Consider the following 60,948-nt stretch of genomic DNA (forward strand, 5'->3'; position numbering starts at 1 on the left):
TTGAACTGTTTTGTTTACATTCCTACATGGAAAGATGATGCGTATGATTCATGAGACCTCAGTATTAGGGTAGTTGAAGGGAATATGCATATATATATATATATATATATATATATATATATGTTTATGTATATATATAAGTGAATGTGTATGTATGTATATATCTATGTGTATATGTATGTATGTGTATGTATGTGTATATATATGTGTGTTTTTATATATGTATATGTGTATATATATATATATGTAAGAGAGAGAGCAGACACAGGGTGAGTTGAAGATGAAGGGAAGATATCTAAAAGAAATAAAATGAAATTAAGGGATGAGAGAGCAACATACTGAGAGAGGGAGATAGGGAGAGATAGAATGGGGTGGATTATCTCGCATAAAGGTGGCAAGAGGAAGCAGTTCTGTGGGAGGAGGGGAGAGGGCAGGTGAGGGGGGAATGAGTGAACCTTGCTCTCATCAGATATGGCCTGAGGGGGAATACCATACATACTCAGTTGGATATCTTACCCCACAGGAAAGAAGAGGGAGGAAGATAAAAAAAAATAAAAGGGGAGGGATGATGGAGGGGAGGGCAGATGGGGGTGGAGGTAATCAAAACAAACACTTTGGAAAGGGGACAGGGTCAAGGGAGAAAATTCAATAAAGCGGGATGGGGTGGGAAGGAGCAAAATGTAGTTAGCCTTCCACAACATGAGTATTGTGGAAGGGTTATACATAATGATACATGTGTGGCCTAGGTTGAATTGCTCGACTTCTTAGGGAGGGTGGGTGGGAAGAGAAGAGGGGAGAGAATTTGGAACTCAAAGTTTTAAAATCAGATGTTCAAAAACAAAAAAAGTTTTTGCATGCAACTAAAAAATAAGATACACAGGCAATCGGGCGTAGAAATTTATCTTGCCCTACAAGAAAGGAAGGGAAAAGGGGATGAGAGGGAAGGGGGGTGATAGAGGGGAGGGCTGACTGGGGCACAGAGCAACCAGAATATAAGCCATCTTGGAGTGGGGGGGAGGGTAGAAATGGGGAGAAAATTTGTAATTCAAACTGCTGTGAAAATCAATGCTGAAAACCAAATATGTTAAATAAATAAATTTAAATTTAAAAAAAAAAGAAATAAAAACCTTATGCAATGAATGTTGCAAACTTCCCACTTTGGCTCAGCAGCTTCTAGATGACTATTGTTAAGTCTAGTTTAATATCTTTTCATAGATCTTGAAGTTTCAATATGCCAATCTCTGATTATTGTTTGATAGATTTATAAAAACATTTTCTTTAAAAAGCTCACTTTGTCCTTTACATTTTTATAACACAGATATGTCTCACAACAGAATTATAATTCTTCCTTCTTTATGTTTAGATGTGGAAAGCAAGAAAAAAAATTCATCCTCCAGAGGTAAACACAGAAGTAACCATAAAACAGGAGGCAATTTCTCACTCTCCATGTTATTGCATACATTTCTTTTACTTTGACAATGTAATTGATTTCCTCCTCATGTATTTTCATTTCTTTACACTCTACAGTTAAGCCCATTCATAGCCTAGATAGTACAACAGTGTATCATTATGCCTAAAAGTGCTGTTATTACTTCATTTAATAAGTGGGAGATTGCTCTTCCACAGACTACTACCCAGTCCTCCCCAATCTTTCTGTACAGGCACCCCTCCTTGACATCCATTTTGGTTTCTGAATGCTACTATCTTCTCTTAATTCTCCAACCTTCTTGCTCCTTGAGAATTTCTTCTCTATTCCCCCTACTTAAAGCATTTTCCATGGCTATCAATTCTTAGCTCTATATAGTCCCTCTCAGTTTTTCTGGCTTAAGTGACTATACAGATGATAACTACACCTAACTTATGTTATAATTTCTTGATCCAAAATGATTTCTTCTTGTCTTTCTAGCATTTCTAGTCAAAAGGCACTAATAAAAATTTCCTATTGGTCTACCAGGACTAGGTAATAAAGAAGGAACAAAATAAAGAGAAAACATACTTGCCTTTATGTAGTTCACCATCTTAAACAAGATAAGATATATAAACAATAAACAATTAGAGAACTTTTAAGTTAATGTATACTTGATTGTACAGTATAGAATATAAAAGCTATAGTAATTCCTTGCAAGAGAAATCACTGGGAACAGTGCACCAGAAAAAAGGCTTCCTGGAAGACATCTTCCATGCTTGAAAGAAGCAAAGAATATGGTTTAGCAGAGAAAAGAGGGTTCATCACCCAATTTCTTGGATCCCTCAAAATGTTAATACCCAACACTCTCTAATTATCTTGCATTCTAGCATCTTTGTCAAGATCTCTAGATATTGTATGTATCTCTAAGAACGATTCAGGCTATCCACCAATTAGTTCTACTCTTGCTGTGTGGCTGTTTCACCTCCTTTTTTGGTCATAGAAGCCACTGATAATAACTTGCATGTCACTTCTGTGTGATTCTTCATTTGGCATATATTGTAACCTGCACGTGACCATCATGTGCCCCTCTGTTGCCTTCTGTGTAATGGCCAACTTTAATTCTTTAGAATGCATAGTATATCTCCTGCCCTGAAATTTATCATAGCTAACCTTAAGAAGAAGAGACTAATGAATATACAAGTCAGACCCAATTCTTTGGGCAGTTGAGAATTGCTTCCTGTACAAAGTATATAGAATGTTGGTATATCAAAGTGGACCCGGGATTGCCTTTGTGTCTTTGCAATCCCGAGCAAGTCATTCCTAGGTCTCAGTTCCCTCATGTGTAAAATAAAGGACTGAAGTAGATGACCTCTAAAGTTCCTTATTTCTCGAAATCTAAAAAGTCTCTAAGAAAAAGAGAGGAAGATAGTGCACACATTAAGTAACCTCTTCAGGTAGGATGTGAAGCTGCATCTACCCGACTCTAATCTTAACCTACTACCCGTTATACCACATTGCCTCCCTTTAAGTTAAACTAATTTAGGTCACTTTCTACATTTTATTTTTAAATGATTGTGACTATCAAATATACAGAACATGGGTTCATAATCTTACCCCAAACACCATCCTAGTCTTTGATATATCAAAGCTAAATTGACAACAATGTTTTAAATATTTAAAGTACTTTTCAATGTTTAAAAAATCATATTGCATTTTCTCAAATGTTTTTGTTCTGTGTTCCCTTTGAGGCCTGCCCAAAGTTCAGCTGCTTTCAGGCCTGTCTTCCTTCCTTCCTTCCCTCCTCCTTCTCTCTCTTCCTTCTTTCTTTCTTTTTTTTTTTTAAATGTAGTTGTAGTCCTGGTTATATTGATTTCATTCTCCATCACTTTGTACAGGTCTTTCTAGATTTCATTGTATGCTTCACATTTTACATTTTATGGCAGTGCAATATTCCTTTACATTTATATACTATAATGTATTCATTCTCTAGTTATTGGATATAGATTGTTTCTTTTAAAATATATTTAAGTACAGAAGCTGTATGTTCTTTGGGATAGATTCCTTTATGGAATAACTGAATCAAAAGGTGTGAGGTTTTGTCACTCTAATGGTATAGTGTTCTCCAAAATATATGTACCAATATGCAGTACTTCCAACAACATATTAGGGCAACAGTAACTACATTCTAACACATTTATTTGACTTCCTATGTAATTCTATATGTTTTAATTCTATCTAATTTCCTTTGTAATTCTGTGCATTTTAATTTATGTACTTAAAAACATTATCCTGAAAAAGGATCCATGGGTTTCATCAGACTACCAAAGGGGTTCATGACACAAAAAGTTATGAACCCCTATAATAGTGAGATTATTGATTTCCCCTGAGTCACACCACCACTGGATTTTTTACTGTTTTTATATTTTTGCCATATTAGCAGGTATAGAGGGTTTTAAAAGTTTCATTTGATTACATTTCTATTAGGTATTTTCAGCATCTTTTCGTGCAGTGTTTCTCCTTGCAAATTGTCTATTCATATCCTTTAATCAGTGCTCAACTCGAAGTGTATCATTAGTCTTGTCTTAAGATTTCATCAGTTAGCTTTTATTAAGTGGTTACAATATGTCTTGCACTGTGCTAAGCACTGGGGATACAAAAAGAGGCAAAAGAAAGTCCCTGAACTCAAGGTGCTCACAATCTAACATTGGAGAAAACATGAAAGGCAGTATGTCCAAACAATCCATATGAAGGATAATTAAGAAATAATTGACAGAAGGAAGGCATCAGAATTAAGAGGAATTGGGAAAGTCTTCCAATAGAAGGTAGGATTTTATTTGGGGCTTGAAAAAAGCCAAGAGGCAGAGATGAGAGAATGCATTTCAGGTATGGAGGACAGCCAGAGAAAATGTCTGGAACTGAGAGATGAAATGTCTTGTTCATTGAACAGCAAGTAGACCAATATTACTGGATAGAAGAATACATTGATGGGGAGGGGAGAAGGGGAAACTAGAAAGGTTGGGGGAGGGGGATAGGTTATGAAAAGCTTTGAATGCCCATCAGGTGATTTTGTATTTGATCCTAGAAGTTACTTGGGCCAAAGGAGTTTAGTGAGTATGAGGGTAACGTGGTCAGATGATGCTTTAAGAAAAATCACTTCGCCAGTGCTGTGCCGAAAAAAAGCGAGACCCGGATATAAATTTAGAATGTATAACATACATCCAAAAACCAGTGTCTTATGAACAGCCGATAAAAGGGCAAGCAAGGAAACCTGATAGGTATGGGGTTCCTGAGTAATAGGTGTTGGGGCAGGGATGGCTAGGTTCCCTAATGGGGCAGGGATGGCCAGGTCCCCTATCGGGCCAATGGGATGGGGACCTGGTAAAGGTTTCTTGGTCACAGTCAAGGTCACCATCTCTCCCACGTGTGGCAACCCCATGGTCACCCAAGGGATAATAATGAGTCCCATTACCTGAGAGACTAGGCCTCTCCAGGCTGGGTCCAAAGGGTTTAGGACAATAAGATCGAGTTTGGGGTGGCAGGGGTCAGACTTGATTATACGGATATGGAGTAACGGGTCCGAGGGTTGGTTCTAGCCCCCTAATGCTGCCCAATGGGACACACAGGGAGTCACTAAGGTCAGTTGAGGGGAGGGTGTAGGCCGTGATACAAGGGCAGTCACATGTGGTTGGGCATCCTGAAGTAGAACAGAGCAGGTAGCCTGCATCTGCTGGTGGGCCTCAAATGGACTCAGCTGGGGAAAAAGGGTATTGAGGGGGAGATATATGTCTTTGGAAAGTCCAGGACTGTTTGTTCCCTGTAGTAATTACCTAAGTAGAGCTTAGCTTGGGAGCATGGGAATTGCCAGGGACCACGGAAGGGGTTAATAGGAAGATTAAGAAGGAGATCAGAACAGTCTTAGCTTTAGGGGGTCATCGAGGGGCTCTGCCTTCCACTGTATGATGTACCTGCTTTCACACGGCTGTGGTGGAGCCAGACAGGAATGGAGTTAACCTTGAATGTAGATGGGGTGGTCAGGATGACAGTGTAAGAGTCCTTCCACTTAGGCTCGAGACCAAAGGCTGTATGTTTTCGGACTAGGACAGAGTCCCCAGGCTGGAAGTGGTGGAGGTGGTCAGAAGCTGGAGTAGGCAGGGCTTCCCGGACAGGTTTATGAAGCTGAGACTGGGTATGCTGCAGACCCTTAGGAACTTAACGAGGGAAGCGTTAATAGGAGGGGGGGCGCCGCCCAAAAAGAATTTCAGAGGGGGTTCAAACCTAGTTTATTAGGAGTGTGTCGGCTGCAGAGCAGGGCCAGAGGACCAGGGTGACCCAGTTCTCCAGAAACTCCTTAAGGGTGCGGTTTGCTCATTCAACCTGACCAGAGCTCTGGGGCCGTGGGCACACCTTAAGATACTTTGGCAACAAAGCTGGGGCCATTATCTGAGCCAACGCTAGGGGAAAGGCCGAAATGGGGGATCAATTCATTCAAGAGTTTCTTTACAACCATCAGGGCTGTCTCTTTCTTCAGCAAAGACCAAGAAACATTTAAAACCTGCTGCTGGTGATTTGACTTCAGCAAAATCCATTTCCCAATGTTTCCCTGGTTACTCCCAGCAGCCCCACCCCCAGTGGAGCTGTCTGTTTTGCATTCACTTGGGCACAGGACCACATCTGGTGACGGTGCTGGTAAGGATGTTGTCTAAGTGGGGGATGTAATATCTGTCCCTGAGTAGCTTCCCCCCCAGGGGTGTGATCTGATGGAGTCTTTCCACCCAATCCCTCCCCAAGATCTTCAGGAACAAAAGTTTGACTGTCTCCCAAAACTCACCACCCGGACTCCTTCTTCCCCTCCTTTTTTTCTTTTGGCCGCGAATGAATCATCCGAGGGTGAATAGCAGGGAGGAGGGGTGGCAGAGGGGAGGGGGTCTGAAACAAGAAGAAGGGGGACAGCTTCCAAGATGGGTGCTGCCCGGGCAGCGGCATCGGCTGGGCAGCTGCCAATTGCTTCAGGGGAGTCGCCGAGTTGATGGCCCAGGCAGTGGACAAGAGAAACTTGAGAGGGGAGCCAAATAGAGTCCAGGAGGGCGAGGATCTCCCCCTGCCTCCGACTGTCCTACTGGAAGATGTGAGGGGGCCCCGTTCTTTGTAAATAGAAAAATCGTCGGAGTCAGGAAGGAGTGTGGCAGGGTTAAGGGCTGATTTGCCACAAAAAGATGAATGGGCTTACTGATGTCAGGGAGAGCAAATGCGGGGGCAGAGGCGAGGGACCTTTTTTTAGGGGGTCAAGGGAGTTTTGTTCTGCCGGGGTCCAGACTAGAGGGCCAGATCCAGCAGTAGAAGAGTAAAGGGGTTTAGTAAGGTCAGCAAACCCAAGGATCCAGCAGTTCATAGACCTGCTTCTTGGTAGTAGGAACAGGAATGTTTAGGATGGCCTGGATATGAGCTTGAGAGAGAGAGAGAGAGAGAGAGAGAGAGAGAGAGAGAGAGAGATTTCCAGCCTCAAGGCAGTGCCCAAGGTAGGAAACAGAGGTGGAACAGATCTGCTTGGTAGCCCAGGGAGTTTAAAAGAGACAGGAGAGTGAGTAGCTTGAAAGCAACCATCCTCAGTGGATGTAGCTAATGAGATCATTAACATACTGAATGAGGGGGCAAGAAGGGTTAGATTCCCAGAAAGGCAAGAGATTCAGGTGGAGGGCTTCATAAAAGAGGATGGGGGAATTTTTGAAACCCTGAGGCAACCTTGTTCAGGTCAGCTGGCCAGAGAAGCCTGAAGAAGGGTTGACTCAGGTACAAGCAAAAAGGGGCTGGCTTGCAGGAGCCAAAGGAAAGAAGAAGAAAGCGTCCTTAAGGTCCAAGACAGTGTACACAGTGTGGGTGGGTAGCAAGAGGCTGAGGAGGATATAAGGATCTTGTACTGGCTGAAAGTCAGAAGTGCCAGGCTTTTTAACAGGAAGCAGAGGGGTGTTCCAGGGGGACTGGCATGGGACAAGGATGCCAGACTCCTTGAGGCGGGAAATATGAAGAGCTACTGAGGAAAGAGAACGAGTCTGTCTGGAGGCTAGAAAAGCAGTTTTGGGTCCTGGGGGAGGGCCACTGGAAGAGAGAAAAGCAGAGAGCTATGCCCCTGTGGGCTTCAGAAGACATGGAATACTGATGAATAGAAACCGGAGAGGCTGTGGCTAGGAGCCAGGAGGGTTAGATTTGGCCCAAACCCCAGGGACCAGGGAAAAACAAGCAGTCCAGGTCAGGGCTGGCAGAAGCTGACTCGGTGGGCTCATGAAGAGCCCACTCAGCACAAGAAGGGCAGGTTGGGAGGGGGGGCAACAGGAGGGGAGGTCGAGGCTAGGTCCAGGGAGGATGACTCACCATGGTCTTCAGGTATCACAATTTGACAATAATAGCAGTTTCTGACAATACCTTTTCTTTTTAAAGCTTTTACCTGCACCTGACAATCAAATTTTAATTTTTAAAAGAATATCCTAAAAGCCAATTATTACAAATTAGTCCTACTAACTTTAAAAGCCAGACTCAGAGGTTAGCTAGTTTCTGACTCCACTGTTCTCTTTTCTTTCACTAAAAACTTCCACTTCCAGGCTTTTCCCAACTTATTGTATAAATAGGGATCCCAGTACTGCTGTTACAAAACCTGGAGGTTTATAACTTCTTAAATTAAACTTCTTTAAAAGACATGGTCATATGAAATGACTTAACAGTTTCCTAATCCATTCATTATTTTAACAGTACAATTATCAATCTAACAACACTTAGAGAAATTGTTTCTCTAACAACACAGATGAACCAAACAGTTGTTACCTAGCAACATGAACTTAATTTGTTACCAAAAAATGTAACAAAATTTTAGAAATACAATATCATAAACAGATGTAAACCTTTAGAATCATAATTAATTAATTACCAATCTGGCTGGATGTATTTTCACCTTCATCTTATCACCATTGACATAAACTTCACTTCTGAGAAAATTCACATATGAAGCAATTCTATTTAACTTGAATGTCTGCTTTTGCCAATCAATATACTAAATAATTTTACAATTAAGAATACTATTACAATTTGGAATCACCTGTTATAACCAGGTCAGTTTAAAGTGACATACTGGACCAATATTCATGTTAAATTTAATAGAACCTACTCATAGATCTAGTCCAAAGGCTGGGTGGACAATAATCTCTTCCACCTCTCTATAACTTCATGTATTGGATTTTTTAACTCAGATTATTAAGCCTTTTACTCTAAGCTGCTTGCTCAAGATTTTAATTTACTAATCCTCCACTTTTATCACAGTCTCTCTTTTCCTCTTCCCATAAACTTTAGTGACAAGCAGTAAAATGAACTCTAATTTATCTTAAGCATTAAATTGGGAATGACACATCTTCACTTTTCACTTCTTTTCTGGTTGGGTCCCATTACACAAAAACTTTTTCTCCTTTATGTAGGCAGGAAAAGGGTTAAAATACCTCTCTAGCTGTTTCCCTTTTGATCTCTAGGGAGGAGTTAACTCTTCCTTATCTTGAAACTTTTTTTAGTGCAGAGAAGGTCAAAGGAACTTTTCCCATGTACCTTTAAGTTTTTCTCTTGAGCGGTTACCTTTAAGTCTTTCTGCTCAGGTAACTCTGCCTTTTTCTGAGCGGAGATTATGCCAGAGCCCTGAGAACTCAGTCTTAACACTTCTCAGGCTTTCTTTTCTCACATACTCTGTTTTCTCCCGTCTTCAACACAAATCAATCTCCCCCCACAACTTGACTTTAACTTATGGGCATTTTTCCTTACAGTGTTAAACTTTAATCAGACTACGGACACATAGCCTGCTCTTCTCCCTCCTCAGGAATGCCAGTGTGATAGGGAGGGGCAAGGGGGGAGTTTGCTGCCCACTGCTGCTGCAGCAGCTGACAGGCTACTGTCACTCATTCATGGACACACACACACACACACACACACACACACACACACACACACGCACACGCACAGACAGACAAAAAAACACAAAACACAAAACACAGAGACACCCCGGGACAGATACCAGAAACCAGAACAGGCAGAGGCTGGACCGTCTCCAGCATTGCCTGGGAGGTTGGTACTTTTTTCAGAAGGTGGGCCTCTCAGACTAATTAGGTCTGTCTCCCAGCCTTACTGACAGCTAAAGCCACATCCAGCCCCAAATCTCCACCAGAACCAGAAGGGAATTCCCACCAGAAACCAGAAAACAGAAACCTGACTCAACTTACCCTCTGGGGCTCTGGAACATCTCAGAGATTGTTTTCCCCTAGAGGTTTTTTTCTGGATCCACAAAAGTCCGAATAGAGGGCAAGTTGGCATCGGGGATGGGTTGGTTCTCCTCCCTCTCGAGCTCCAGGGGCTCTGAAACGTTTGGAATGTCTCAGGGGCCGGCCCCCCTAGAAATCGGGAGGAGAAGATGCCCACTACGAGACCCTACCTGGCCCAGGTCTCGGGGGGTGCCACAGACTACCCCCAAATCTCGCTGGGGCCTCCAGAAATGTTGTGCTGAGCGAGACCCAGATAGAAATTTAGATGTGGATTTACTGAAGCGTGCGACTGTTCAGAGTAATTACTCAAATCGAACAGCCCTGAGCAAAGGGAGAGAAAGAATATTTAAAGGGAAAGAACACAATTAGATTTCCGTGGAGATGGGGACACAAACAGTAAGACAAGCTGAGGCAGGATCATTTCTGTGGAGATGGGAGTACAAACAGTGGGGTGAGCTGGGGCAAGATGGAGAAACTGGAGGGGGGGCAGGGCATAACACCAGCTGAATGGAGGATGGATTGGAAGGTGGGAAGGCAGACCCACTGGCAGGATAATGAAGCAGTCTGAGAGTGAGGTGAGGAGGTTTTGCATCATGGGGGTGGCAGTGTCAGAGGAAAGGAGGATTGGAGAGATGTTGCAAAGGCAAAATCAACAGGTCTTGGCAACAGATTGGAAATGGGGGTGGGGTTAGAGAGTGAGAAGCCAAGGAAGACCCCTAAGTTGTGAGCCTATGGGACTGGGAGGATGGTGGTGTCCTTGACAATATTAGGGAAGTTGGGGGGAGGGGGGATGATTTAGGAGAAGAGATCAGAGGTCAACAGAGAAGTTAAGGCTGAATAAATGGATTCTATCATCAGCATAGAGACTCAATCTTGGGCTGATGAGATCACTAAGTGAAATAGCCTAGATGGAAACGAGAAGTGGGTGCAGGACAGAATCCTGTGGAACACTCAGGATTAGTGGGTTTGCCCTAGATGAAGATTCTGGGTGTCAAAACTTTATATGCTTAGAATACTTTTCCCAATGTTTCTTTAAAAAAAACCTATAGCTTTTGTTGTATAAAATTATTTAACTTAATCAAATAAAACTCTCCGATTTTTGTCTCCAATGATTTCTTCTGTTCCTCCCCTCAAAAGCTGAGATTATTTCTCTTACACTTTTTAAATGATTTAAAAATATATATATTTTCAAATTCTCTCCCTCCTTCCACCACTCCCCTACTCATTAACAAGGAAATGATACCTATTATACATATGAAATAATGCAAAACATATTTCCACATTCCCACCCCCCACCCCAAAAAAAAGGCAAGAAAAATAAAGAGAAAAAATATGCTCCAATCTGCACTCTGAGTCCATCAGTTCTCTCCCTCTGGAGGTAGATAACATTTTACATCATGAGTCCTTTGGAATTACAGTGGATTGTTGTATTGATTAAAGTAAATACATCCTTCACAGTTGGTTACCTTTAGAATATTGGTATTATCATGTAGATTGTTCTCCTGGTTCTGCTCATTTCACTTTTCAGTTCATAAAAGTCTTCACAGGTTTCTCAAAATCATCCCTTTCATCTTTTCTTATAGTACAATAATATTCCATCACATTCATATACTGTCACTTGTTCACCTATTTCTCAAAGGCACCTCCTTCATTTCTAATTCTTAGCCACCACCAAAAAAATAGCTGCTGAATATTTTTGCACGTATAGATCCTTTTACTTCTTCTTTGGTCTCTTTGGGGGATAGACCTAGTTGCAGTATTGCTGGGTCAAAGGGTATGCATAGTTTTATAGCCAGGGCTATAAATTGTTCTAAATTGTTCTCCAGAATGACTGGACTAGTTTTCAGTCCACCAACAGTGCATTAGTATCCCTATTTTCCCACATTCCCCTCATTTAATGTCATTTAATTATTTTTTTTAAGAAATTAGATTGTTGATCTAGTTAAAGGCTATTATGGTATATGGTATAATGCATGGATCTAAACCATCACCCCTCCCCCCTTTAGCTATATAGCCATCCAGTGTTCCCAGCAATCGCTCTGAAAAAGACAGTGAATCAGTAATCTAATGTGACCACTGACCCTTACTCTTTGGCAACTTCCACTCAGTATCATACATACTGGGTAGCTGAGGGCCATCTCCAGTCATCCTGATCTATATCTTGCCACTGGACCCAGATGGCTCTGGAGGAAAAGTGAGACTGGTGACTTTGCACAGCCCTCCCTCACTTAAATCCAATTCTCTTGCACATCATGACATCACCTCCCAAAAACAAACTAACAACTGGGTAGCTACATGTAGACAGGGCGCGGAGGCCTCTATGGGTCTTGTTGTCTGAGACATAAAGGACTTACCCTAGGGGGCAAATGAGGATCAGAGTTTTGTCAGAGTGCCTCTTGAGTGCTGGAAATGCTTTCCTGACCTGGTGTGGCCAGTTGTCATGGTCCAAGAAAGTAACTTTTTATATCCTTTTAAAGTATGACTTGTTTTCTTTTAATGCATTGTGATTAATAAAGTTGTTTTTTAATTTGTTCGTGTTTTTTGCATTTTATGATTTCTAGGTGCCTCACTGCATTTTCAATTCAATTCAACAAATATTTATTAAGCACCTGCTATGTATCAGGCACTATGGATACAAAGGAGAAAAAGACAGTCCTTGCTCTCAAGGAGCTTATAATCTAATGAGGGGAAACAGTACACAAAAGGAAGCTGGAGGTGGGAGGGACACCAGGGGCAGGTACCTTTGGCATTGAGGAAATCTTGTTCCATGGCTGGAAAGTGGACTGAGCTGAGAGTCCCATTCCTGCCCCCAGTCCTCCAATCAGAGAGTAGAGGAGGCATTGGAACGTGTTGAGTATCCACAAGGATGAGTCAAAAGCATGATGATGAGGTTAAAAATGATCAGTTTATCCTGAGAGGACATCTTTTTTCCTGAAGTTGAAACCAAGTATACTGAACTGGCCCTTTGTTCAGTCTGGCCCAGAAAAGAAGTCAAAAACAAACAAACAAATAAAAAACTAATTTGATACTAGCTGTCTTGTAGACAGGGTTTCCAGAAATGAGATGATAATTCCACAGTATCCTGCTTTGTTCAGACTACCTCTGAAGTACTGTAGTCAGTTCTTGGCCTCCAGTTTAAGAAAGATGTTGATAAGCTGGAGAGTGCCCATAAGACAAACTGGTAGGTGAATGGCCTCAAGCCCTTTTCATGTGTTGAGTGTTTGAAGGAACTGTGTATGTTGAGTCTGGAGATGAAGATTCATAGAGAACACAACAGCTGTCTTGAAATATTTGAAGGCTATCATGTGGAAGAAGGATTAGACTTTCTGTGTCCATAATAGGTGAAATGAATAGAGGTACAGAGAAGCAAATTTAGGCTTGACATCAGGGAAAACTTCCTAATGTGAGCTGTACCAAAGAAGAACAGGTGCTTGTGCATGGAGATTCCCTTAGTGAAGATCTTCACGCAGAAGCAAGCTCTTGTTGGGTATATTACAGTGTCACAGTGTAACAACAATTTTGCTAGCAGCTACTGTGGCTGTGTGAGACCAACAATAATCAGCACACTGAGGGCTGCCAACACAGGCTGTTTGATCTGCTTTTCTAAGGAAAGCAACTTTAAGGGGTTAATAATCTCAGTTTAATTAAATATACATATATCATTCACTTAGTTCAGGGGGAAAAGATCAGCACCCTGAACTTCAAGGCAAATACAAACAGAAATTACAAACATCAACAGACCGACCTTGTCTGATTCAAATCACAATTCATAGTTACCAGAGAAGAACCAATGGGCCTGGTTAGCAAAGCTGGGAGGCAATTACAACAGCTTGCCCAGAGTCTCAACACTCCTTCCATGAGTGAGTCCCAAAAGTCCAACACCACTCTAGCATCTTATATACAGGTCTCAGGGCCCTGGGGCACTTGATTACCTCAGTGCTGAGAAGCACTCAAACAAAGAACAGTGAAAACTCCCATTTAGGACATGGGAAAGTTAGTTAATCCCTAGTACCGCCATATACAAGGTTTCCAATCCATGACTCCAAATTATCTTAGTGATGAGAAACACTCCAACACAAGATCCCACTTAACCAGCCTGGTTAGAGGCACTTAAAAGAAGTACAGCAAAAAGTCCTGCCCTGATTATCACTACACATGGTTGGACTAGAGGTTTCCATAGTCCTTTCCAAGTTTAAAATTCTGTGATTCTGTTTTAAATTTGTGTATTCCTTGGTGGTTTTTTAGTGTAGGTTTATTAAACTAAAGTTTTATATTCACTGGATTCTTTTTCTGAGTCCTTTATTCCAGTGATGTCAAATTCATATAGAATTGGGAACCACCAAACTGTATATAAGGCTCCTTGAGGCCTGCATATTAAATTAGAAAACTGCTATTACTATTATCTACATTTTTAAATTTTATTTTTTTAAATATTTCCCAATCACATTTTAATCTGGTTCTTCCCCCAGGAACGTTGCAGCTGCATGTCTGACGCTTCTGCTTTATTCTATTCCATTATCTATTTCTGTCTTCTTTTTTTTCCCAGTACCAGGAGTTTTTAAAATGATTGTTCTGGCACACATTCTGTTATCTGATAGTGCTAGCTCCTCTTCACTGGTTTTCTTTTTCATACTTCTTTTGATATTTTAGCCTACCTGTTTTTCCCTGTGAATTATGTCATGATTTTATCTATTTTATGAAATAACCTATAGGCATTGCACTTAGTATGAGAAATACTGCAATTTTTACTGTACTTTTTTAACCTAATAATGAACAGAAAATATCCCACCATTTATTTATTAAGTTCTTTCCTGGTCTCGGTCAAAATCATTTTGAAGTTGTTTTTGTATAGGTTTCTTATATAAATCTTCCAACTTAAAGTCTCTCCCTTTTCTACTCTGTGTTCCACACAGCTGGTAAAGTAATATTCCTAACATGTACATCTAAGCATGTCATTCCCCTGCTCAAAAAATTCCAGGGCTTCCCTATTGCCTCTATAATAAAACATAAACTCTACTGTTTGGCACTTATGGCCCTTCACAATCTGGCTCTACCCTGCCTTTACTGGCTTATTAAACATTACTTTCCTTCACGCACTATAGAGTCTAGTTCATGAAATTACAAATTAGAATTTGGCTGGGGGAATTAGCGACACCCTTTCCCATCCAAGGGACCTTCCAGTTCTGAACTCACGCTCAAACTAGAGTCAGTGATGGGGAAACCTAGTTTCCAAAGAGAGGAGTCAGTTTCCTTTTCTTATATTCCCTTATCCTGCAGACCCCTAAAACTTAGGTAGAAATCAAATCTAAGGTCTCCCCAAAGGGGTGTAGTAAGGTATCGAATGTATAAAATACATCCAAAAACCAGGCAGCTATTATTTCAGCCATTCTATGCCCTCTTCCCACCCCCCAAAACACAAAAGACTCAAAAGTATGAATTGTAAAGGCTTAAAATGACCTAGAGACTAACTCTTATAATCTCCCAGGAAGTTGATTATTTTAAAACCTTCCATTTAGATTGCAAGTTCCTCAAGGGCAATGACTGTCTTTTGTATCTTTCTATGTCCCCAGCACTTAGCACAGTGCCTGGAAGATAGGAAGATGCCTAATAAATGTTTGTTGATTGGTTTACTGATCAGAGCATGAGGCCATTTCAATTTCAAATGATGCTGAAATATCTGAACAGCTTCATCAAGGTTTCTATCTTCTGGAAATCCAGGTTAGGTCTTCCATCATCCTCCTGGAGGTATAGAACTTAGACGTAGCACCTCCTACTATGCAGAGGTCATAGACTGAGGGTCAATTTAGAAACTTCATTTCCTCTGGAATTTTCAAGGTTGCCTCCCAGGCTGAAGTGTCCAGGATTAATGTCTGCTCACCTATGCTGAGGAAGAGGAAGCCAAAGGCCCAAAGTCCAGGCCTAGGCTCACCTAAACAAACACATGCTCTAAGCTCCCTCCTCGCCTCAGAATGAGCAGTAAAGAAGAGGGAGCCCTAGAAGACAGTTATTCTTTCTAAGATCTAAGTAGGGTCAGTGGACAATGCTTCTAGATACAGCATGCCGGACTAGGGAGCCTGGAAGGGAAAGTAACATGGGAACAAATAAGGGGATAGCTTTATCACCCCAATGTCCTTCAGTACTAAGTGCAGATGAGCTCCACACAAGTTCTAATGCGATTTCGAACTACTACACTCATACATAACATTCCATCTCTCTGCCTTGTAACAAAATGTCACAATGCTCTCCCTCCCAGCACAACCTGCTTCCAAACCTCAGCACAAATGCTCCCTCCTACAGGAAGCCTTTCCTGATTCCCTCCAGCTACTAATGCCTCCTTGCCATGACATGAAATTACCTTGTATTTACTTTAAATATAATTTTTATATGTACATATTGTTTATATATTTATGTTGTATATCTGTATAAATTGTTTATAATTTATATATTTGTATATACATATGTGCATATTGTTTCCTCCGATAGGCTATAAGCTCCTTGGAGGAAGGGACTGATTTGTTTTTGTCTTTGTTCCTAGCACCTAGCAGGTAGTCAGTAAATGAGTTTTGATTGTTAACATCTTGTTAATCTCTAAACATTTCATACATTGTCATTTCTCTTAATTATAGGTAAAAACATATAGAAATGTAGGTGATTTATGTTAAAATTACAACTAATTGCAAATTGCACACGGACTTTATGGACACCCTATGACTACCTGACTTAAGTCATTTCTAACCTCCATATTTGATTGTCTTGCATTTTCTGGCCATAATATTAGGTAGAATTATACAAAATACATAGGCTATATTATGTGTATGCATATATTTTAACCTCTTTATTGCTAATGCTCCTTTTAATTTCTTTTTTATGCTTTATCACTGTTGCTAAGAAGTAGGATAGTGAAGTGGACTGTAAGCCATGACCTGAGTCCAGCTTTTAGCATGTCCTGGCTGTAAGACCTCACTGGGCAAACTAACTTCTTCATCACCCAGGAAGCTATCTGGAAAAGCCTCCTTAACTAAGAGCTCCCTAAACAAATGGTCATAGATTTCTTCCAAATAGATTTTTTAAAAGCACACAACTTGCTAAGATTTTTAGATATTATTCTACTCTAGATATCCCTTCATGAGACTTGTTTTTAATGGGAATGCTTCTGGTGTTTCTCTATTATATTGTAATATCTACTCGTCATTCAAAATACCTCAAATTATGAAAAGACATTTCTATTCCTACATTGTTTTTTGTTATAAGAATAAACAAGTATTGTATTTTATCAAAGGATTTCTCAGCATATGACATGATAATATACTTAGTTTTACTCTTATTAAGATTTATTTTTATTATTTTCCTGATATTAAACTACACTTGAATTCCATTTATAAATCCTTCATCATGATGGATATATTTTTAATGGATTCTATTTGCAAGTATCTTATTATTTTTGAGTCAATAGTCATTAATGATATTGCTCTTTTCTTTCTCTACTTTCATCTTTATTCCATTAGGAGTCAACCCCATACTTGCCTTGGGGAAGGGACTGGTCTGTTTACCAGCTTTCTATTTTCTGTCTCATTTTTTTACACTTTTAACCTGTGAGATGTCATTTGTGTATGCATTCCCTCTACCAACAAAGACTGAGACTTCTCTATGAAAGTTGATTTTGTGACAACATATACCATCTACTAACCTTGACACTTTTCCCTGGTGCATCTTGAATTCTGCTAAGAACAGACTATGGGAACCTTGGGCCATCCCCACGGCCTCATATATACAGTTTATTTAAATATTCTCAATAAAAATCTTGAAATCCTGATTGTTAATATACATTAGTAATTTTAATCCACCCTGTTCTATGAAAATGCAGTCTTACCAAAGTGTGGGGACAAAGCAGTAAGTACATTTTTATTAAAAAATGAATCAAAGAGTAAATGAATATATTCCATGGCAATCTTTGAAGGTTATTTAGTGGGGTAGGTATTTATTTAGTGGGCTATTTAGTGGGGTTCTATCTTTGGCTCTGTGGCAGTTTTAGGTGAGATGATTCCGAAAGGTGAAATCATAAAGCTTACAGCTCCACATAGAGGAAAAAAAATTTTGAACAATTACAGGCATCCCAAAGTATGTGGAACAGACATTGATAGTTTAACCAGAATTCTGCAAGTCCAGACCATGTTTTTGCTCCCCTTTTCTTGTTTAAAGCAGATCTTAATTATTGTTCCATAATTTCCACCTAAATTGTGCTTCTTTAGCTAGAAAGGTGAGCCCTTCTTTCAAACCCATTTGGAGCTCACCCTAACTGAGGTAATAAGGAAAGGAAGATTCCAGGCAATACAAAATGGCTGGAAAAACACAGGTGTTTCTTTTTGGGTTCCCCTGGAGGGGCAGCTCTAAATTTGCAAGTATTAATGACTCTACACATTCAAGACAGGGAATACTTTGATGGGGGGGTTAGTCACTACAGCAGAAAAGAAAATTTTAAAAAATTCTAGTTCTAGAGTTTCATACTCATGCAACAAAGGTATTTTAATGTTTCTTTTACTAAACAACCAATAAAATCCAGAAAACCTTAAAAGGGGGAGAGAAGAGAGGGGGGAGGCATTGATTAGCTGAAGAACATCCAGAGGGCAATAACCTACAAAAACCAAAAGTCTGATCCATGTAAGTAGGGATGTTTAGAACATGTTCAGAACATTTTGGAGGGGGTGGCATACTAGCTCTCCAGTGGAGGAGAGAGTTCAACCCAAAAGGCAGAAGTGGAAACAATGGAGGGAAGGAAAGGGGGGAGGGAGGAAGGTGCCAAGAGGCCAAAGAGGCTGGATATCAGGAAGTCAAATCAACGATCATTCATAAAGTACCTACTATGTTACAGACCCTCAGCAGGCCAGGAGTCAGGAAGACTAAGTTCAAATCCAGCCTCAGACACTTCCTAGCTGTGTGACCTTGGGTAAGTCACTTAACCTTGGATTGCTGGACAAAATGAATCCACTGGATCCACTGAGAAGGAAATGGTAAATCATTCCAGTATATTTACCAAGAAAGCCTCAAATGGGGTCATGAAGGGTCAGACACCACTGAACAAGAAATGCTCCAGATGTTGAAAGTGAATTTGGGGGAGAACATAACTGACTTTGTCCTATACTTGGTGTAATTATATTTCTTTTACCTTTCTGCCAGATGTCTTGGACACTACTGAACATACTGAATATCTCCTTTACAATTATAAAAGAAAACTTACATGACTCATCCCTATCCCTTTTCTTTTCTAATAAAGCTTGTGGTAGGGGCTTAACAGATACTGTTTCCTTGGGTCCAGCGTAAATGGCTATGTTAAAAGACACATTCTTTCCTTTGTAATAATTTAAGTATCTTTTTCTGTTTTATAGGACCTCATCCCCTCTATGTGAGAGAAATATACGTATATATACAAACTGTGTTACATGTATTTATATAATTATTTAATATATTAAAATACATGATCATGTATGTTTATAATTATATATTAAACTTACCGTATTGTATATTACATAGTAATTTATAGTTGCATATATTTATATAAAATATAATTATAGAATCATAACTGTTATGAATACATACATTTTTCTATATATGTCATGGGGGTAACTGAAAGGTGCACCTGCCTATCACCTGCCCACTGCCTGTGCCCCTCTCTGGAGCAGATAAACCGAAGTTCACCTGTCTGACTTGTTTGCACAGAGTCCTTTCGGGACTTGTGGACCTTGAATTTTTTAAATCTGGACAAGTATTCCAATGTCACTGCTTTCTTTGGTCATTCTGCGTCTCTTAGGCAGTCTACGAGCTTTTATTAAGCAGGCACTTCCCGAGGAGGGCAGGGGCATTCCGAGGCGGCGGGGCGCCCGCCCTCAGAGAGCTCACGTTCTGAGGGGAGACGAACCCTCGTATATAGGGAGGGGGCCGCCTGCTTGGAGGTCTTTGGGGCCCAATGCTTCACTGGACCGAACAGAACAGGGGAACTCCTTGTTTTCCTGGGGGAGAACCTGAAGGCCCTTCGCTCCGCCCCCGCGGCCCCGGGGCTTACCCCGCTCTGTGGCTCCTCCTCCTCCTCCTTCGCGCCGCCACCGCCCTCCCTCACTGACTGACTGGAGTGAGTGACGAGAGCCGGCCTCCTGGGCGTCGCTTTGGCCACGCCTCCCTGGACGCCGCTCATCCCGCCCCCGCCGCTGAGTCTCTCGGGACTCGTAGTCTGAGGTCGAACGCCCCGCCCTCTCACGGGTCTCGCGCTCCCAGGCACAGCCGGCACTTCCGGCTCCGTCGCGTGGCCGCGCGGACCTAGCGGACGCCCCGTGCTTGGACTCCTGGGCGCGCTCGTGAGCGCGCGTGCTCGGCTCGGGGGCGCGCACCACGGGGCCGTGCCGGCGGCGGTCCTCCCCCTCTCCCTCAGCGTCCGCCCTCTCAGACCCCGCGGGCTGGGGCCCGGCCGCCTGAGGCCAGGGAAGGGGCCCAGGCATGCCGGGCGCCGGGAGCCCGAGGCCCGGCCCGAGCCGGCGCGGCCCCGCGGAGGCCGGAAGCCCGCCGTGACCCCGCTGACCCGGGGTGTTCTCGGTTCGTTCCGCACGTCGGGGAAACCGAAAGTGCAGACGAGGCGGTGAGCGGGGGCCGGGCCGGGGGAGGGGCGGGCAGGGAGCGGCCGGGGACCCCCTGCCCTCGGGCCCGCAGACTGGCTAGGGCCGAGGGCTGTCCTGAGGCAGAGGCTGCGAAGCCTTGAACGCAGAGCCAGCCGGAGAGCTCCCCCTCCCCCCTCCCGGCCGGGAATGCAGGCAGTGCCCTCCATTCCGGCTAGTGGAAATCCTGCCCCCAAAGCCGGGGAGGAGCGGGGGGGGGGGTCTCCCCCTCTCCCTGCCCACCCCCCACCCCTAGTCCGGGTCTGGGCTTCTCCAGCTGCTGATTGACAGCCGCCTTTCCGACGGGACTTCCTTTATGCCTTTACAAACAGCTGTCAGTAACCGCCCGTATTTATGCGGCGCTTTAGGTTTGCACCCAGAGCTGGTCCTCACCTCCACCCTGGGCGTGGGGCGGAGGTCGCGGGCATCAGGTTCCGTGGGGTCCCTCAGCCTTGGCTACGGAGTGAGGGGCATCGCTTCTGTTGTTAAGATGTCAGCGGCACAGTAGAGCTTCATGGAGGGGTAGAGGCAGACTGGGGAAACTGAGGCACGAGGCTGCTAAGCGACTTACCCAGAGTCAGCTGCCGAGCTGACAAAGGGGTCCACGAACCACCACCCGCCCCCCAGTTGAAGGGCCCCTGCTTCGGGGCTCCTGCCCAGAGTCTCCATTGAGGAAATAACCTGCCAGTGAAGGAATTAAAGTCTCTTTGGGGAGTGGCCTGTTACTGCCTCCATGTGAAAGCTGAGTCTTGGGAGCATTTTCATAAACTGGAAGCCTCGCTGTGCGATTCTGAAACCAAATATGGGAAAGAAACTGCTGTTTTTCTTTCTTTTGGCATACCTAGATTTGGAACAGGAAGCATCCTTGGAGGCCATTGAAGCCAGTCTCTTCATTTGACAGGGGAGGAAACCGAGGCACAGACCGTTCAGTCATCGGGCCCTCATTTAGGGCTGACCATGTGCGCTCCCTGAGCCCAGCCCTGGGGATGCAAAGAAAGGCAGGAGTAGTGTCTCTGTGGTCAAGCAGCTCATGCTCTACGGGAGACAATAGGCAAACATCAGTGTCCAAACAAGAGGTTTACACTAGTGTCTATGAGAAGTCCTGACTTTTCAGAGGGCCTGGGGCAGGTTTGGGACTGCCGTCTTCTTGGAAGTTCATCTAGGGGGTGGAAGGGTTCAATTCAGCACCCTCGTTGGGAACAGGTCTGTCAAATAGTCCGTGGTAGGGTATGCCTTGAAGAGCTAGCAGGGACTTGGAAACAGCAAACTCCATCCCTCCCCTTTGTGTAGCTGAGCTCTGGGAAAGGTTAGTGAAGTATCTAAGGTTGCACAGGTGCCAGGTGCAGGATTTGACCTCATGCTTTCCTGTCACCAACCCTCTACCTTCCCTTAATGCTGTACAAAACTTGAGGCTTCTAGGAAACTCCTTGTCATCGCCCTAGAAAACTTGAGGGAAGCAAATTTAAGTTGAAGAACCCATAGGAAGAAGATACTTTCATTAATTTCATACATAATTATAACTTGTTTAAACAGATTTGAGATTAAAAATCACTCATTTCTTGCATTTGGTGAGCACAGTCCCCAGAGATAAAGAGGTTGTAGAGGCCTGGACGGGACCTCAGAGAGCCTCAGAGAAATGAGGGAAGGCCTGAGTTGAGTTTTGCTTTTGGAGGAGGCTACAGATTCAACAGCACAGGAATTGAGACCGACAGTCCATTCCAGATATAACTAGGGCTTGGAGGTAGGATATTAGGTGTAGGGGACCCGAAGAAAACCAGGTTGATTGAAATATATTGGAGGGTAAGCAATTTGTAGTAACCCTAGAAAGGTTAGTCAATAATTTTAAATGCCAAGCCACAGTTAGTATTTCATTTTAGAAGCTATAGGGAGCCGTTAAAGCTTTTTGCATTGGGGAGCAATATGGTCCACCCTGTAGTTTAAGAATAATACATAATTTGGCAGCTGCACAGAGCGGACTGGAGAAGGGAGAATCTGGAGATGGGGACCAGTAGTCCAGACAAGACTGGGATCCTGTCTGGGGAAGGGGACAGCAGATGGTACCTGAAAAGACAAGAGTGGTCAGATAAGCCTTGTTCACACTCCTGATGGGATCTCCTCACAGTGTTGTGCCAAGGTCTGCTCTCCACAATTTAGGAAGAATGTTGATAAGCTAGAAAGGATCACAAAGAAGGCAACCTGAATAAATGCTGTATAAAGGGATTGAGAATTTTTTAGCCTAGAGGAGATTAGTGGGGGACTCACCTGTTGTGTTAGGGGTTTCAAGGTGTATGTTTCAACCCAGTAGGCAGGAATAGGAACAAAGGGTAGGAATTGCACAGAGACTTGCAAGGGGATGGCTGGTCTCCAAAAGCAAGAGTCGGGGCTCACCTTGAGAGCCAGTGAATGGGCTTTTCCCACTCTAGAGCCCACTGACCGTCAACACTTCTAGGGAATATTGTAGAGATGACTTTCCAGAAGTGGATTGTGCCGTGTAGCCGCCTTGGTCCCTTCAGCCACTGTGTAATGATTTGTTTCCTGTTTCAGGAAGGCCCTAAATGATGTGGCAACTGGTACTGTTTGTTCAGACAATGTTTAGACTCCACTGAGTTTTTTTTTCTCTTAACAATTATTATTTAATATTTTAGTTTTCAACATTGACTTCCACAAGGTTTTGAGTTACAAATTTTCTCTCCTTTTCTACCCTCCCCCCACTCCAAGATGGCATATATTCTGATTGTCCCATTCCCCAGTCAGCCCTTCCTTCTGTCACCCCACTCCCCTCCCAATCCCCTTTCCCCTTTCTTGTAGTGCAAGATAGATTTCTATGCCCCATTCCCTATATATCTTATTTCCCAGTTGCATGCAAAAACTTTTTTTTTTTGAGCATCTGCTTTTGAGTTCCAGATTCTCTCCCCTCTTCCCTTCCCACCCACCCTCCCTAAGAAGGCAAGCAATTCAACTTAGGCCACACATGTATCATTATGTAAAACACTTCCACAATACTCATGTTGTGAAAGACTATTTCCCTCCATCCTATGCTGTCCCCCTTTATTCAATTTTCTCCCTTGACCTTGTCCCTTTTGAAAAATGTTTGTTTTTGATTACTTCTTCCCCCTATATGCCCTCCCTTCTATCATCCCCCCTTTTTTATTCCCTTCCCCCTACTTTCCTGTGGGGTAAGATACCCACTTTAGTGTGTATGTTATTCCATCCTCAAGTCAAATCCAATGACAGCAAGATTCACTCATTCCCCCTCACCTGCCCCCTCTTCCCTTCCAACAGAACTGCTTTTTCTTGCCACTTTTATGTGAGACAGTTTACCCCATTCTATCTCTCTCTTTCTCCCTCTCTCAATGTATTCCTCTCTCATGCCTTAATTTTATTTTGTTTTTTTAGATATCATCCCTTCATATTCAACTCACCCTGTGCCCTCTGCCTATATATACATGTGTGTGTGTGTGTATACACATATATACATGTATGTATATTCCCTTCAACTACCCTAATACTGAGAAAGGTCTCATGAATTACACACATTATCTTTCCATGTAGGAATGTAAACAAAACAGTTCCACTTTAATAAGTCCCTTGTGATTTCTTTTTCTTGGTTACCTTTTCATGCTTCTCTTGATTCTTGTGTTTGAAAGTCACATTTTCTATTCAGCTCTTGTCTTTTCACTGAGAAAGCTTGAAAGTCCTCTATTTTATTGAAAGTCTATATTTTGCCTTGGAACATTATACTCAGTTTTGCTGGGTAGGCGATTCTTGGTTTTAATCCTAGCTCCATTGACCTCCACAGTATCATATACCAAGCCCTTCGATCCCTTAATGTAGAAGCTACTAGATCTTGTGTTATCCTAATTGTGTTTCCACAACACTCAAAGTGTTTCTTTCTGGCTGCTTGCAGTATTTTCTCCTTGACCTGGGAACTCTAGAATTTGGTGACAGTATTCTTAGGAGTTTTCTTTTTGGGATCTTTTTCAAGAGGCGATCGGTGGATTCTTTCAATTTCTATTTTACCCTCTGGCTCTAGAATATCAGGGCAGTTTTCCCTGATAATTTCTTGAAAGATGATGTCTAGGCTCTTTTTTTGATCCTAGCTTTCAGGTAGTCCAATAATTTTTAAATTATCTCTCCTGGATCTATTCTCCAGGTCAGTGGTTTTTCCAATGAGATAATTCACATTGTCTTCCATTTTTTTCATTCCTTTGGTTCTGTTTTATAATATCTTGATTTCTCATAAAGTCACTTGCTCCAATCTAATTTTTAAGGTGGTATTTTCTTCAGTGGTCTTTTGGACCTCCTTTTCCATTTGGCTAATTCTGTCTTTCAAGGCATTCTTCTCCTCATTGGCTTTTTGGAGCCCTTTTGCCATTTGGGTTAGTCTATTTTTTAAGGTGTTGTTTTCTTCAGTATTTTTGAGGGTCTCCTTTAGCAAGTCATTGACTTGTTTTTCATAGTTTTCTTGCATCACTCTCATTTCTCTTCCCAATTTTTCCTCTACTTCTCTTAATTGATTTTCCAAATCCTTTTTGAGCTCTTCCATGACCTGCGACTAACTCATATTTTTCTTGGAGGTTTTTGACGTAAGCTGTTTGACCCTGCCGACTTCCTCTGGCTGTATGCCTTGATCTTCCCTGTCACTAGAAAAAAAGATTCTAGAGTCATGAGTCTGAGTCTGTGTCCTTTTTTGCTGCCTGGCCATGTTCCCAGCCAACATACTTGACCTTTGAGTTTTCCGTCAGGGTATGACTGCTTGTAGAGTAGAGAGTACTTTGTCCCAAGCTTTAGGGGCTGTGCTGCTGTTTTCAGAGCTACTTCTACTCCACTCTCACAGCAGTCTCTGCCACAGCAGCAGTCCTCTACCCCCAAGAACCACCAGGATTACAACCCAGATTCAAGCAGGGCAAAGCAAGCCCTGCACTCCTACTCTGGTCTGCCGCTTGATTCCTTCCACTATGTAAGCCAGGGACTCCGGAAGCAACTGACACTGGAGCTCCACCACCGCACCACCTCCGCCACCCCCAGGGCTGGGGCCAGACCACTCTCTAACCCTATGTATTAGTTTACCCACAAACCTACTCAGTGGTCTTTGGCATTTGTGGGTTGAGAAGTCTGGTCACTGCCACAGCTCAATGATTCATGGCCCCAAGGCCTGCTCCAGTCAACGCCCCGTCTGGTCTGTCCTGGTGTAGCCCACGCTGGGCTGCACTCCGCTCCCAGCACCGTGAGATAGACCCTTCCCAGTGACCATCCAGGCCGTCCTGAGCTGGAGACCTGTGTTCCTCTGCTATTTCGGGGGTTCTACAGCTCTAGAATTTGTTCAGAGACATTTATTACAGGTGTTTGGAGGGATTTGGGGGAGAGCTTAAGCAAGTCTTCTAGCTGCCATCTTCTCCACAGAGTTTTATAGCAGCACTATGTGTATGCTGTGAGGAGATGCATTTTGAAGGTGTCAGAAAGAGGTTTTCCTGGGTTCTGGCAAGCCCACCTAAGCCCTAGAAGTATGCTGTCCTGGAAAAAAGACTCCTGATAGTTCTGTCACAGCCGCCTGTCATTGGGTCTAGACTGACTCCTACGAATGACACTCCTCTTATAGAACTGAGAGCTCAAAATGTTAGGATTTTAAGATTGGAGAGAATTACAATTATTTGTCAATCTTTTCTATATATCTCCCTGCTTAGACCTCCTGAGCTATTCTGTTGCCTAATCTGATAACCTTCCATTGAGGACAGAATTTTCACTGACCCTTCTAGACAGACAACCTCCTTTCTTGTACCCTTGTAGTTCCGTTTGTTGTTTCTTAAGAAACAGGCCTTAAACCCAACTCACTCTGGAGCTCATAGATTGGATAATAGGCCCTGACCTCCTAGCACAGAGTGAATGTAAATACTAAATAGTAACTTTCTCTTTTGGCCAGGAACCCTGAGGGGCTTCCCCCTCCCAGCTTGATCTGTTTTTAATTAAAGGGGCCATTCTTAGACTCACTGCTTAAAGAGGTCTCTGTGTGTGTGTGTGTGTGTGTGTGTGTGTATGTATCTGAGCACTTTCATGGAGGCAAGATGAGACTTATATACAGAAAGATTATGGGAGGTATCTAGGGTGGTCCTGGGGTGATGGGAGGAGGGGTTTAGGGAGGGTCTTGAGGAGCAGCTTGATGGGCCTGGAGTGAGGTCAGACTCCAGGAACCAAGAGACTGAGATTAAGGGTGGGAAGTAGCTGAAGGCTACCTGGAGATAACAGACAGTGTAGGGCTAGGCTAGTTTAAGGGTAACAGATTTGGGCATAGACACTTTGATAGGATCTAGGATGGGAAGTAGCCCAACAATGGAGGGCTACCCTAGGTTAAACCTAGAGATTTGGGCCTAGCTATAATGAAAGCCTTATGGCCTCAGGCAAAGAAGATGCAAGGAGGCTCCCACAGTCTAAACCCCATCATATATAGTATAGTGTTCTGTTGTGTCTTGTAAGTATAAGTACTACTAGGTTAGTGCTTTAAATATCAGTACTGTTTCCACTGTTCGTGGTGTAAGATGTTTCTTTTCTTAATTTTTTTTAGTTCAGACTTGTGATTTCATGTGGAGAAATTTTCTCCACAGTTATAGATTCATTGAACATTATAGGCTTTTATTCAGGACATTAAGAATGTTGTTCAAAAGATAGTCCTTAGAGTTTGTAAAATAAAATTTTCCCATATTCCTTACCTCTAACACTCTGCTTGCCTTCCACTTGGAGGTAGATACAGCAAAATAGGATTGCACTCAACTTGTGAGCTGAGCTTGAACCTGGGTTCAAGTTCTCACCTATCTATATGGACTGGCTCTGTCTTTTGACCTCTGAGCCCCAGGCCACTTTCTGAGACTCTAAAATAGCAGAACAGTTGCCAATCTCTGTGTATGAAAGGAATTTACCTAGAATTCCCAGATACTTAACTTGCTCTTTGACCCTGGGCAAGTCATTTAACCTGTTTGCCTTAGCTTCCTCTACTATAAGGAGGGAGGAGGAGGAGGTAATACTAGCACCCGCCTTGTAAGATTATTGTGAGAATCAAATGATAGAAAGTATTTGTAAAGCACTTAGCACAGTACCTGGCTTCTAGCAGGAGCTTAATAAATGTTTGCTCCCTCCTCTTCCCCAAGACAGTGAAATCTGTGATACAATCTGGATACAATCCAGTCTTCTCTCCTCCTCATCCCTCCCCCCCAAAAAGGAAAGGTCCTGCATATCATCTGAAGTAGGAACTAGGTATGTGTGGAACAGTGTATGGTGGGAGGGTGAGGGTCTGAGAAACTTTGGGGAGGAATTTGCTAGTATCACTCCTTGAACCCTAACAATGCATGGATGGGTTGCTGAGCTATCTGCCCTCTAAATTATTTGGTGCATATCCAGTATTGTGTATCTTTCCTAGGCATATTATATAGGTTGTTATATAGGAGTCTGATTTGGTAGGCATTGATATATCAAATTTGTTGGAGCATGAAGACAATGAAAATGCACAACTTAATATCTGATTCCTTGTGACATGAAATTTGTTCTGAAATTTCATGTAAAAAAATTTGTGGTACAATTCAGTCCTCTTATACTGTGGGTCTTGATTCCATGCCCTATGAGAATGGGTCAGAGGAATTAGGGGTGTTTAGCCTGGAAAAGGGAAGACTTGGGGGGAACCTGATAAATGGCTTCCAGTATTGATGGTCTCCCTCGTGGGGAAGGAACTAGAATTATGTGCTTTATTCCCAAAGACAAATCTCAAGAGCAATGTTGAGAAGTTGTTGAGGGGCAACTAGATGTTTAGACTGGATGTCAGGAATATAGAGCTGAAAGTTGGAATGAGCAGCCTAGAGAGTTGGGGCATGTGTGGGGGTGTCCCTTCTTTGGAAATCTTCAGGTAGAGGTGGGAGGATCAGTTGTTCTCTGTCTCACAGTGGGAACTACTTTGGTAGACCGAGGTGGCCAACGAGTTCCTTTCCAACTCCCAGAATCTGTGATTCTCTGATAAGGGGAGTTCCTTCTTAGAACTACTATTTTTAAAACAATTTTTAATGTCAAGCCAATTTACATTATATGTATATTTCAGTGAATTCTGAGTTATTCTTAGAGCATAAACATGAACAGTAATGTAGAAGTTTTTTTTGTTGTTGAAAAAACGTCTCCTCTGCCCTTTCCCCAATAGAATTCTCATTTAGAATTCTAAAATATTGTATAATTTGGAAAAATCTAATCAACTAACTACTTCAGGGGTTTTTCAGTACATTGTAAACACTCAGCAAATACATTTGAAAGCATATAATGTAAGCCAGCTTGACTTAAATAATGGAAAACTCTGTGGATCCACGAGAGGCCCTTCTGTCCTCCACTACGTCCAGACATCTGTCCAGACTCATGTTGATTGTTTCCGTAACATTATCCGTCTCATCTTCTGCCGTCCCCTTCCTTCTTTCCCAGCATCAGGATCTTTTCTAGTGAGTCCTGTCTTCTTATTATGTGGCCAAAGTATTTAATGTTCAGCTTCAGTATTTGACCTCCCAGGGAATAGCCTGAATTAATTTCTTTAAGCAATTTGATCTCCTTGCTGTCCAAGGGACTCTCAGAAGTTTCTAGCACCACAATTTGAAAGCATTGATTCTGCAGGGATCCACTTTCCTTATGGTCCAACTCTCATAGCCCTACTTTGCTACTGGAAAAACCACGGCTTTGACTATATGGACCTTTGTTGTGAAGGTGATGTCTACTTTTTAGTATGCTGTCCAGATTTACCATAGCTTTCCTTCCAAGGAGCAAGCGTCTTTTAATTTCATGGCTACAGTTGCTATTTGTGGTGATCTTTGAGCCCAAGAATATAAAATCTGACACTGCTTCCGTTTTTTCTCCCTTTATTTGTCAGTAAGTGATGGGACCAGTTGCCAAGATCTTAGTTTTTTCAGTGTTAAGATTCAAGCCAGCTTTTACACTCTCCTCTTTTACCCTCATCAAGAGACTTCTTAATTCCTCTTCACTTTCAGCCATCAAAGTATGATCGTTTGCATATCTGAGATTATTGATATTTTACAGTAAGATCATGATCTGAACCACAGTCAGCTCCAAGTCTTTATCTCTAATTTCCTTGAAGAGGTCTTTTGTCTTTCCCATTCTGTTGTTTTCTTGTTTTCTAGTATATTGCTTATTTAAGAAAACTTTCTTATTTCTCCTTGCTATTCTCTGGAATTCTGCTTTCATTTATCTATATCTTTCCCTTTCTCCTTTACCTTTTGCTTTCCTTCTTTCCTCAGCTATTTGTAAAGCCTCATCAGAGAGCCATTTTGCTTTCTTCTTTTTCTTTGGAAAATTTTTTGTTGCTGCCTCCTTTACAGTATTGTGAACCTTGGTCTATAGTTTTTCAGTCACTCTATGTACCAGATGTGATCCCTTAAATCACCTCCACTTCATATTCATAAGAGATATTATTTAGGTCATATATTCTGTTGGTTTTCTTTCAAATTAAGGCTGAATTTTGCAATAAAAAGCTCACAATCTGAGCCACAGTCAGCTCCCGGTCTTGTTTTAACTGACTGTGTAGAGCTTCCCCACCTTTGACAGCAAAGTACATAATCATTCTGATTTTCATATTGAGATCTGGTGATGTCCATGTGTAAGAGTCCCCTTTTGGGTTGTTGAAAAAGAGTGCATGCTATGACCAGCCAGTTATCTTGACAGAACTCTTATTATTAGTCCATGCCCTGCTTCATTTTGTACTCCATGGCCAAACTTGCTTGTTATTCCAGTTATCTTTGGATTTCCTACGTTAGCCTTCCAATCCCCTGTGGTAAATGTGACACCTTTTTGGTACTGTTTCTGGAAGATGTTGTAGGTCTTCATAGAACTGACCAACTTTGGCTTCAGTGGTTGGAGCATAGACTTATATTACTGTGATTTTGAACAGATGTTCTTCTGTCATTTTTGAGGTTCTACCCTAGCACTGTTTTTCTCACCCTTCTATTGACTATGAAGGTTACTCCATTTCTTGTAAGGAATTCTTTCCCACAGTAGTATGTGTAGTGATCACCTGAACAAAATTCACCCATTCCTGTCCATTTAAGTTCACTGACACCCAAGATGTTAATGTTTTAACTTTCCATCTCCTGTTTGACCACGTCCAGCTTACCTTGGTCCACAGGTCTTACATTCCAGTTTTCCATGCAATATCGATCTTTGCAGCATCAGACTTTCCATTCGTTACTAGACACATCTGCAGCTGAGCAGCTTAATTAGTATTAGAGCTGCTTGTAGTTGTCCTCAGCTCTTCCCCACTAGTGCACTGAACACCTTCCCACTCAAGGGGCTCATTTTCCTGTGCCATCACTTTTATCATTTTAATACTATCCATGGGGTTTTCTTGGCAACGATACTGGAGTGCTTTGCCATTTCCATCTCCAGTGGTTAAATTTTTGACTGAACTCTCCGCTATGATCTGTCCATCTTGGGTAACCATGCACAGCATAGCTCATAGTTTCATTGAGCTAGGCACACCCCTCCACCATGACCAGGGTGTTATCTGGGAGGAGAGTATTTGGAGTGCTGTCAGTTATATTAAGCAGTTCTTTAATGGAAGAGGTTATTTAATACTAAATTCTAATTTAGGTATCATTGTAATAAATTGATGAATGATCTATTGAAAGTAAAATCATATAAAGTAGTAGTATATTAATGGTAGATTAACATTTCCTGTGAGTCAAAGGATTTTCAGTATTCATTTTGCTTGTCAGACTGTTTTTTAGAATTTGAATTAGATGGGCACTGAGATCTCTTCCAATTCAGCATGTAGCTGAACAAAATTTCTATTTCCAACCTGCCCTCCAAATAGTAATCTAGTCTTTGTTTGGAGACACCCAAGGAGGGGGAAGCCCCTGCTAACTGCTTCTTCAGGTGGTCCATTCCACTTTTAGGCAGTTCTAATTGTTGAGGACTTTTCCTTTGATCCAACTAAAATTTGCTTCTTTGCATTGTCTGCCCATTTACTCTCTAAGAACAAGCAGAAGAAATCCCTTACCTTGCCTACAGTTTGCAGGTCTCTCTCTCTCTCTCTCTCTCTCTCTCTCTCTCTCTCTCTCTCTCTGTCTCTCTCTCTCCCCCTCTACCTCTTTCTCTCTCTCTCACCCTCCCCCTCTTTCTCTCTCTCTCTCTCCCTCTCTCTCCCCCCTCCCTCTTTCTCTCTCCCCCTCCCCCCATTTCCCTTTCCCTTCCCCCCACCCCACTATTTCTTTTAACCTTACAGAACCAGTTGCCTCCCTCTCATCCTGTGGTAACTTCCATTCTCCATGATCCTCTGTAAATCATCATAAGTGAGTCAGAGGTTTGATCCAGGCCAAGTGAGTTGAAACTCCTCAAGAGCAACTGAGAACCTAAATTTACTCTCTCCTTCCTTATCAGATCCTAGCTCCTGTGCTGGCAGAAACCTCAGAGGCCATGCAGCCTTCAGCCCCATATAGATGAAATGAATTAAAACCCAAGACATTCTCTGATTTGCTTGAAGCTCTGGAGCTGGGATGTGAACTGATTGCTAGCTGAGCAAGTAGGCCAGGTGCCCTTTCCCTTTCCATGGTACTGGGCTTGGCTGTCAGCTCTCTATTAGTCTTTTTGGTTCTGTCTTTTCCAGTCAGTCCCAAGATCAGTCAGTCTCCTTGGCAGAAGCAAAATATGAGTTGAACAGCCCTCCACTCTCCCCATTATACGTTATTATTCTATCCACTCTGAGCAGCCCCTTCTTTCCTCTGCCAGGACTCTACATTGCCTGCAGAAAAAAAAGTTTAAACTCCTTATCTTGGTGTTCCTGGCCCTCTGTAATCTGATCCTAATCTATCTAACCAGTCTCTTCCACACATCCTAGCCTCTAGCCAAAGTATACTATTTGTCATTCCTTTAATATGTCCTCTGTCTTTTTGCCTTTAGTAATATTATTTTTTTCTTCAAATTCCTTGTTTAGCAAGATAATGTACATAAAGTGCTTTACAAATCTTAAAGCTCTGTATCAGTCAGCTATTACAATAGTAATTTCATGAATCATAGCTCATGTTTATATATAAAACTTTGCAGTTGAACAAAGTTTTAAAATTAGAATAACCGTATGTGATTGGACCAATATTATCACCATTTTACATATGAGGAAGTTGTTGTTCAGTCATTCAGTCATGCCTGACTCTGTGTGACCCCATGGATGTTATCTATAGGGTTTTCTTGGGAAGGATACTGGAGTAGTTTGCCATTTCCTTTTCTAATTTTCATTTTACAGATGAGGAAACTGAGGTAAACAGGGTTAAATTGCTTGCCCATGGTCACAGCTAGTAAGTATCAGGATGGATTTGAACTCAGGTCTTCCTGACTCCACACCCATTGCTCTAACTACTGTGCCACCTGTTTATCCTTCATTCTTGAAGAGGATGAAGGCACCAGGAAAGTGATGCCATGACATGCTAGTGAATTGGATGTAAGTGAGGCAGGACTATGTAAAGGCACCAGCATCACTTTCTGTTCCAGAGCCATCTCTGGGTCCAGTGGTGAGATATAGATCAGGAGGAAGGCAGATGGCCCCAGATGCAGTGAGAGACCTTGGCCTTTTTTAGCTAAGGTTTTTAACTGGTCTCAGTTTGACTGAGGCAATGCCCATTCAGCGATTAAAGCTAGATCAGAGATGAGGCAGGGAATAGCCTCTTTATCTAGTCCAAAAAAAAAAAATCGAATCTGGGAGGAGAGATCCTCAGGGTTTCTGGCCAAACTTAAATAGTTGCTATTTACTCAGAGCCAATCAGGATCCAAACAATGACCAAGGGGTGCTTGGCCTGAGACCTATCATTGGCCAGTCTTTGAGAGCTGAGTGATTTGACTTTAAGGCAGGGTCCTGAAGAATAAAAAAGATTTCAGGGATCAAAATTTATTCCTTTGAGCAGAACACACAGGTAAGGGTATGATACCCTTTGTGGATTGTAGGAATGGAAAGAAAGAAGGGAGGGGGAGGAAGGGAGGGGAAGGAAAGCAAAGGAAGGTTGGTTGGTTGTGTTGCCCAGCTGGCCAGTTCCAGTTGAGTCCCCCAGGGAGTATCTCCTACTTTCTATTCACAGAGATTGTTGTCCTTCATGATATCAGGGAGGTGATGCCATGACATGCAAGTAAATTGGATTTAAGTGAGGGAGGGCTGTGCAAAGTCATCAGCCTCACTTTAGCTGCCCCACATATGAGGAAAGCAAGAAGAGTTCTGTAACTCATATAACTTCAGCCTCCATTTCTTTATCTCTACAGTGGGGATAATAGCACCTTCCTCATAGGATTGGCGGGGTCAAATGAGATATGTTGTATGCAGTTGTATGGCAAAATGTTTTGCAAACCTTAAAACATGGTATAAATGTCAGGAGAGTTATATGACTTGGCCATAGTCATACTATTAAGAAGTAGCCGAATTGGTTTAATATCTAGGAGTTTTGACTCTCCAGGTTCAGTATTCTTTCTGCTCCACCATGCTAGGGTAGTATCCTTCCACATCCACGTAAAAACCCATCCCGGAATCCTTTTCTCATTCTGGGATCTTAGATTTAGAATGGAGCTTAGAGTCATCTGGCTCAGCCCCTTCATTTTAGACAGGCAGAAACCGAGGCTCAGAGTGGGGAAGGGACTTGCTCAGATGGCAGGTGTGGCATTCCGTCTGTGACCATCTGTCTCCAGGTTGCTCTTTCTTCCCACACTGCCAGCTATGGTCTCCTCATTTGTACCAATGACAAGGTCAGAGTTGGGAGAGCTGGTTCAAATGTGAAAGAATTCACTTAGACCTCTGTAGCCATTGGGAGCTTTTTTCTTCTACAAGAACATTCACCCACTTTGATTTCTGAACATTTTTGACACCTGGCAAACATAGAAATGCACAATCCCATTGTCCTCTGCGGCAGACTACTTCTGACCATCTGCCTGCATTACTATGATTGATTTAGATCCATAAGAGATCTTGGAGGTCCTCAAGTTCAGCTCTCTCATTTAACAGATAAGGAAACTGAGGCCCCTAAAGTTGAAGTAACTAACTTGTGAAAATCCCATGGCTTAAGAGCAATTCTGTCCTGTGGAGATGGCAGAGTGGGGAACTTTAAGGACATTACCAGCATCAGTTATGGTGGAGTATGGTTATAACATCTTCAAGACCTTATTGTAAAGGGACTTGGGGCATCTTTCTGTGGAGTATTGCCTCGCTTATCCCTTATATGTGCCGTGGAACCACATAAAAGCCTCTATCATAATAACTTAAGTTGAATTAAAAACAGGTTTTCTTCATGTTTATAAATTTAGAGACTTAGGTTCCTGATCCTTAAAAATGGCAATAATGGGAAAGGTTAAAATATGGACTTATTTTGTCTTGGTTTTATCACATAAGGGAAAACTGAATTTCACTGTGTTGATAACATTTTGTTTGCAGTATTTAAGAATTGTGACTAAAATAAGGGCCCAGGTATTTACCTGATGCAAGGTTGGTTTTCCTTGTGGTGAAGCTTTTTGTACACACACACACACACACACACGCACGCATGCACAACATATACACATGTATTTATTTCTGGGTTTTCTTTTAAACAGCTATCATGGATGCACTAGTGGAAGATGACATCTGTATTCTGAACCATGAAAAGACTCAGAGGAGAGATACCATCACTCCCATGTCAATCTATGCAGGAGATGAGTCCATGGCTTCCCACTTTGCCCTTGTCACAGCATATGAGGACATCAAAAAGAGACTTAAGGATTCAGAGAAGGAGAATTCACTTTTAAAGAAAAGAATACGATTTCTAGAAGAAAAGGTATTTTGCTTGCCCTGTTTTAGTGTTAGACTGTATTATGTGAAACTTTAAAATACTTGAATTTCTAAAGAATAATAGTCTGTCTACCTTTCATTGACCTGACTTAAAGGGTTTGGGGAGAAGTGAAAGGGGGTTCAGATTTTATTGGTGTAGGGAATTCCTGGTGAGGAAATGCCCTTTACCTGCCAAAGGAGGGCAGTAACTCTTCTCTGACTCCATTTGGCTACTGTGGAAGTTTCTTTGGAAAGGCTGGCTTGTTTCTTGCCTTTTTTTTTTTTTTTTTTTGGCTAGAACCTGGGAGTTTATTGGCCTAAGTAAATCTGGGTGTGGAATTTATTTGCCTATCTCCATTTATCTGCCGAGTCAACACTTCTATAACCTAAGGGTCTTAGAGCATTGCCTGGGGCATTGATGTGGTCATCCACTTGCCCTGGGTCTTAAGAATTCATTTGCTTATCAGAAGCAAGATCTTCTTAACCTAGACATACTATACTGCACTGCATACTATAGAATCTTGAAGTGTTTTTGTTGGAATACATTTAAATATGTAGTCATACTGAATGTTGGATCTGTGATCTCATTCATGTAGATATTCACATCAGTGACACAGATCTCAGCCTGTCTGTGTCTGCCATGAACATTCCACATGGCCCTTGTGTGTCCCCTCCTTCCTTCCTCTGAGTATAAACCTTCCACATTATATTCTTTGTTCTCCTGTTGCAATAGTTTCCTTAGGTGCAAACCTTTATTTTGTAGTATAGAATGCTAATAGAGAACACTGATTTTTGTCTGTTAGACAAATTAGGTACAATTGGAGGAAGATCCCCAATGTGTTTACATAGGAAGGTGGAGCCACTGGGAATTTAGGTATAGACCTCATCTGAAGGGTGCTTTCTTAATCTTTCCTAGAGTTTAGTCCCAAGGTTTTGTTGTTGTGGTTCCATTTGGGGGAATATATATCAATGACAACTTTATGGTCTGTATATGTATGAGTATATCTGTTGTAAATTATACATTTCATAAAAGCCTGCCATTTCAGAATTTATTTATAAGTGATGAAACTGCTTCACTATAAATTAAGGTATATATTGAAGAATTTTTTGGTCCACTGGGCTTTGATTTTTAGGAAATCTGCTTCTCTTTATTAATTTACTGTAATGTTTTTAATCTTCCTGTTTCTGAGATGTTAATCTTGCCATTTCCATTTCTAAAAGTCAACATCTTCCACCAAATGTTAGAATATATTATTCAGTCAATCAGAACTCTCTTATTCAGTCAATCAGAACTCTCTTATGCTATAAAATCTTGGAAGGGACTTGCTAGAAATAAGACAATTTAGCTTCAATTTATAATAGGTCAGTGGGAAAGTATGGGTTGACATGGAGAAATGTGCTTTATAGCCAACCTTCATAACACGTGTTCTCCAGAGTTAGGTATTCCTTTACATGGCACTTCCCCCCACTCACATGTTAATGGCCTGAATAAGTTAAAGCAAGCCAAAAAAATTGGTCAGTTTATTCTCTCATCAAGTTAAATTAATATTTGCTGAATTGAATTCTACAAATGTCCCTTATTAACTGCTGCTTTAACTTAAGGAGTTACCATTCAAAGAGAATTTTATTGTGGAGATATTCTTCCAAGGAAGAGACTGACACTTGCCTTTTGTATTTTCTTTTAAAATTTTCTTAATATAGATTGGTTTAGTAAAACATGGAACTTTAACCTAATTATCCTTTTGAGTGTTTTCTTTTTTTGTCCCTAAATTGCAAATTTTGAGGTAATCAGTTAGACCTTTAGATAAATTAAAAACCCCATTAAGTAGTATAAATTCTTGAGTTTTTCCCCCTATTCTTCTGTATTTAGCTTCTTGAAACCCGATTAGATGAAGAAACAAGCTCAGTAGGACGAGAACAAGTAAACAAGGCCTATCATGCTTATCGGGAGGTCTGCCTAGACAGAGATAATTTGAAAAGCAAATTGGATAAAATGGTAAGTCCTTTTGGGAAATGGAGTGAGATTAGCTGAATGCAAATGACTATTCTCACCTCTGCCAATCTGAGTTTTTAAAAAGATCCTTAAAACATGTTAAATTTTCTTTCAGATGTTTTTCTATTATAAAAACATACTAAAAATAGACTAATAGGTTTTGAGAATATTGTAGGTTATAGTGTAGCAAAAAATAGTGTAAGTAATAATGTAATTTCCTGAAGAAATTAAGACCAAATAAGTGAGGGGCTTTAATTTTAAAATATGGCTGGCATTAATTTTTTAATGTTTTTTTTAAAAGAAATGACATTGAAATAAAAGACAAATTTCTACAATTCAATGAGGACATCAGGTATTTCATACAATATCGATATGAAAATCCAATGAATAGAGAATATCCTAAATAAGGAAAGAAAAAATATAAATTGAAAGCCAAACTCCCGCCTACTTATTGAAAGACTAAAATACAACTTTTTTTTTTCCTAATACCTTTTTGGAACTAAAAGAGATTGCCATGGTCTGGTTTTTATTCATATAGGCTTATCTTTTTTCCTTAGAATAAAGATAACTCTGAGTCTTTGAAAGTATTAAATGAACAGCTACAGACTAAAGAAGTCGAACTCCTCCAGCTCCGGACTGAGGTTGAGACTCAGCAAGGTAAGAAGCAGCAGGCCAACAGCTGGTAGTGCAGCTCTTAGGCACTGACAGCATCTTTAACTGTGGCAGGGGGACCAGTGGAAGGAACATTGGCTCTGAGGCCACAACACAATTCAGATCCTCGTGCTCTGACTGGCCTCAAGTGAGCCATCCACCCTTGGAGGGCATTGGTTCCTGCATCCGTAAGGTGCAGGGCCTGGGGTTTGTGGTCTCTGAGAACCTTCCAGCTTTGAATCTAAGATACTGTGTTATACGTTGTCAGATTCAGTCACAGTAGAGGATGTGTTTGCTTAATTTTTCTTTATTCTTAGATTTTACATAAGGATTATGTTAGTTGACATATTCATTGTATCCTCACTTTTCTTTTACTCTTAATTTTTTTTGTATAGTGTTAATATTTAATACAAATTACGCTCTTTCCTCCCCCAAGAAATGATACTGCAAGAGAGACACAGAGAGAGAGCACATTCGTTTTGCTAGAACAGTGAGAGCTAAGAAAACCAGATGGCTAAGCCTCTGGTGTGTGTGGAGATAGGGGACACAGAATAGAATGATTGATTACAGAATGGAAAGAAGGTATGAAGCATTTCTAGTGCTCATGGGAACACTGCCCTGTCAATGAAATCAACATAAGGAGGGCCTAGAAAGTCATTGGATTAAACAGGTCCTGCCATTGGCTGACTGGGGCTCTGAAAAGTCTCTGCTTTTGATTCAGACCTCCCAAGAGTGACTGCTGCTCTGCTCTAGGGTGGAGGCAAGTGTGTGGGGTGGCAGGGGAAGGAGAAGGAAGACACAACACCCTCCCGATGCTCCCTTTGGACTTCAGCACTAGAGGCACAGTGGCCATGCCAGAGGCTTACATAGTGGGCTAGACAAGCTGATTGGAAAATTTAAATGTATTTTCATCATGCTGATAGTGTAGAATTTTAAAAAGGATGAAAAGTTATCTTTTGTTAAAACTATCATCAGCTCTGCTTATCCATGGCAAATTTTTTATCCCATGCTGGCCCCATGGGCATGCTCCCATCCCCTAATTAGAACATAATCAAGAATATCTGCTGAGGGGAAAATCATAAAATAAATTATAAAAGCAAAAGAGTTCTTAGATTGCCTGTCATTTTGGACCATCTATACTACTGCTCTTCAGTACCATGAGATCTTTGAGACATGACTGCTGTTATTTTTACCACAAGCTCATTTCTGCATGTTTTTCAGTTACTGATATAGTGAAGAACATTGCACTTGGAACCTCAGCACCTGGGCTTAAATCTTGCCCTTGCTGCTTCCCATTCTGTGACCTTATCAAAGTCACCTCATTTCTCAGGGCTATAATTTTATCTGTAAAATTAAGAAGTTAAACCAAGATAACCATGTCAGTCCTTTCCAGCTGTAAATCTTGTCATATTTTGATCTGTTTTCAAGGTTGGCACTGTTTGCTGATGACTTGAATTGTTGCTGTTTCTTTTTTGTAGTGATGAGGAATCTAAATCGACCTTCATCTAACTGGGAGGTAGAAAAGTTGAGCAATGACCTGAAAATCCATGGTTTGGAACAGGAGCTGGAACTGATGAGAAAGGAATGTACTAGTCTAAGAACAGAATTGCAAAAATCTAAACACAAGGTATACCAAACTATGAAATTAAATAGCCTCAGTCTGTATCACCATTATTTTTCTTGAATCCCAAAGTTCACTTAAAATACATCTGTAGAAACAGAGTAAAAATAATATCCTGCCATGAAAACTATGTATTATCTTCTCATATAACCATATCTTATAAATGTTGTTTTAGCATATATTATGAGCTTGCTGTGGTCTTTAGATTATGTTACTTTATTGAACAGCTTAACAATTTAAACCTTGATTTGCATCAGTTTTCTTCAGGTAGTTGAAGAAAACATTATTTGGTCCTAGAGAGCAGAACCAGGAACAGTGGCAGAGTTAGTTCAGTTTATGGAAAATATTCCCAAATCTTTGAACTGTGCATTTCCTCATCTGTCAGGAAGAAACAGGTCTCACTCATGGGACATGACTACCTGTCTGAAATGCTATTGAAGTGTTTTTTGTCCAAATAGGAGTTGGACAAGATGACATAGAAAGTCTCTTTTGAACTTAGAGCTTCATTGTGATTATTTTGTGAAATCCATAATCTCCCTAAGTCTGGTTTTCCTTTATATAAGAGGAAACATTTCAAGAGTTTGTCTTTAAATTTGTTTTTTAGGTATTTGTATATCTAGATGAAATCTTAACCTGGGGGACATGAACTTGTTTTTGTTTTTAATACTTTTATGCTTTTAAACTGTATTTTAATAGAATTGGTTTTCCTTTAACATTCTTCTGAGAATGGTTCCACAGGCTTCGCCAGACTGCCAAAGGGACCCCCAGGAGACCAAAAAAAGGTTAAGACCTCCTAAGCTAGATGAAGTGGAAGGGGAAAATTCTGGTCAGGGCTGAACAAAATTGACTTTCTCTTTGGTTTGAACACTCAGAACTATTAAAGTAGCATCTTACCGTATTAGCGGTCAGATTTCTGGTATCCTCAGTCATCCAGAATATGCTAAGCGAGCATTTCCATATTTAGGTAACTGTTACAGAAAGTAATTGTTAGAAGAAAAGAAAATAAAGGGCTTGATAATCTAGTTCATTTAAAAACATTCTTTTTTATATTCCTTGGTTTCATGAATGTTACATTGAGAGGGAAAATATGTTTGAATAAAAAGCAAGTCATCAAAGCATCAGGAAGTGAGTTTTCTCCTATGTTGGCAAAGTATTTACAGATCTAATAGTGTATGCTAAAGAAATACTTTGATTGTATTGAATCTGACTAGTTCAGGGGCAGTTTAATTGTGTGGCAGAAACTCTTTGGCTATCCCACTTAGGGATTTCTGTGAGGACCTAGTTTCTGGTACCAATTGTCACAAGTGGCAAGGATTTGTTGAATGCCCATCACACCAAGGCACAAGACTGTCCACATGTGGGGATATTTAACCTTTGGGGAATCAGACCCTGGGCAAGTCATGGGGACTCAGTTTCCTAATCTTTTAATGAATAGATTAGAGTCTAATCTAATCCAAACTTTGCAGAACAAATTCCCTAAATAAAAGGATTTGTTCTGTAAAACTTGGACTCAGTCAAAAGGCCCCTCCCAAGGACCTAGAAGACTACTTGTAGCCTCTAGGCTGCAGGTTCCCCACCCCTGGATTAGACTATCTGATTTGTAACATCCCTTCCATCTTTGATCCTAATTGTGCTTTGAGCAGCTCAGATAGTCAGAAGGGAATGTCAGTGCTAATGTAGAATTATTCTTATGACTTCTATTTACCTTCACCATTGATGCCTGTAGCTTTTAAAAAAAAATATATTATTGGCTGGTGGCTACTTTCTGACTTCCTTCTTGGGCTGATTCCTTTTGTAAGTTAGAAAAAAGTTAGAAAACTTCAACACTACTCTGCTTTCCAAATGACTAAAGGTCCTGCTGGAGTAATTACTAAATACTTTCCTCCAAGGACTCATTAAGAGAAGGGCCAGTTACTAGAAAAGAGAAAGGGAGAATTCTTTTAGGCTAATTAGTTGTGACACAGTGTTGTGGGAATGACAACCTGTGTGATCAAGAGGATTCAGAGGGTAGAGATCATTGATCTTGTGTACTCGTGTGGGTGTTCAAGGAGAACTAGCACCTCTAGTGTGAAGGCTTGCAGAGCCCTTTTCAGGGCTGCTCACCACCTTTGGTGTCCACCTGGCACTCTCACACATAGCTCCAAGAAGCTGCAGCTCGTGCAGTGGCCACACCTTGGTAAACTATCTTGGCAGATAGGCTGAACCAGGTTGACAGTAACCTACAGGTCTCAAACCTGTTGATGAGTTAACAGGTTGTCTCCAAGCACGTGAAGACTTCCCCCACCTTAAATGGGTGGGACAAGAACAGTTTGTTCCAGTGGCCATGAAGGTAGCTGAAGCAAGGCTCTGTGGAGCACATAGAACTTGGTCAGACAGGGAAGATGCCAAATTATCCACTGTATCTGGGGCCAGTGCCAGTTGTCCTGACTTTTGTCTTGACTCTGGAAGAGAGGATGAGACTGATGATTTTGGGCAACTACCTCACTTGAATCCGGTTCACATTCAAATGAAAAGACTTATAGCTCCCTACACACCTCACACAGTGCTTTACATAGAGTTGACAAAGAATAAATATTTGTGAATCAGAAGGATCTAGTTTGGGAGTCTGCCTAGTGGAAATAGAGACCTGGGTTTGAGTCCCATTTGGTAACCTAATCCTTTTTTATTTCCAAATAAGATACTGTACACAGTAACATCCAAGACACTCACATGTAAGCTATTATTAAAGAAAATTTGGGGATCTTGAAGCTAGGTTTCCTTAAAACAAACTCCAGAAAATATTACTTCACAGTTAGCAAAATGGCCTGATAGTTTTTATTTGTTTTATTTCTGCACATTTTTGCTATTTCATTTTAAAATTATTCTCCCTCAAAACAATATAGTACACATGTTTGAATAATTTTGGTCCCTAAATTAATATGCTACTGATTTTCTGCAGCCCACTAGATGGCACCAAAGGGAATAAAATTACCTCATTGAATTTAATAATTTTCTTTAAATTTTGATTATGAAGCTACTGAATTTTGTACTGGTGTTTTTTTCTTTGAGTGTCTTTTTGATTTGGCAATGTTTGTTTCTTGCAATATATGGTATACAAAATATTTCAGCAGTTATTGCTAATTATATGTCAAGATTTTATGTGGATGCTATTACTAGTTTCAGAATAATTTCTTCAGTACTTTAGGTGTTTACAAAGTCCTTTCCTCACAATACTCCTGTGAGTTATAGGATACAAGTAGTAGGAAAAAGTTGTGAAAATGAGACTCAGAGAATTTGTAGTTTCTCTGAGTCATCTACCTGGTAAATAAGTGTAAGAGCCAGAAATCAGAGCCACATCTTGTACCTCAAAGACTCATGTCCTCTTCACAGTGAAACACAACCTCCCCCAATCCTACAAAATCAGGTCTTGAAATTTTGCATTTTTTGTCGTATTTCATGTCTATTATATATTTTGAGCAACATGACGAATATTTTTTTGGATTGATCCTTTGTTAGTAAAAGATTAAATTTGCTTCTGCAATTTATACCTACTGCTCCAAGTTAATCCCTCTTTCATACAATAATCTTTCAGATACATGAAGACTACAACTATTGTATCCCCTCTGAATTTCTAGGCTAAATAACCCCTCCTTCTTTAATTTATCCTCATGTGACACATTATCTTGGTTCCCTTCACAATCCTGGTCACTCTTCTCTGTACACTCTGTAATGTCCTTTATAAAATATGGTGCCCAGAAGTGAAAATAGTTATTTGGACCATGGAAGACCACTCACTTAGCCCCAAGCGCCGTGCTTCTCTTAACACCGTGCTTCTCTTAACACCACCCTCAGCATAGTATTCACTTCCTTGGCTCTCACTTCACATTGTTGGTGCAGACCAGCAATCCTCTAAAGCCTGCAGAATTTTTTCAGAAGAACCATAGCTACATCTCTTCCCCATCTTGAATTGGTGATGTTCATTTTTGAACAGTGGAGTGATGGAATTGGAGTCAAGCAAGCCTGTGTTTGTGTCCCACCATTAATATTCATTTGTTGGGTAACTGACCAGGTCCTCTCACCTTTCTGATCCTTGGTTTCCTCATCTGTAAAATGAAAGGGTCAGATCAGGCAGCTTCCAAATGTTTTTCAAGCTCTATTTCTATAGTCCTTTGGTTTATCCCTATTAAATTTCATCCTAATTAGATAATGGCCCAGTTTTCTGGGACTTGTTGGGTTCTTTCTGATTCTGATCATCATCAGTGTTTAGCTATCCATTCTTGTTTGTGTGATCTGCAAATTTGACAAACATTACCAGTGTCTTTATCCAAGTCATTAACAAACATGTTAAAAGTCAGGGCCATGCCCAGATCCAGAGCCCCTCTGCTGTCAGCCAGTTTACACATATTCCCAAGACTCTGCCTGACTACTTTCTCATTTCTGCCATTTCACCAGGTTCAAACACCCTTAAACTGGGCTGTTGTCTGGACCACATCTCTATACATTGCCCACAATATTGAGAGACTTTGTCAAATGCTTTGTGGAAATGTAGATAAAATATAAGTCCAGCATTGCCCAGTCTACTAACTGTCAAAAAAAACATCGAGGTTAGTCTGGTGTGACCTGGTTTTCATAAAGGCCTTGTGGCTCTGTAGATCATGACTTCCCTTTCCAAAAGTTCACTACCTGTTCCTTTAAAGATACATCCTAGAATTTTGCTAGGAATCTAAGTCAAACAGACTCATTCCCTTGTAGACTCCAGTCACTTGCCTTTTTTGAACATTGAAATGTTTATCCTCTAATCTTGAAGCATCCCTACTGTTCTTTACAGTCTTTAAGAGTTCACTGACAGTGGTTTGGCAAGCACGTATATCAAGATTGCTGTAGCCTACTCTCCTCCCATCTCCTTACTTCCTCTGGACATCAGCTTTACCATTAGGAATTTTGATTCTGTCCAATCCAAAGATCGACCTCAGTAGAGACAATGGAAACATGAAAATAGATTATCCCTGTCTTCTTTTGTCCATTATTGTACCATCACACCAAGCAACAGAGAAGCCTTTGGTTCTGCATCTTCTCCGCAATTTAGTTTTAAAAAAGAATAGATACCCCTTTTGTTGTTGTTGTACTCAGTTTTCTTGGTGAGCTGTAGTTCATTCTGAGCTTTATTGCTTTTGATGATACTCTTACAGGACCACACCACATTTTTTTTATTCAGCTGCCTTTGCTTCTGTTATCTGCACATGTCTTTAAAAATATGTTTACCCCACATTTTCTACATCTTACTCCAAAGACTGAGGGACTTTATCAGATGCTTTATTGAACTCTAGATAAACTGCATATCTAGCATTGCTGTAATCTCCTGGTCTAATAACTGTCAAAAAAAAAGGAACATTGTACATCCACATTAGTCTCTTTAGATTTTCCCTTTTCCTCTACATTGGAGTTTTTTTTTTTTTTAATATGTCTAAGATTTCTTTTTTGAGAGCTTCTCTTCCTTCCTGGGCCAATTCTGTCTTAGAAATTTAATCAATCAATGAGCATTTATTAAGTTGCCAAGTATTCTTTTAGGTGCTCTAGATATAAAGACAAGAGTGAAACAATCCCTGCCCTCAAGGAGCTTATATTCTATAGGGGAAAACTATGTAGATATACAGACTATATAGGATAATTTTATTTTTAGTGGGAAGGGAAAGTACTAATACTTGGGGGATCAGGAAAGATCTCGTAGAAGATGACCCTTCAGCTGAGATTTTGAGAGGCAGAAGGGAGGATGGAGATAAAAGATGGAGTATCCTTTTTGAGGGGCAGTATAAAGGTCAGTTGGGCTGGACTGTGGCTTAAAGGAAGGGGATAATGTATAATGAGTCCCAAAAATAGACATCAGGTGGTTAAAGATTTAAATGCCAGAGGAATTTATAGTTTGCCCTAGATGTATTGACATAGATCAGTGGTTAAGGAAAATCCCTTTGGCAGCTCTCTGGAAGCAGACTGGAGTGGAGAAGGTTGGGAGCCCAATAGCGAGTAATAAGGAGCTGAACTAATGTGGTGGCTCTGTGTGAGCAGGGAGGACACTGGATACTGAACGTTCATGCCATCCTACCTTTCCAGCTCCTGAACCCTTTGACATCTGCTGTGACCAGATCTAGATTACCCAGCAGATTGTGTCTGTCTTTGTTTTTCTCTCACCATTTCACATGCCCACAAAGTTCTTATTATTTCTATTTCAGCAACCAGTTCCTCCTTATCAGTGAGAATTGGGGCCATAATAAACTTTGCCCTTGTTGGTTCCTCTATCTTTTGCAAGATGAAATTATCTTTAAGGCAACTCAGGATATTATTAGCCACTCTGTTTTTGGCAGAGAAAAAGCTCCATCAGCTGTTTGAAAACATCTCCATCACTACTACATCAGCCTCAGTGCCAGGCTTTTCCTGTCTAGCCCATTTAATGCATCCCATACCTGACTGAGCATTCCCTCTATGATTTATATCTCTGACAACATTCAGATCTTCAGTGTCTGATGTAGCCCATAGCATGATCCAGTGACCACATCACTTTCTGTTTCTTTCTCATTTCATCACCCACCAAGCATCCCCCTTTATTCCTTCTGACTTCTGAACACATTTTAAAGTACATTCTAGTGTTCTGCCCACCATTTTATCTCTCTCTTCCCCTTCTGTGCCTGCTGTAACTAGCATATTTTTCCAGAGCAACCTTGTAGTCAAGGGTAACAAGTGTTAGGTGTAACTTAAGGTGCTTGGCTCTTTCTGTTTTATGCCTTAGTATGCCGCAGTCTGAGGTGATCGACTTCGTGGTTTTTCCTTGGATTCTCTCTGGCTCCATGCTGTTCATCAGAGCTACTATCTACAGTATCAGGCTGGATGACTAAGTAGATATAGGCCTCCCCCTTCTGTTTCAGTTTAAAGCACTTGGGTTTAGATTTGACAGATTCTAAGCAAATAAATATTGTTTTGGAGCCTGCCAGTTTTAGGTACATTCCAGTCTGGGCCAAGTCATTCCTTCATTCCTCCATTCTTCCACATAACCAAATTCCATTTTCAGACATCATCTTCCTGCAGCCTTTGCCTTCATCTAGCAGTAGCAGTTAAAACAGCCTAAGATCTAGGATGCCATAAATCCTTAGTCATGGTTTCTAGATTCCTTTTGGCAGTATCTAAAAGTATAAATGTGTACTTTTACAAAAGTATTTTACTAAATTTTAAATTATATAAACTTCAACTTTACTTTTGCTTTTGAGATTTTTTAAAAAGTTAAGAGATTATGGGCTTAAAATAATTGTAGTTGGACTGTTACTAATTAAATGTTTTGTGGGTGATTTATACATATATTTATAGAGCTTTATAATTTGTTTCTAATTAACATAGTACCGTAATTGAAAATGAACTGCCTCAACTTTTTTTTTATAAATTTTTTTAATGAAAGGATCAGTCTCAGGAAGACAATCTCAATAACACAGACTTCCAAAAGCCAACCATTCCAAGGTACTGAAATATCCTTGAATTTTTAAAATTGCAGATTGTATATTTTTAATGCTACTTTGCAACTGTGAAATCCTGTGATTGCTTATGTTTGCATGAATATTAACTTGCTATGGTATGTCAAATGTGGTTTCATTATTTCTTTAATCTTCATTTTGGTACTTTTAAAAGCTTTATTCTAATGAAACTAATGGAGTCTTGTTATTTCATTATCATCTATCTATAAATAGACTGAGGCATCAATTTACTGAATAGATACATTGCTAGAAAATTGTCTTTTTTTTGGTAAATCAGGTAATATTTTAAACATACTAAAGTATTTACTATTTAAAGGAATCCTATGTTGAATAACTTTTTTGTGAAATGAAACAACTTCATAATTTGTCTTTTTAAAGTAATAATATGCTTTTCCATATATCATAATTCAGTTTTATGAAGGTCAGACATCTAGAAGTCTTTCAGATAACAGCATGATGATAGTGTACATTAATATGGTACCTTATAGTTTATAAGCTACATTCTTATTTAATCATATGAATTGTAAATGTCCAAGGAGAAATTTTTACCTTGCAGATAATGTGAGACTTTTTAAATTAACTTCATTTTTCAGTGAAAAATATTTTATCCAACCCACCTCCATCGGAAAAGAAAAAGAAAAACAAAATGCCTTTAACAAATATGCATAATCATATAAAACAACTTCCTGCATTGGCTGTGTACAAAAAGTATTATTTCTATTTGCAGTCTGAGTCCTCTGTCAGGATGTTGGTGATATATATATACTTAATCACTGGGCTATCTGGAATCTTCACTGACCATTGCATTGATCAAAGTTCTTAAATCTTTCAGAGTTGTTCATCTTTACTGTGTACAAATTATTCTCCTGGTTCCATTCACTTTACTCTGTATCAGTTCATACAGATCTTCCCAGGTCTCTCTGAAACGTTCAATTTTGTCATTTCTTACAATACAGTATTATATTCCCTTTTCATATGCCGTAATTTGGCCATTTCCCAATAGATGGGCACCCTCTTAGTTTCTAGTTCTTTGCTGCTATAAAAAGATTTTCTATAAATATTTTTGTGCATATGAGTCCTTTCCTCTTTCTTGGATCTCTTTTGGCAGTAGAAGCCTGTTAGTGGCATCCCTGGGCCCAAGCCTATGCAGTTAAACAGTGAACTGGGCGGACATGGTTCTGATTCACAGGACATTAATGTACTTGTTTTCCCACAGTCTCTCCAAGAGGTCATTTTCAGGTTTTGGTCAGTTTTGTTAATCTCATGAATTTGAGGCTGATAAATTTGTATTTGTCAATTGGGGAATAGTTTTTATTGTTATAAATTTGAATCAGCTCCCTATATTATCTTGTTTGTGAGACTATTATAAGAGACATTTGTTGTGAAGATTTTTCCCTCAGTTACGTTTTCTTTCTAATTTTAGTTACATTGCCTTTGTGCAAAGTAATTTTTATTTTATGTGATCAGAGCTGTCCATTTTGTCTTCTTTGATCATGCCTAGCTATCCTTTGTTTGATCACAAACTTTTCTCTAGTCATAATAAAATAACCATCATAAAGTCCATGAATTACCACTACTCTGTCTTATCTCAGACATGCAACTTAGTTTTTCATGGATTACTTGGCTAGATAGCAGTTTTTGGGTCTAATTTACATCAGAGTAAGAGAAAGGCAAACAGCAGAAGTCCATTATATGATGGGCTAGAGAGTGAGAAGGAAAGACTAGTGCCCCCAAAGCAGCCTCCATAGAAGTAATCAGACCAAAGAGACTTTCATAAGGAAAGAGAAGTCTTCACACTCCAGATGTGTCTCTGCATTATACGTATTTCTTATACAGCATAAAACATATAGAACTGTGAAACCTCATAGCAGTCTTGGTTTAATTACTACAGGGACATGCTTAAATAAGGGAGGTGTATTTGACGTTATTTTTTTTAATATTCCTTAAAAGAGATTAAAAAGTAGTACTATTTTAAAAGCTATAATTACTAAGAATAGCTTGCCCCCACCCTGTGCTGTGCTGCATTATCCAGTTGGATGTGTTTTTAAAGCCAAGTGTACCTGTGTTTACCGAGTCAATTTATCTCACAACTTGTATTCTGCTGCTTCCTTCCCTACGTGCTAGATATACTAATGGTCCTGGTTTTTAAAATTAAACCTTAGGAGTGATGGCCACTTAATTTGAATTTTATAGACTATAATTTTAGATTCTGCAGAAGAGTTTTTGGAACAAACTCCATAACTAGAGAAGAAGAATTAAGGAAAACCTGGTTGTTAAAATTGCCCTTAGAAAAATCTGGCAATTGTCCCAGTGTGCTTTGTATTCAGTTCAGTGCATGTTCTCCAGGAATGTTGAATTTGATCTAGCAAACTTTAAGGAAACTAAAAGAGGAGGCTGTTTTCAAAAAGAAAAAAAAACACTAGGGATTTCCTTTGTGTGTGCTGGGAGAATGTACCTCCAGGTAGCACAATGCAAAAAACCTTATAGTTAGAGAAAATCTTGTATTGCAGAGGCAAGATTTAAATCAGAATGAGTTCGTTAGGATCTAAGAACCCAAAAGGACGTCTAGTCTAACCCTCACATTTGATATGTGAAGAAACTGAGGCTCACAGAATATCCCTGTGTGTCAGAAGTCAGGTTAGTAGTAACATACAGCACAGTCTTCCCCTTACAGTAAGAGCTTAATAAATGCTTGTTTTTGAAGCTAAAAAGGAAAAACTTGAAGATAGTGAGGGATATTGGAACAGATAACCAAAGTGAATGTAGAGCTTTTTCATTTGGGTGAGATTTTTCCTTTTGTTTTTGATATTTTTCATTGTCCTTAGAGGCAAGAGATTGTTACATAGCATCTGTAATTTAAAAAAAAAATTAATTAACAAAAAACATCTACCTTTTCTAATTGCCTCCCACCATTGAAAAAGAAAAACAGGAAGAAAAAATGTTGATATAGCATTTTAAAGAGCTATCTACATATTGCTATGTATTGATTTATATATTTATTTTTAAAGAGCTATCTACATATTGCCATGTGTTGATTTATATACGGAAGGAACTTCGCTGGACTTGTAATCTTGCCCATGACCTGACCAAGAATTTTTATGATATAACTTTATGATATAACTACAAGTAGTCATCCAACCATTGCTTAGTGCAGTGCATGGAACATAGTAGGTGCTTAATAAATGCGTGTTATTGACTGACTCCAAATGCTTCCATTGAGAGGAATCGCACTTGGTTCTGGAGGCATCTCATTTTATTTCTTTACTGTGCTGTCAGCAAATTGTCAGCCTAATTATACCTCTCTGCACCTTCTCTCCCATCCAGAACCAGACAAAACAAGTTTGATCCTTGCTTTTGACAGGCATCTCTCATAGCCTTCTTTCATCCCCCAAATCTTGAGAGCTGCCATCCTCATCACCTTCAGCCAAGCATGTTCTCCAGTCCTGCCACCTTCTTAGTTGCCTTCTTGTTGGATGAATAATTTTAAAAATTGTTGAATGAATAATATTCAAAGAATCTTAAAAATTTTCTGTGGCCGACTAAAGAGCCTACTGGAGAGCTTCTAGTTGAGATTATTTTAAAATACAAAATACCAATTTTCTGTTAAAAATGTTACTTTTAACTCAGTAGATAAGAATGTGGAATGTTTTGTTTTTAATTAAAGATTTAATCTAGGCAACTGAAAAAAGTAGGCTAGTGGAGATCATCTTGCCTTTTCCAGCTTCATACAAGCATTGATTAAAAATCATTCGATATGAAAATATCTTTAAAATGGGGGAAAGGGCTTTTCTACAATAATATTAAGATCTCGACAACTGTAGCGATTAAAAAAATGCTTGATTGGTTTTATTGTGTCACCATCTTCCCCCATTCATCTGTTTTTTTAATTTAATGACTGAGCTGTCATTTCTTCATTATCCACCAGAGGGAGGGCTTGCACTGGTAATCACTTTATCACCAGTTGCTGGGACTAAGGGCAGCTACATAGCTACATGGTGGTCACCATTGAAATGGGATTGTTTAATGCTTTTCTCAGCCAGATGTTTTGAATGGGTTGCATGTGATTTGGATTTCAGTGCTGTCGATTCAGTCTTGCATGGTTTATCACATTCCTTTACTTTCTTGAGGAAATCAAATAACATCCAGGTCATCTCCTTAAAACTATAAAAGCAAATTCATTTTAAAGTGTTGGTTTGTCATACTTGACGTGATTTAACACATGTACGATCTGTGCTCTTTTGTTGCTGTGTGAAGAATCATTGGGAGGCCCAGAACTGCACTTGTAGTTTGTTTCACATGTGGACAGGGGCCTGCATAGAACTGGTATTGTAGACAGCATCCTGGTGGTTTACTGGGGAGAAGAGAGGTGCCTGGCTAATTTTTGTGAAGTAAATCCCCCTCAAAAATTTGCAAAAGCCCTGTGATTTTTAAAATATGTACTGTTGGAATTTGTTTTGACTATGCATATTTGTTACTAGGGTTTTGTTTGTCTTTTTCCCCCCAAGGGGGAGAGCAGTTAGGAGGAAGATAAAATAATAAATGCTTATTCCTTGAAAAAAATAAATTTTTTAAAAACATACCTGGTTAGCAAATGTAGTTGCAAAAGACTTAAACCACCAGTTTGTTTTGTTAGAAGTCATGTGGTTGCTGCTTTAAAAGAATATATGCCTTTTTCATTGGAGTGAATGCTATACAAAAATAAAACCTATAAAAGTAAGTAAATCAAAATAATCCTAATATTTTTGTGCTTCCACTATTTTAATCTGTCCTCTGTAGCTAACCTCTGACCTATTTTTTAGGTTCTCATGTAGCTGAAACTCTACCAGAAGAAAAACAGTGACTGTCCATTAAACTAATTGTTTTCATTCATTGATAACATTCACAAATGCAAGATATGATCATTCAGATTTGATGTGTCATTTATAATTTTTCATTAAAAAATGTTTCTCTGAGGCACCCACCACCTGAAAGTACAAAGTCTTTTAGAAGATAAGCTCTCTCTACCTCTTTATTCCTCTCTCTCTCTCTCTCTCTCTCTCTCTCTCTCTCGTATAATGTGATAGGCTTTGAACCTAGAACACTTGGTTCAGATCCAACCTCCACATCTTATTCGTTTGTAAGCACATCCCTTCTTCTCTCTGAGCTTTGGTTTCTTTATTTTGGAAATGGAGTTGGTAAGGCCTGCAGTACCTAGCTCCCGGTGGTGTTCTGAAGCTCAGTGACAAGAACTTCTGCAGTATGCTGTGCTCATCCTAAAGCACTTGGCTAAATGCTAGCGTTCTTTGGCCTCTTGTCTAGGAAAAGCCGGGTCCTCTCTCTTGGACCATTGTAGTCATTGAGATGAGGTCGGTTAGTCACACATGAAACAATTTTAATACCTCAAATATAAATATATTTTTCTTTGGCTTGAGTGGATGGTAAATGAGTCCAGGCATCAGATATGTCTAATTTGGATTCATAGTTCTAAGATTCTAAGAGTAAAATATCAAATTCTGAATGTTGGTTTACTTTTGACTAAACTTCAGGCATAATTTAATAGGTGCTACTATAATCACTAAATTCTTTTGAAAGTGAACAGTTTATTTTCTGTGTTTACCTTTTTGCTTGTTAAATTAGAACAGTTTGTTTCCTTTTTAATAAATGATAGTCACTTAAAGTCCTAAGAAGAAATTTCAATTATGATGCAGATGACCTTTTTACTCTCTTCATTCCATAATACATGTTACTTTTAATCTTTAATCATGGTTTTGTTGAGTCAGTTTATATTTAGATGTGAATTTTGACTGGAAAGTGATTATGTTCAAATCTGCTTTTAGATTTTGATCTTTAAGTCTGAAGGACTACCTGGAAAAGGGATCTTAAGAGGAACAGTGACCGTTATGTTTTTAACATCTCTATTTCAGTGATAATGTGCAACTTGCCTACTGGGAACTCAAGAGAGAAATGTCTAATTTACATCTTGTGACTCAAGTACAAGCTGAAATACTAAGAAAATTTAAAACTCCATCTCCTATCAAGAAAGGCAAGTCATCACCAGACACCTGATTTTAGCCATTCTGTTTGGAGAGCAGCTTGCTAACATATCTTTGCAAAATCTTATGATTTGAAGATGATAAACCAGAGAATACCATGTTTCAGGCTACTTATTCTCTCCTTTGGCTGTAGTAGACTCATAGTGGTCAGCTTCACATCTAAAGGTGTCACTGATGTGTTTTTTCTTTCGTTCTATATTCTGTTCCCCTTGTGGCTTTTTTTCTCCACCAAGTGTTGCTTATGTGTACGTGGCTGAGGTGTTAGGTTGACTCTGTTTGACCTTTTACCACAACTTCTTCACATAAGAACAAAAGAAGGCACCCAGACTTGTGTTTTCTGAAGTCTATGGTAGGCATATAATATGCCAAGTAACAAAACTTCTCAATTTTTGTACATTTTTGAAAATAAAACATTTTTTAGACTTTTTTTTCCCTGTTTATTTTGCCAAACAGAAGGATTTCTAAAGCGTCTTTGCACATAGCTACATTATTGCTTAAAAAAGACAAAATACTGATACATTAAAATTGGTATACTTTTATTTACCTTCTCCTGATACATGAATTGCTCTAACTTTTATGTTTTGTCTCTAATATACTACTCGGTGACTCACATTTTAGAACTTTGTATCATCTGATTGGTAACAGTCCAAGTTTATTGACTAGGTTTTTTTTGTCCTTTTTAATCATATATTCCTTAACAGTTATAAATGTAGTAAAAAATATATTTTTTTTTTGGAAAAATCCTGAGTTGAACCATTTTGTAAAGACAAGAATTTTTGTATAAGGTTACCTCCTAGCTATTCTCACTTATAAATTGAGAGTTTTGTATGTCTTGTTTTTCTTAGAACATAGCTAAACTACATTTTTAGCACAATTCTCTTTATAGGAGTTTTACGGGATAACATTGTGACTATAATTTTATTAAGTCAAAATGAGGAAAGACAAGAATCTGAAAAAGAATAAAAACCCTTTTATCCTGAAGTGGCAGAGATTTGGCTCGGACATTGAATATTTTATAATACATGACCAGGACAAATTATTTAATATCCTTAAGACTCAGTTTCCCCATCTGTAAAATGGAGATAATAAGGCTTGTATTTCCTACCTCACAAGGTTTTATGAAAAAAATACTTTTAATCCTTAAAGTATTATGGAATTATTATCATCATTACCATCTTATGGGGGTTGTGATAATCAGCTCATTCATTTGGTTGGTCAAGATGATTTAGTAAACAAACAAGTTACAATTCATTGTATGCTTGGATCTTGCCTGGGCTTTAGAATAGTTGGTCTGATTCTTTAAGGGGGAAATGAGTGAGGAAGTCTAATTCCTGTAAGGAAAATCAGTAATAGTCTATTTAGAGAACTCGCTGTTTTCTTGGGTTGAACCGTGTTTAATAGAAAACTGGGGACTATTTCTGTCTATTGCTACTTAGATCAGTAGACAGGCTTTCCCATCTTTGGGGGGAAGGGGGGGACGCAGGATGGGGATGGGATGGGACACAAGAAGGTGTTTCCTTCAGAATTGCCACTGGATTATCCTGTGACTTCTCATAAGTAATATCATTTCTGGTGCTTAAGGCCATGTATTTTCCAAGGCTGATTTTCTCAAGTGTGAATGCAGGCTCAAGGGAAGTATTCCCATCCACTGAATGTGCTGCTAGGAGCGGAAGCAGAGGTAAGACTCGCCTAGGTCTTTGCCCTGCTGCCATGTTGACCTTGATGTTGAGCAGTGCTGCTTCCAAGCCTGCCTTCCCCACCCATCCTGCGTACTTGATATAATTTATAATGCAATTCTTTCTTGCTTCTTTCCAAATTGCATCATATAGAGCTTTTGCTATGTATGACATTCTTTTTGAGCTACAAATAATTTTATCTTCTAATATCTACCCTGTAGTTTGGAACTAAATGGAGAGATACCACTGTGCTATTTCTAGAACACTGGCTGTGTACTATGCATATATTTGACTTTTGATTTAAAAAAAAAGATAGCCATTACCAGCAGAATTTTGGTCTGTTATTTGGTGTGTGCTAAGAAGAAAAGGACCATTATGTCTGCAGGTTAAATTGTAGGTTGGAACCGTTGAAAAACTGACTTGGCTTTCCTTATGTCCCAATATGTGGACACCCAAAGTTGAAGAGTTTTTGAACTGTAGGTGGAGAGGTATGTCAGAGCCTTCCTGGGCTAATCTCCTCATACTGCCATGCTGTTTCTTCCTATTAAAATGCAGATTATAACCAGTTACTTCTTCTGTTGGTTGTGCTAGAGCTGAGTTCCCCGATAAGGACTGAATTTTTTATGTTGTAAGAGCTTTTAGTTGCTTTTTAAAATGAAAGTACATAGAAATCTAGGTAACTGTCACTGCCTTATGTACATTTGAACTTCAAGTACACCAAACTGAGTGACCATTTATTTTTATAAGTGGGAAACATAACTTCACCAAAACCCTGTTCAGATTTCTCATTGTGGTGCAGAGGTGAGCTTGACCTCTGAAAGGCTATACCAGCTAGACATGAGCCCCAACAGACCCTGCCAAGGCAGAGAGATTTCATTTACTGGCTCAGTGAGGGCAGAAAGCCTTGTGAATGCATTCACTCTGGACTGATGTACTTTTCAGCCATGGTAACTTTGAATTACAAGTGGGTTATGATTAGTGTTGGTGGAGGAAAGAACCACACAAAGAAAAATCACAGTGTGATTTTATTATTTTAAAATGTTGAAACTGAAATTGTACAAGTTATAGGAAGATAATGTATAATACACACTAAGGCCAAAAGCAAAATAGGTCTTTATGCTTAAAATGTTTTTTGTGCAACAATACTTTCTTATGTAGGGTAGCTAAGGAGACACCAGGATCAGGAAAACTGAAATCTACATTTCACCAATTTTAAATTTATAACAATTTGAACATGGATTTCAGTTTTTTATTTACTGAAATCAGAGATGAGTAATCTAGTTTTATATTTTGTCATTATACAAGCACTCATAAATTTCCCCACAGACTTTCCTTTTTATTTAGTGTGTTTATTATATCTTTTGACTCAGGTGTTTTATTATAATAAATATTTCTTTTAAAAATATTTTTAGAGATTTCACTAATTTGTATACAACATTCGTATCCCCTAAAATTAGTCAGTACTTCTTTTGGATTGAGGATTTTTTGTTTGTTTTTTTATATGGGCTTCTGATGCAATTATTGAATATACACAATACAGTAGTTACTATTTTAAAGTTCTGTGTAAGAAGCACAAGGATTCTTAGATAATTCCTCTGAAAGTAAAAAACAAAACAAGATTTAATTGACACAGAGCCTACATCCTACTTAAGGATAGGTTTGCTAAACAAATGAATAGTATGAACCACATTCCACAGGAAACATTTAACCTAAAGAGACCCTCAGTGTCCACAGGCATGTAAAGAGGGAATGTGCTAATAAGTGAAAGATATTTCTCTGCTATGCCAGGTGTTTTTATTAGAATAAAGTTTTGTCCAGTTGTATAGGACCTTGTAAAGAAAGTGCTCTCTGAGTTACATTTCTATAGATCTCACAAGAGTCCTTCAGGAGGGAAGGCTGCTAGTCTCCAGCTCCTACTGAGTGACCTGGTCAGTCCAGGTCCTCTGCTTTGTTTACAAGTGATGCTGGGATGATCCCAGGGTTCTTGACCCAAAACCACCACACTCTTCCTTCAGTGTTTCATACTTGAAAGTAATTACTTCATTAAAAAGTTCTAAAATTCATACTAGCCATTCATCTAATATCTAACTTGTCCTCCTTTTGCAGCTTGTGCACCAGTCCAGTGTGTTGAAGACCTAGTGAAGGACTGCACAAAACTACATTTGACGTCTTTAACTGCAACCTACAAAAGACACCCTCCTCTTTCACCAAATGGCAAAGCCCTCTATAGCACCATGGGTTCTCCTCTGTCCGGAGATACAAAGATTTTATTGGAGAGAGCAAGTCTCCAGTCATGGGCAGATAACGAGAGAGTCATCCCTAGTGGTGGTACAAACTTTCAAGAACAGAATTCCTATGGCAGAAATTCTTTAGAAGACAATTCATGGGTATTCCCAAGCCCCCCAAAGTCTAGTGAGACAAGATTTGGGGAAAGTAAAAGTAAAACACCTTCTCCCAACCTGCATCACCTGGATCAGCATAATCCAAACTGCCTTTACAAGAACTAATTCAGAAGAGACTTGTGGTCACCTTGGGAAGAGCTGTCTGGCATCGGTAGGATGTGCAAGAAATACATGGAAGGAACTGATTCCATTGTGGTGTAGTGTTCTGTGACTGTCCTCGATTTCAAGTACACTTGGATTTGCACATACTGTCCTGCAGTTGTGTCGTTAGATTTGTCTTTTTTTTTTCAGTATAGACTAAAACAACTGTTCTAACCAGCTCTATTTTAGCTAAGTATAGACATATGCACTACTTAATAAATTACAGGAATTCTCTTAGTGTTTTTAAAAGACAACTCTACCTTTGATAACAATTGCTGTAGATTTAGGCATCTCAGGTAAAGAAAAATGATAGAAACTAGTTTTTTGGGCTTGAGTTCAGAAATATAGACACAGGTTTTGTAAGGTGTCTAAATCACAAATATATTCACTCTCAAGAATAATAGAAAGGTTGATGGAGTTTTGGCTCAAATCACATAAATTACAAAAACCAAAACAAATCCTACCTAGGGGAGCAAGCAACTAGTATTTCAGTTCCCATTGGTCTTTTTATGAACACACATGGATTGTGGAAATATTGGGATAGAATAATTGTTCTAAGGATAGTCCATTTTTGTATGCCATTTTAGTTCAGATTTTCAGAATTAAAAGCTTTTTTGGCCCAATGGTGCTTACCGTTGTACTAGAATGGGCACCATTACTTTTGTGTGATTTTAATTCTGTTTACAACCCAGACCGCTCAATCATTGGAACTGGCCCCATTCAGTAGCTCCCTGGAGTATTCAATTTAAATGTCAAGATTTTATTTTTAAGTAATAAAAAAATGACAATAATTGGAAAACTTTTTTGTGTGAAAACTGCATATTACTATTGGGTGATAGGTAGAGTCAGGTAGAAAAGGTTTTACAATTTTCAACATATCAGTATGTTAAGAGGTACATGTGAGTATTTGGATATTTAACTGGCCAAAGGAATAAAGTGTCCCCAAGTGACCACACTAGCTGCCTTTTCTTGAGTAAAGCAGTTTAAAATGGCAATACATTAACCTTATGGAGAAAACTTCAGATTTAGTGAAGGATCATTAATTGCTAAGGAATTTTTGTGAGGTTGCCAGAGTTTTGCAAGAGCAAACTGAACTGAACAGTTTACAAGTATGGAAGAAACAGCTGGCCTTCCAGGGAGCTTTATGGTAACGATTGTGTATCTGTTACTTGTAACTGATGCCATCCAGACATTTCCTGGTGTAGAGACCTTTTTGCCTTGGGATCTTGAATGTTTCACGTAGCATTAATGCCTTTTTTTTCCTTTTCAGTATTAGGCAGTTTGGTGTAATTTAAACTCAAAAGATTTCCTCAAGCCTCCTGCTGTATTACTGAACAGCATACATAAACAAGACCAGATATTGTTTGTATCTTTCTATTATCTTACTCACGTAGACTGGCTTGTCTGTGATTAATGGAAATGGTGTCAGATGCTGGAATTTATTCTGACCAATGAACACAGCTGACTCAAGGGAGTACAATCTCTTGCAAAGTAATAGAACAAATCCAATATGCATAAAACAAATACAAGTCACTAGGCTTTAGCTGATAGAACCAACTACCTGTGTAATAACAAAGTGGCAGAAACTATTTCTCATGTGGCTGCATAGACTGTATATTATGTCTGATCTCTAATGTAGCTTTACTAGTGTTGCTTTTCCTTAACCAAAATCAAGTCTTTTTTTTTTTCTTTTTAAAAGTAGTAAATTGGGAGACTCTGGCTTGGGTAACATTCTGAACTATACAAAGATGAAATCATGATTTAAATAAATTATTTTTATTTGAATATGACTGGATGTCAGATACTTTCTGTTCCATTGCCTATGACATGTCCCTCCATCCCTCCTTTTTGGTCTATTTGATAATGTTGTTTTCTAAGCACAAGAAGACATTTCTCATGTTGGTTTTTTATGCCAGTATCCTCTGGCATTGGGAAAATTGCTTTTCTCTACCAATATGTACATCATACACTTGAACTCAAATTTACACTTTGAAGTCACTGCTAATTAATGAGAGGGATTAAAAGATGAATGAGATACAATCTCTATACTCCAGAAGCTGGCAGGCTTGAAGGGTATGATAGCATTCAATAGAGGCAGAAGTTCTCTAACAATATAAAATGCTCTATAGGTAGTGATGTCTTTAGATTATGTCTAAAAAGCAAGGCCATAAGTCTAATTAGTGGTCTCTGTCTGCAAAGTAAGATTTCTTTGTTCTCAATGTCAGATTAAATAAAGAATGCAGTGGAGGTATGAAAAGATGCTCCAGTGATGTTGATAGTAAGCTCCTTTTAGGAAAAGTCCTTTTTTCCCACTAACTTCCATTAAAGCCTAATGGAAAGAACACTGGACTTGGCATGAGAGACCTACATCTTGGCTTCTCTATTATTAAGCACTCAAGAATATTGTTAGGAGTTCTGGGGGAGATAAAAAACTTAGATTCAAGTTTCATAATGGCAGAGATAGTATTGCTAGAATGTAATTCCTACAGAGATTAATACATATAAGAGAAATGACATGTGGTGTTCAGAGTGGAAAACACTCAATACTGAGGAGTAGAGGGAATCCGTTGGGAAAGTTTCACGTATTAGGGCTTCATTTGGGCAGTGCTGCCCTTTGCAGGTGTAGACATTTAATGTGTAAGTGATGGGAGAGCATTTATTAAACTCGTGTGATAGCAAGTCCTAGAAAATACCTTAATCTTCAAAGAATGAACACTGACAGGTATGCAAAGGGCGATAGAGAGGCTGCAGAGGGTGTTAGTAAGCTTCAGCCAACACATTCCCAACAAAGACTTATGCACAAGTTGCCTAAAGAATGTCATAGAGTTGTATGACCAACATTCTTCACTGGGCTTGTCTCAGTAAGGAACAGCTGATAGTTCTAGTGGTGTCCCTGCAGTGTCAGGACACGTTGAGGAGGTTTTCTGGCAGGCATATTGGAGGATCACCGCTCTAAGAAGACTTCCAGGAGGACATTTTCAAGAATCACCCCTTATCATCATGATCTACATCAGAGGTGTCAAATATGCCTCAGGTCTCTGAACCGAGTAAAATGTAACTGGGAAATATTTAACAAAATAAATAAAAGAGATAATATTCACATGTGGTTTTCTAAGTCAGTAGGCAGCCCACAGGGGTCCTTATGTATGATTTGAGTTTGACACCACTGATGTACATGATTGGAGGGAGTCCCCATATTAGTAAGATGGAGAGGAGGAAATACAGCTGACAAAGACTGGGTCACACAGCCAGTGATTGTTCAGAGTCAGGATTCAAACCCAGGTCTCCTGACATTAAGTAAGTATTTTGGATGTTCTGCTACTGCACATTGTTTCAGATTCTATTGTTTCTCCAACCAACCGATGCCCGCCCACCAGGGAGGCAGAGTTTACAAAGCACTTGACATGTAAGCTGATTCGGTCCTCACAACCCTGTGAGGAAGGTGGAATTCTCATCCTTGCTTTACAGACCAGGAAACAGGCTGGAAGAGCCCAGAGTCACACGAGGCACATCTGAGCTCTGGCCATGCTCACTCCAGTCCAGTGCTGGCTGCTCTGCCACCTGTAAATGTCAATCTCCTTTGATCCTCACCATAACCCTGTGAGGAAAATGCTACAGGGATCACCCTACTTTACAGATGAGAAAACTGAGGCTCACATTAAATGACTTGCTCAGGGTCACACAACTAGGAAGTATCTGAGGCAGGATTCAAACCCAGGAGTTGGGAGTTTTCTTATAGTCTGACACATTGCCCCCTCCTTTAAAGAATTCCTTGTTTCAGATAGAAACTTGGGGCCCTTGGAAGC

At 40.0% G+C, this 60,948-nt stretch overlaps 1 protein-coding gene across 5 annotated transcripts; it reads left to right on the forward strand.

Annotated features, from left to right (window-relative positions):
• The first annotated feature begins 20,096 nt into the window (after positions 1-20,096).
• On the forward strand, positions 20,097-58,932 carry AZI2 (5-azacytidine induced 2). Of its 5 annotated transcripts, none has more exons than XM_036759814.1 (9): positions 20,097-20,317; positions 34,920-35,140; positions 37,004-37,129; positions 37,684-37,783; positions 39,256-39,404; positions 46,819-46,877; positions 52,795-52,913; positions 54,505-54,601; positions 56,706-58,932. In XM_036759814.1, the coding sequence occupies exons 2-8, from the start codon at positions 34,925-34,927 to the stop codon at positions 54,573-54,575; spliced, it is 840 nt and encodes a 279-aa protein (XP_036615709.1). In that variant the 5' UTR covers positions 20,097-20,317; positions 34,920-34,924; the 3' UTR covers positions 54,576-54,601; positions 56,706-58,932. The 5 variants fall into 5 exon arrangements, with proteins under 5 accessions (XP_036615709.1, XP_036615704.1, XP_036615705.1 ...); XM_036759809.1 differs by having other exon boundaries at positions 54,548-54,601; XM_036759810.1 differs by lacking the exon at positions 54,505-54,601.
• Positions 58,933-60,948: the final 2,016 nt, after the last annotated feature.

This window comes from Trichosurus vulpecula, chromosome 5, assembly GCF_011100635.1.
Source record: "Trichosurus vulpecula isolate mTriVul1 chromosome 5, mTriVul1.pri, whole genome shotgun sequence".
Classification (NCBI taxonomy): domain Eukaryota; kingdom Metazoa; phylum Chordata; class Mammalia; order Diprotodontia; family Phalangeridae; genus Trichosurus; species Trichosurus vulpecula.

Bases quoted from the DNA above. Each gene is read 5' to 3' on its own strand.
- AZI2 (XM_036759809.1), top strand. From the start codon at position 34,925: ATGGATGCACTAGTGGAAGATGACATCTGTATTCTGAACCATGAAAAG. The intron at 35,141-37,003 runs GTATTTTGCTTG...TTCTGTATTTAG, and splicing joins TACGATTTCTAGAAGAAAAG to CTTCTTGAAACCCGATTAGA. The intron at 37,130-37,683 runs GTAAGTCCTTTT...TTTTTTCCTTAG, and splicing joins AAAGCAAATTGGATAAAATG to AATAAAGATAACTCTGAGTC.